This window comes from Triticum aestivum, chromosome 3A, assembly GCF_018294505.1.
Source record: "Triticum aestivum cultivar Chinese Spring chromosome 3A, IWGSC CS RefSeq v2.1, whole genome shotgun sequence".
Lineage (NCBI taxonomy): Eukaryota > Viridiplantae > Streptophyta > Magnoliopsida > Poales > Poaceae > Triticum > Triticum aestivum.
The window spans coordinates 442,208,078-442,262,021 of record NC_057800.1 but is presented as its reverse complement, the minus strand read 5'-3'; the positions used below and the strand labels follow the sequence as shown (position 1 = coordinate 442,262,021).

The window sequence follows — 53,944 nt, the reverse complement described above, 5'->3', positions numbered from 1 at the left end:
TGTATGACTTGTATGTTGGGTCGTGAGACCCGTACCTTTGTGTGTATGTTATGTATGGCTCACTGAGCCTTAAATAAAGTACTTGTGTCGTAGAGTCATGTTGTGATGCTTCGTTGTATTTGCACATATCGAGCATATTGTGTGTATGATTGAAATGCTTGGTATGTGTGGGATCTGACCATCTAGTTGTTTATCTTTAGTAGCCTCTCTTACCGGGAAATGTCTCCTAGTGTTACCGCTGAGCCATGGTAGCATGCTACTGCTCTGGAACACTTAGGCTGGCCGGCATGTGTCCTTCTTCGTTCCTGTGTCTGTCCCTTCGGGGAAATGTCACGCATCGAGTACCGGAGTCCTGTTAGCCCGCTACAGCCCGGTTTACCGGAGTCCTGCTAGCCCAGTGCTACAGCCCGGACCCACTTGCTGATGACCGACACGTTCGAAGCTGGGTCATGGATGCCTGTCCCTGTAAGTCTGTGCCACTTTGGGTTTACGACTAGTCATGTCAGCCCGGGCTCTTTATCATATGGATGCTAGCGACACTATCATATACGTGAGCCAAAAGGCGCAAACGGTCCCGGGCAAAGGTAAGGCGACACCCGTGGGAATACCGTGCGTGAGGCCACAAAGTGATATGAAGTGTTACCGGCTAGATCGATGTGACATCGAGTTGGGGTCCTGACAGTCCATCTATTGGGGAACACAGTAATTTCAAAAAAAATCCTACGCACACGCAAGATCCATCTAGGTGATGCATAGCAACGAGAGGGTAGAGTGTTGTCCACTTACCCTCGCAGACCGTAAGCGGAAGCGTTATGACAATGCGGTTGATGTAGTCGTACGTCTTCACGATCCGACCAATCCTAGCACCGAAGGTACGGCACCTCCGCGATCTGCACACATTCAGCTCGGTGACGTCCCATGAACTCTAGATCCAGCTGAGGTCGAGGGAGAGTTTCGTCAACACAATGGCATGATGACGGTGATGATGAAGTTACCGACGCAGGGCTTCGCCTAAGCTCTACAACGATATGACCGAGGTGGAAGTTTGTGAAGGGGGTCACCGCACACGGCTAAACAATCAACTTGTGTGTTCTAGGGTGCCCTCCTCCTGACGTATATAAAGGGGGGAGGGGGAGGCCGGCCGGCCCTCCTTGGCACGCCCCCAAGAGGGGAATCCTACTAGGACTCCAAGTCCTAGTAGGTTTCCACCAAAAGGGAGAGAGAGGGGAGGAAGGAGAGGGAGAGGGGAAAGGAAAAGGGGGGCGTCGCCCCCTTCATAGTCCAATTCGGACTCAAGGGGGAGGGGGGCGCGCGGCCTGCCCTGGCCGCCCCTTTCTCTCTCCACTAAGGCCCATCGAGGCCCATTAGTTCCCCCAGGGGTTCTGATAACACTCCGGCACTCCAATTTTATCCGAAACTTCTCCGAAACACTTCTGGTGTCCGAACATATCCGTCCAATATATTAATCCTTATGTCTCGACCATTTCTAGACTCCTCGTCATGTCCGTGATCACATCCGGGACTCCAAACTAACTTCGGTACATCAAAATACATAAACTCATAATACTGATCGTCATCGAACATTAAGCGTGCGGACCCTACGGGTTCGAGAACTATGTAGACATGACCGAGACACATCTCTGGTCAATAACCAACAGCGGAACCTGGATGCTCATATTGGTTCTTACATATTCTACGAAGATCTTTAACGGTCAAACCGCATAACAACATAAGTTGTTCCTTTTGTCATCGGTATGTTACTTGCCCGAGATTCGATCGTCGGTATTTCAATACCTAGTTCAATCTCGTTACCGACAAGTCTCTTTACTCGTTTCGTAATACATGCTTATGTGATGTGCATTACCGAGAGGGCCTAGAGATACCTCTCCGACAATCAGAGTGACAAATCCAAATCTCGAAATATGCCAACCCAACATGTACCTTTGGAGACACCTGTAGAGATCCTTTATAATCACCCAGTTATGTTGTGACGTTTGGTAGCACACAAAGTGTTCCTCTGGCAAACGGGAGTTGCATAATCTCATAGTCATAGGAACATGTATAAGTCATGAAGAAAGCAATAGCAACATACTAAACGATCGGGTGTTAAGCTAATGGAATGGGTCATGTCAATCACATCATTCTCCTAATGATGTGATCCCGTTAATCAAATGACAACTCATGTCTATGGTTAGGAAACATAACCATCTTTGATCAACGAGCTAGTCAAGTAGAGGCATACCAGTGACACTCTGTTTTGTCTATGTATTCACACATGTACTAAGTTTTCAGTTAATACAATTCTAGCATGAATAATAAACATTTATCATGATATAAGGAAATATAAATAACAACTTTTATTATTGCCTCTAGGGCATATTTCCTTCAGTCTCCCACTTGCACTAGAGTCAATAATCTAGATTACACAATAAAGATTTTAACACCCATGGAGTCTTGGTGCTGATCATGTTTTGCTCGTGAGAGAGGCTTAGTCAACGGGTCTGCAACATCCAGATCCGTATGTATCTTGAAATCTCTATGTCTCCCTCCTTGACTTGGTCGCGGATGGAATTGAAGCATCTCTTGATGTGCTTGGTTCTCTTGTGAAATCTGGATTCCTTTGCAATTGCACCAGTATTGTCACAAAAGATTTTCATTGGACCCGATGCACTAGGTATGACACCTAGATCGGATATCAACTCCTTCATCCAGACTCCTTCATTTGCTGCTTCCGAAGCAGCTATGTACTCCGCTTCACACATAGATCCCACCACGACACTCTACTTGGAACTGCACCAACTGACAGCTCCACCATTCAATAAAAATAAGTATCCGATTTGTGACTTAAAGTCATCCGTATCAGTGTCAAAGCTTGCATCGAAGTAACCATTTACGACGAGCTCTTTGCCACCTCCATAAACGAGAAACATATCCTTAGTCCTTTTCAGGTATTTCAGGATGTTCTTGACCGCTGTCCAGTGATCCAATCCTGGATTACTTTGGTACCTCCCTACTAAACTAATAGCAAGGCACACATCAGGTCTGGTACACAACATTGCATACATGATAGAACCTATGGCTGAAGCATAGGGAATGACTTTCATTTTCTCTCTATCTTATGCAGTGGTCGGGCATTGAGTCTGACTCAACTTGACACCTTGTAATACAGTCAAGAACTCTTCCTTTGCTTAATCCATTTTGAACTTCTTCAAAACTTTATCAAGGTATGTGCTTTGTGAAAGTCAAATTAAGCGTCTTGATCTATCTCTATAGATCTTGATGCCCAATATATAAGCAGCTTCACTGAGGTCTTTCATTGAAAAATTCTTATTCAAGTATCCTTTTATGCTATTCAGAAATTCAGTATCATTTCCGATCAGCAATATGTCATCCACATATAATATCAGAAATGCTACAGAGCTCCCACTCAATTTCTTGTAAGTACATCCTTCTCCAAAAGTCTGTATAAAACCATATGCTTTGATCACACTATCAAAGTGTATATTCCAACTCTGAGAGGCTTGCAGCAGTCCATAAATGGATCGCTGGAACTTGCACACTTTGTTAGCACCTTTTGGATCGACAAAACCTTCTGGTTGCATCATATACAACTCTTCTTTAAGATATCCATTAAGGAATGCAATTTTGACATCCATTTGCCAAATTTCATAATCATAAAATGTGGCAATTGCTAACATGATTCGGACGGACTTAAGCATCGCTACGGGTGAGAAGGTCTCATCGTAGTCAACTCCTTGAACTTGTCAAAAACATTTTGCAACAAGTCGAGCTTTGTAGACAGTAACATTACCGTCAGCGTCAGTCTTCTTCTTGAAAATCCATTTATTCTCTATGGATTGCCGATCATCGGGCAAGTCAACCAAAGTCCACACTTTGTTCTCATACATGGATCCCATATCAGATTTCATGGCCTCAAGCCATTTTGCGGAATATGGGCTCATCATCGCTTCCTCATAGTTCGTAGGTTCTTCATGGTCAAGTAACATGACCTCCAGAATAGGATTATGGTACCACTCTGGTGCAGATCTTACTCTGGTTGACCTACGAGGTTCGGTAGTAACTTGATCAGAAGTTTCATGATCACCATCATTAACTTCCTCACTTACGGGTGTAGGAATCACTAGAACTGATTTCTGTGATGAAATACTTTCCAATAAGGGAGTAGGTATACTTACCTCATCAAGTTCTACTTTCCTCCCACTCACTTCTTTCGAGAGAAACTCCTTCTCTAGAAAGGATCCATTCTTAGCAACGAATATCTTGCCTTTGGATTTGTGATAGAAGGTGTACCCAACAGTCTGCTTTGGGTATCCTATGAAGACACATTTCTCCGATTTGGGCTCGAGCTTATCAGGTTGAAGCTTTTTCACATAAGCGTCGCAACCCCAAACTTTAAGAAACGACAACTTGGGTTTCTTGCCAAACCACAGTTCATAAGGTGTCATCTCAACGGATTTCGATGGTGCCCTATTTAACGTGAATGCAGATGTCTCTAAAGCATAACCCCAAAATGATAGCGGTAAATCAGTAAGAGACATCATAGATCGCACCATATCTAATAAAGTGCAGTTACGATGTTCGGACAGACCATTACGTTGTGGTGTTCCAGGTGGTGTGAGTTGCGAAAATATTCCGCATTGTTTCAAATGAAGACCAAACTCATAACTCAAATATTCACCTCCACGATCAGATCGTAGAAACTTAATTTTCTTGTTACGATGATTTTCCACTTCATTCTGAAATTCCTTGAACTTTTCAAATGTTTCAGATTTATGTTTCATCAAGTAGATATACCCATATCTGCTCAAATCATCTGTGAAGATAAGAAAATAACGATATTCGTCGCGAGCATCAACGCTCATCGGACCGCATACATCGGTATGTATTATTTCCAACAAGTCTGTTGCTCGCTCCATTGTTCTGGAGAACGGAGTCTTAGTCATCTTGCCCATGAGACATGGTTCGCAAGCATCAAGTGATTCATAATAAAGTGATTCCAAAATCCCAACAGCATGGAGTTTCTTCATCCGCTTTACACCAATATGACCTAAACGGCAGTGCCACAAATAAGGTACACTATCATTATTAAACTTATATCTTTTGGCTTCAATACTATGAACATGTGTATCACTACTATCAAGATTTAGTAAAAATAGACCACTAATTAAGGGTGCATGACCATAAAAGATATTACTCATATAAATAGAACAACCATTATTCTCTGATTTAAATGAATAACCGTCTCGCATCAAACAAGATCCAGATATAATGTTCATGCTCAATGCTGGCACCAAATAACAATTATTTAGGTCTAAAACTAATCCCGAAGGTAGATGTGGAGGTAGCGTGCCGACGGCGATCACATCGACTTTGGAACCATTTCCCACACGCATCGTCACCTCGTCCTTAGCCAATCTTCGCTTAATCCGTAGCCCCTATTTCGAGTTGCAAATATTAGCAATAGAACCAGTATCAAATACCCAGGTGCTACTGCGAGCATTAGTAAGGTACACATCAGTAACATGTATATCAAATATACCTTTCACTTTGCCATCCTTCTTCTCCACCAAATACTAGGGGCAGTTCCGCTTCCAGTGACCAGCCCCTTTGTAGTAGAAGCATTCAGTCTTAGCCTTTGGTCCAGATTTGGGCTTCTTCAGTTGAGTAGCAACTTGCTTGCCGTTCTTCTTGAAGTTCCCCTTCTTCCGTTTACCCTTTTTCTTGAAACTGGTGGTCTTGTTGACCATCAACACTTGATGCTCCTTCTTGATTTCTACCTCCGCAGCCTTTAGCATTGCGAAGAGCTTGGGAATTGTCTTATCCATCCCTTGAATATTATAGTTCATCACGAAGCTCTTGTAGCTTGGTGGAAGTGATTGAAGAACTCTATCAATGACACTATCATCAGGAAGATTAACTCCCAGCTGAGTCAAGTGGTTGTGGTACCCAGACATTCTGGGTATATGTTCACTGACAGAACTATTCTCCTCCATTTTGCAGCTGTAGAACTTATTGCACACTTCATATCTCTCAATCCGGGCATTTGCTTGAAATATTAACTTCAACTCCTAGAACATCTCATATGCCCCATGACGTTCAAAACATCGTTGAAGTCCCGTTTCTAAGCCGTAAAGCATGGCACACTGAACTATGGAGTAGTCATCAGCTTTGCTCTGCCAGACGTTCATAACATCTGGTGTTGCTCCTGCAGCGGGTTTGTCACCTAGCGGTGCTTCCAAGACGTAATTCTTTTATGCAGCAATGAGGATAATCCTCAAGTTACGGAACCAGTCCGTCTAATTGCTACCATCATCTTTCAACTTAGCTTTCTCTAGGAACACATTAAAATTCAACGGAACAACAACACGGGCCATATTTCTACAACAACATAAACATGCAAAATACTATCAGGTGCTAAGTTCATGATAAATTAAATTTCAAGTAATCATATTACTTAAGAACTCCCACTTAGATAGACATCCCTCTAATCATCTAAGTGATCACGTGATCCATATCAACTAATCCATGTCTGATCATCACGTGAGATGGAGTAGTTTTCAATGGTGAACATCATTATGTTGATCATATCTACTATATGATTCACGCTCGACCTTTCGGTCTCAGTGTTCCGAGGACATATTTGCATATGCTAGGCTCGTCAAGTTTAACCCGAGTATTCTGCGTGTGCAAAACTGGCTTGCACCCGTTGTATGTGAACGTAGAGCTTATCACACCCGATCATCACGTGGTGTCTCGGCACGACGAACTGTAGCAACGGTGCATACTCAAGGAGAACACTTATACCTTGAAATTTAGTGAGAGATCATCTTATAATGCTACCGCCGAACTAAGCCAAATAAGATGCATAAAGGATAATCGTCACATGCAATCAATATAAGTGATATGATATGGCCATCATCATCTTGTGCCTTTGATCTCCATCTCCAAAGCACCGTCATGATCACCATCATCACCGGCTTGACACCTTGACCTCCACTGAAGCATCATTGTCGTCTCGCCAACTATTGCTTCTACGACTATCGCTACCGCTTAGTGATAAAGTAAAACAATTACATGGCAATTGCATTTCATACAATAAAGCGACAACCATATGGCTCCTGCCAGTTGCCGATAACTCTGTTACAAAACATGATCATCTCATACAATAAAATTTAGCATCATGTCTTGACCATATCACATCACAACATGCCCTGCAAAAACAAGTTAGATGTCCTCTACTTTGTTGTTGCAAGTTTTACGTGGCTACTACGGGCTGAGCAAGAACCATTCTTACCTACGCATAAAAACCACAACGCGGTATAGTGATTTCTTTTTGATCTTCAGAAAGAACAATGTTCATTGAATCTGATTCACCTAAAGTTGGAGAAACAGACACCCACTAGCCACATGTGTGCGAAGCACGTCGGTAGAACCAGTCTCGCGTAAGCGTACGCGTAATGTCGGTCTGAGCCGCTTCATCCAACAATACCGCTAAATCAAGAATCAACTAGTGACGGCAAGCAATATGTATATACCCGCGCCCACAACTCCTTTGTGTTCTACTCGTGCATATAACATCTACGAATAGGCCTGGCTCGGATGCCACTATTGGGGTACGCGGTAATTTCAAAAAAATTCCTACGCAGACACAAGATCCATCTAGGTGATGCATAGCAACGAGAGGGGAGAGTGTTGTCCAAGTACCCTCATAGACCGTAAGCGGAAGCGTTATGACAACGCGGTTGATGTAGTCGTACGTCTTCACGATCCAACCGATCCTAGCACCGAAGGTACGACACCTCCGCGATCTACACACGTTCAGCTCGGTGACGTCCCACGAACTCTAGATCCAGCTAAGGTCGAGGGAGAGTTTCGTCAGCACAACAGCGTGATGATGGTGATGATGAAGTTACCGACGCAGGGCTTCACCTATGCTCTACAATGATATGACCGAGGTGGAAATATGTGGAGGGGGCACCGCGCACGGCTAAACAATCAACTTGTGTGTTCTAGGGTACCCCCTCCCCACGTATATAAAGGAGGGAGGGGGAGGCCGGCCGGCCCTTCTTGGTGCACCCCCAAGAGGGGAATCCTACTAAGACACCAAGTCCTAGTAGGTTTCCACCAAAAGGGAGAGAGGGGGGGAGGAGAGGGAGAGGGGAAAGGAAAAGGGGGCGCCGCCCCCCCTTCCTAGTCCAATTTGGACTCAAGGGGGAGGGCGGCGCGCGGCTTGCCCTGGCCGCCCCTCTCTCTCTCCACTAAGGCCCAACGAGGCGCATTAGTTCCCCCGGGGGTTCCGATAACCCCCATGCACTCCGGTTTTATTCGAAACTTCTCCGGAACACTTTCGATGTCCGAACATATCCGTACAATATATCAATCTTTATGTATCGACCATTTCGGGACTCCTCGTCATGTCCGTGATCACATCCGGGAATCCGAACTACCGTTGGTACACATAAACTCATAATACCGATCGTCATCGAACGTTAAGCGTGCGGACCCTACGGGTCCGAGAACTACGTAGACATGACCGAGACTCATCTCTGGTCAATAACCAATAGCGGAACCTGGATGCTCATATTGGTTCCTACATATTCTACGAAGATCTTTATCGGTCAAACCGCATAACAACATACGTTGTTCCTTTGTCATCGGTATGTTACTTGCCCGAGATTCGATCGTCGGTATCTCAATACCTAGTTCAATCTCGTTACCGACAAGTCTCTTTACTCGTTCCGTAATGCAACATCCCGTAACTAACTAATTTAGTCATATTGCTTGCAAGGCTTATATTGATGTGCATTACCGAAAGGGCCCAGAGATACCTCTCCGATACACGGAGTGACAAATCCTAATCTCGATCTATGCCAACTCAACAAACACCATTAGAGACACATGTAGAGCATCTGTATAGTCACCCAGTTACGTTGTGACGTTTGATAGCACACTAAGTGTTCCTCCGGTATTCGGGAGTTGCATAATCTCATAGTCATAGGAACATGTATAAGTTATGGAGAAAGCAATAGCAACGAACTAAACGATCATCATGCTAAGCTAACGGATGGGTCAAGTCAATCACATCATTCTCTAATGATGTGATCCCATTTATCAAATGACAGCTCTTGTCCATGGCCAGGAAACTTAACCATCTTTGATTAACGAGCTAGTCAAGTAGAGGCATACTAGTGACACTCTGTTTGTCTATGTATTCACACATGTACTAAGTTTCCGGTTAATACAATTCTAGCATGAATAATAAACATTTATCATGATATAAGGAAATATAACTAACAACTTTATTATTGCCTCTAGGGCATATTTCCTTCACCATCTAGTTTGGACCAAATACTAGATCGGCCTTGCCAGATCCATGGCACCCTGGACAAGCCTGCCAATCATACCAATAGAAATTGTTGGGTCTTTAAACAGGTCGGTAAGATAAACACCGAACATAAGGGGAAAGGGCCGCCTAGCGAGGATGATGATGAGGCTCTCCCAATGAACACGGGGGGCAAAAGAAATTTTCCCCCAAGATAAAAACAGTGAATATGATCTATGTCACTCATATCCCCAAGCGGGAGCGCAAGCGCGCACTAAGGGACGTTTACACCATAGAGCCAGTCGCCCCAAAATTCAACCCATGGTCGGCCTGCCCGATCACTTTTGACCGCAGAGACCATCCGACCAGTATCCGTCACGGAGGTTCGGCAGCATTGGTCCTCTACCCTATCATCGACGGATTCCATCTCACGCGAGTCCTCATGATGATGACGGCAGTCTTAACCTGCTTTATCAAGACACTGTCCGCAAAATGGGTATCGATCCCTCAAGGATCAAGCCCACCAAAACCACCTTTAAAGGAGTAATACCCGGTGTAGAGGCATGCTGCACAGGGTCAATAACGCTGGAGGTAGTCTTCGGCTCACTGGATAACTTCCGAAGCAAAGACTTAATCTTCGACATCGTCCCCTTCCGCAGTGGTTACCATGCACTGCTTGGACGAACCGCTTTCGCCCACTTCAATGCAGTCCCGCACTACGCATATCTGAAGCTCAAGATTCCCGAACCACACGGCATTATAACGGTCAATGGAAACATGGAGCGCTCCCTCCGTACTGAGGAGCATACCGCGGCCCTCGCAGCAGAAGCACAGGGTGGCCTTATCAAGCCGAATACTACATCGGCAGTCAAGCCCCCGGACACTTTCAAACGGGTCCGGTCTACCCTGCAAAATGACAGTCCGGCTCATCCAGAGCTAGATTAGAAATTCGGCCTCCATCAAAACCCCAACCTAATCGCGGCATATGTACCGCGCATACATAACTACACACTAAAAATACCATGGGCAAGGACAGAGGCACACTAAAAACAAAGTCCACAATACGGCTCGACCCTATTCAGACCTTCTTCTTCCTTTTTCCTTTTCCTCTTTTATTATTTTTCAGGTTCTTTACAACCCAAATCACTTTTCAATGGTACCAAGGGCCCTCCTTCAAGCCCCTTACGTCGATCGATTGATCCTCTAAAAGGATCCTACACCAAGGTGAAAAGCGGTGCAGACGCGCGGCAGATTGTCCAAAGGATCTTCAAGACCACCTTTTCCTTTTTTAGGACCTGTATAGAGCTTTCCATTGTGCTCAAATTCTTCGCATGTAAAATAGCCTTGATAATTATGGCATTCTCTATACGAGCATGTTCGACGTATCAATCAGAATATAGCAGAAACAGTTTTGACCTACCTTATTTGGTGTTGGCTTATTTCATAATCTATATTCCGTCTTCATGACTGGTTGACATATACACATTGTCATTAATTACCGGGCTTTATTCGGCCACAAATATTCAAAAACAAAAAGTCTGAATACTTTCATAGTACACTTCAGCATCCCGAAAACCGCATTATATGCATCGGCTCCGAATCATGTCTTTGGTCAATAGTTGGGTTGCCCGGTTCCTGTGGTTACCACCTTATGTTTTGATTGTTCGGTAAGGTAGTAAAGGGATAACTACTGCGATTGTGTTTCTGGCTTGTCCGGTTAAATACCTCAGCAGAGAAAGCCGAAAACTGACTATCATGATATGGCGAGAGCTGGTCAGCGGTCCAGTGACTTATTAAATCTTTTGCAATTTTTTCCGTATTACATGAAGGACTGGCCTTCACCCGGTCAGGCGTTTAAAGCACCCAAGTTCGGATAGCCGAACAACACCAAGGGCTAAGCCTATAATCCCATTGTCAAACTCCTATGGCTAAGTGAGAGTGGTAAAGCCACATAGTCTGATTGCCTAGTTCGCTGCACGATCACCTCCTTTACGGACCAAGATGTTGGGACAAGAGTGGTCACGTGCTATCTCGAACACCCCCATAGTATCTACGTGGGGGCTGAAGCCGACGATTGGCAAAACTTTCAAATACAAAAACGGGCACACAGGAGGAAAATAATTTGCGATAAACAAGCAAGGATATTGTACAAAGAACTTGTTTCATAACACACAGTCTGGGTAGCCCGGATACATTCATTCAAACATAATATTCTTCGAGCATTGACCCTCTATCAAACGGGTACCCTCCAGGACGTCCTCGAAGTATCGCTCCGGCTTGCGGTAGTCCTTGCCTTCGGGCGAACCCTCGACAGCCACAACGACAGCCTTCATCTTCGCCCAGTGCATCTTGACACGGGCAAAGGCCATCCGCGCGCCCTCTATGCATGCCGAGCGCTTCACAACCTCAACTCGAGGCAAGGCGTCGCCGAGCTGCTTGACCAGACCGAAGTAGCTTCTAGGAATGGGTCCGGCTGGCCATAGCCGGACTATAAGGTCCTTCATGACCAAACCGGACATCCTATGCAGCTCCGCCAACTGCATCATCTAGTTGTTTAGCAGCAATGGCCGCTCCAGTGCTAGGTACTGCGACCAGAAGAGCTTTTCCATTGCGTTCCCTTCTTGGGGAAATACTGTGCGGCATCGGCAATACTCCTCGGGATATCCGCAAAAGCATCTGGAGAACTCCATAGTCGATTTAGCAAAGCATATCTTTGACCGCCAAATATACTCTGTAAAAGTAAAGGCTTACCATCCGCTATCTGTCCGGCTTGCTTGATCTCCACGCGAGCCGCCCAGGACTCGGTCCGCGCCTCCTTTGCCTCTTGAAGAGCCTTGGTGAGTTCGGACGCCTGAGTCTTATTACTCTCCTCCAAGGCCTCACACTTGTTGGCGGCATCTTGGAGTGCCTGCTCCACTTCGGTCACCCGCTCTTCATACTTACGGCGGGTGACCTGCTCGGCCTCTAAATCCGCAGCCGCTTTGTCAGCGGCTGCTTGGCTCACCCGTGCCTGCTCCTTGGCTTGGGCAAGGGCGCTCTTCAGGTCCTCGACCTCGGTCGCCCTATCTGCAAATATGATCAACAACACAGGAGATTAGACTCCGTATTGACATATTCCTTTACGTGTGTCAATAATTTTTTCCAACGATACCTTGCGATTCGTCAAATCGCTTGTTGGTGCAGACGAGTTCTTCATCGGCCCGCTCCGACTTCCGCTAAAGTTCGGACACTTCGGTGGCCTGGGCGGTTGCCGCTAACAGTGAAGCATGTTTATCAACATAGACACGTATATTATCTCCTGTGAATAACTATTTGATCCTCTGTTCAGCCCTTCTTTGCAAGAGCCGAACGGAGTCTCAGGGGCTACTATCTATACACAGGCATATTTTTTGCATATACAAAGCGACTAAGAATACTACATCACATACCTCGAAGCTTGTTAATAGGCCGGTGAAGGCTTCATTCAGTCCGCTTTTGGTGGACTGGACCTTCTCAACCACCGTACCCATCAGGGTACGATGCTCCTCCACGACGGAAGCACGTTGAAGTGCTTTCATCAAAATGTCCGGCGCCTCCGGATTGATGGAGGTCTCCGGTGGAGTCGTCACTCCCACTCCTTCAAAGGGGGTTGCTCGCTCGATTCCGGAGCCGTATGGATCTTCGGAGTGGTAGCTAGGGACCAAACTGGTCCGGCCCCCTTCATCGGTCTCCATGGGGGTTGTACCCCCCATGTTCTCGGCAGCCAAGGCATTACCCTCTAGCGCCGTCTTGGTGGCCTTCCGCACTTCTCCTTGGCCCAGAGAAGTCCTTTGGGATAACACCTTGGTGTCATCCGCGACATGTGGTGGAGAAGCTCGCGGAGGCGTCTCGCTCTCCACCATCTCCGGCGCCAGAGAGTTCCTCGAAGACAATGATTGTTGGGGAAGATCTCGAACCGGACTGTAGTATGAAACTTAAAGGTGTTAAAACTGCAATCATGAAAGCCGGATATGTATACGGTATTTTTGGGCACTTACGATGCGGCCAGGGGCTTCGACCTAGGGTGCCATTCCGGGATGGCTTCGGCGTTCAAGTCCGAATCATCAGAAAGGGATATCTTCCCCTTTCTTGGACGCCTCCACCTCTAGGTCCACGGAAGCCACCCTCTTCTTCTCCCCCCCTTAAGGGGAGAATTTCTCTCCTCCTCTTCCTCTTCATCTTCATCTCCCTCATGGGAGGAGGGAGCTTCGGTATCTCCAGACGCAGCGTCTGAAGTACCTTTATGGTGAAGGCCATTTTTGGCCTCCTTGCCCTTCTTCTTGGCCTTCTTCTCCGGCACCTGGTACGGCGCCGGGACCAGCATCCTCGTTAGCAGAGGAATGGCTGGGTCTTTGGGCAACGGAGCCGGACATCGGATCCGCTCCGCCTTCTTTGTCCAGCCCTGACAGAAGAATGGAAAGCTAAGCATACCCATTGGATTTGCAAGATGGAGTTATGTTCGGAAATCAGAAAACTTACTAGAGTGGTCAGATGAGCGCAGTTGACGCCGATGTCTTTGGTTGTCTCCAGCCACAACCTCAGGGCCTTGAAAAGCAGCTTCCAGATCTCTTCATGCATCGTGCCGAAGAATCACTGCAAGGTCCGAGGGCCAGACGGATTGAATTCCCACATGTGGGGAGGCCGGCGCTGGCAGGGGAGAATCCAGCAAAAAAGCATCACCTGGATCACATCAGCAAGACTGGTGTTCTTCTCCATCATATTCTTGATGCACTTCTGCAGTGTCATCGCCTCATCGGATGGCGCCCAGTCCAGGCCCTTGTTAATCCATGACGTGAGCCGCATTGGGGGTCCGGACTTGAACCCAGGAGTGGTTGCCCATGTGGCGCCGCGGGGTTCAGTGATGTAGAACCACTCCTGTTGCCATCCCTTCATGGTTTCCACAAAGGCCCCTTTGGGCCAGGTGACGTTGGGGAGCTTGCTCACCATGGCTCCGCCGCAGTCCACATGTTGCCCGTCGACCACTTTCAGCTTCACGTTGAAGACCTTAAGCCATAGGCCAAAGTGGGGGGATGCGGAGGAGAGCCTCACACACGACACTGAACGCCGAAATGTGGATGAAGGAATTTGGGGCTAGATCGTGGAAATCTAGCCTGTAATAGAACATGAGGCCACTAACGAAAGGGTGGAGGGGAAACCCTAGTCCGCGGAGGAAGTGGGGGATGAATACCACCCTCTCATTGGGCTCCAAAGTAGGGATAATCTGTTTCTTGGTGGGGATCCGATGCGCGATGTTCGCGGCCAGGTACCCCGCTTCCCGGAGTTCCTTGACGTTCCTCTCCGTGATGGAGGAAGCCACCACTTGCCTTGCGAACTGGATCCAGTCTTGACTGGAAGGGTTCGGCGGTGAGAAAGGTTGAAACTTGTGCGCTAGAGCTCGAGGATAGGGAGGCTGAGGAAGGAAGGAGGTGTGGGGTAAAAAGGATGGATATTTATCCACTTATATAGGTAGTGAATATCAAGCGCCCCCACCAGCCTTAAAACTTGCCTATTCCCGAGGGGTCGTGCATATGGCACGGTTGGATTACCCAAACTTATATTGATGAAAATTCCACAATAAGGGGGCACGATCTCTGCTTTGACAAGACGTGTCAATAGAGGTTGCACCTTGAAACGCGAAGCGGGAGGCCAAAAAACGGTTCGAAATAATAGCAAGGCCAGACGTGACGTTTCACCAAAAAAGTTTATTCCTTATTAAGTATTATACTCTTGTGGTTGAGGGTTGTAACTATTATACAGAGTTGCATATAGTTCTCTTGTTCAGAAGACTGTTTTGTATACGGAGGAGGAACCCGCCTTGCAATGCCGAAGACAATCTGAATGCCGAACACATTGTCATTGAAGACTGATTCAGGGGCTACTAAGGGAGTCCTGGACTAAGGGGTCCTCGGGTGTCCGAACAATTTGATATGGGCCGGACTGATGGGCCGTGAAGATACAAGGTAGAAGACCTTTCCCCGTGTCCGGATGGGACTCTCCTTTGCGTGGATGGCAAGCCTAGCGTTCGGATGTATTACTTCCTTTCTCTGTAAACAGACTCTGTACAACCCTAGACCCGTCCAGTGTCTATATAAACCGTAGGGTTTAGTCTATGGAACCCAGGACAAATCACATAGGCTAGACATCTAGGGTTTAGCCATTACGATCTCAAGGTAGATCGACTCTTGTAACCCCTATACTCATCAAATACAATCAAGCAAGACATAGGATTTTACCTCCATTAAGAGGGCCCGTACCTGGGTAAACATCGTGTCACCCATGTCTCCTGTTTCCTTCGATCCTCCGGTGCATAGTTTGGGCCCCCCTACCCGAGATCGACCAGTTTTGACACCGACAACAACTACATGGATTGGGTCCGTAACTTGAGGATTATCCTCATTGCTGCACAAAAGAATTACGTCCTGGAAGCACCGCTAGTTGCAAGACCCGCTGCAAGAGCAACTCTAGACATTATGAACGTCTGGCAGAGCAAAGCTGATGACTACTCGATAGTTTAGTGTGCCATGCTTTACGGCTTAGAATCGGGACTTCAAAGACGTTTTGAACATCATGGAGCATATGAGATGTTCCAGGAGTTGAAGTTAATATTTCAAGCAAATGCCCGAGTTGAGAGATATGAAGTCTCCAACAAGTTCTACAGCTACAAAATGGAGAAGAATGGTTATGTGAGTGAACACATACTCAGAATATCTGGGTACCATAACCACTTGACTCAGCTGGGAGTTAATCTTCCTGATGATAGTGTCATTGACAGAGTTCTTCAATCACTGCCACCAAGCTATAAAGGCTTCATGATGAAATATAATATGCAAGGGATGGAAAAGACAATTCCCGAGCTCTTCACAATGCTAAAGGCTGCGGAGGTAGAAATCAAGAAGGGGCATCAAGTGTTGATGGTTAACAAGACCACTAGTTTCAAGAAAAATGGCAAAGGGAAGAAGGGGAACTTCAAGAAGAATAGCAAGCAAGTTGCTACTCAAGGGAAGAAGCCCAAGTCTAGACCTAAGCCTGAAACTAAGTGCTTCTACTACAAAGGGACTGGTCACTGGAAGCGGAACTTCCCCAAGTATTTGGCGGATAAGAAGGATGGCAAAGTTAAAGGTATATTTGATATACATGTTATTGATGTGTACCTTACTAATGCTTGTAGTAGTGCCTGTGTATTTGATACTGGTTCTGTTGCTCATATTTGCAACTCGAAACAGGGGCTACAGATTAAACAAAGATTGGCTAAGGACAAGGTGACGATGCGCGTCAGAAATGGTTCCAAGGTTGATGTGATCGCTGTCGGCATGCTACCTCTACATCTACCATTGGGATTACTTTTAGACCTGAATAATTATTATTTGGTGTCGGCGTTGAGCATGACCATTATATCTAGATCTTGTTTGATGCGAGACGGTTATTCATTTAAATCAGAGAATAATGATTGTTCTATTTATATGAGTAATATCTTTTATGGTCATGCACCCTTGATGAGTGGTCTATTTTTGTTGAATCTCGATTGTAGTGATACACATATTCATAATATTGAATCCAAAAGATGCAAAGCTAATAATGATACTGCGACTTATTTGTGGCACTCCCGTTTAGGTCATATTGGTGTAAAGCGCATGAATAAACTCCATGTCGATGGACTTTTGGAATCACTTGATGCTTGCGAACCATGCCTCATGGGCAAGATGACTAACACTCTGTTCTCCGGAACAATGGAGCGAGCCACAGACATATTGGAAATAATACATATTGATGTATGCGGTCCGATGAGTGTTGAGGCTCGTGGCGGGTATCGTTATTTTCTGACCTTCACAGATGATTTGAGCAGATATGGGTATATCTACTTAATGAAACATACGTCTGAAACATTTGAAAAGTTCAAAGAATTTCAGAATGAAGTGGAAAATCATCATAACAAGAAAATAAAGTTTCTATGATCTGATCATGGAGGTGAATATTTGAGTTATGAGTTTGGTTTTCATTTGAAACAATGTGGAATAGTTTCGCAACTCACGCCACCTGGAACACCACAGCGTAATGGTGTATCCGAACATCGTAACCGTACTTTATTAGATATTGTGCGATCTATGATGTCTCTTACCGATTTACCGCTATTGTTTTGGGGTTATGCTTGAGAGATGACTACATTCACGTTAAATATGGCACCATCTAAATCCGTTGAGATGACACCATATGAACTGTGGTTTGGCAAGAAACCTAAACTGTCGTTTCTTAAGGTTTGAGGCTATGATTCTTATGTGAAAAAGCTTCAATCTTATAAGCTCGAACCCAAATCGGAGAAATGTGTCTTCATAGGATACCCAAAGGAAACTGTTGGGTACTCCTTCTATCACAGATCCGAAGGCAAGATATCCGTTTCTAAGAATGGATCCTTTCTAGAGAAGGAGTTTCTCTCGAAAGAAGTGAGTGGGAGGAAAGTAGAACTTGATGAGGTAATTGTACCTTCTTCCAAATTGGAAAGTAGTTCATCACAGAAATCAGTTCTAGTGATCCCTACACCAATTAGTGAGGAAGCTAATGATGATGATCATGAAACTTCAGATCAAGTGACTACCGAACCTCGTAGGTCAACCAGAGTACGGTCCGCACCAGAGTGGTACGATAATCTTGTTCTGGAGGTCATGTTACTTGACCATGACGAACCTACGAACTATGAGGAAGCGATGATGAGCCTAGATTCCGTGAAATGTCTTTAGGACATGAAATCTGAGATGAGATCCATGTATGAGAACAAAGTGTGGACTTTGTTTGACTTGCCCGATGATTGGCAAGCCATAGAAAATAAATTGATCTTCAAGAAGAAGACTGACGCTGACAGTAATGACTTGTTGTGAAAGGTTTTCAACAAGTTCAAGGAGTTGATTACGATGAGACCTTCTAACCAGTAGCGATGCTTAAGTCTATCCGAATCATGTTAGCAATTGCCGCATTTTATGATTATGAAATTTGGCAAATGGATGTCAAAACTGCATTTCTTAATGGATATCTTAAAGAAGAGTTGTATATGATGCAACCGGAAGGTTTTGTCGATCCTAATGGTGCTAACAAAGTGTGCAAGCTCCAGCGATCCATTTATGGACTAGTGCAAGCCTCTCGGAGTTGGAATATACGCTTTGATAGTGTGATCAAAGCATATGGTTTTATACAGACTTTTAGAGAAGCATGTATTTACAAGAAAGCGAGTGGGAGCTCTGTAGCATTTCTAATATTACATGTGGATGACATATTGTTGATTGGAAATAATATAAAATTTCTGGATAGCATAAAAGGATACTTGAATAAGAATTTTTCAATGAAAGACCTCGGTGAAGCTACTTGTATATTGGACATCAAGATCTATAGAGATATATCAAGACGCTTAGTTGGACTTTCACAAAGCACATACCTTGATAAAGTTTTGAAGAAGTTCAAAATGGATCAGTCAAAGAAAGGGTTCTTGCTTGTGTTACAAGGTGTGAAGTTGAGTCCAACTCAATGCCCAACCACTACAGAAGATAGAGAGAAAATGAAATTCATTCCCTATGCTTCAGCCATAGGTTCTATCATGTATGCAATGTTGTGTACCAGACCTGATGTGTGCCTTGCTATAAGTTTAGTAGGGAGGTACCAAAGTAATCGGGGAGTGGATCACTAGACAGCGGTCAAGAACATCCTGAAATACCTGAAAAGGACTAAGGATATGTTTCTCGTTTATGGGAGTGACAAAGAGCTTGTCGTAAATTGTTATTACGATGCAAGCTTTGACACTGATCCGGATGATTCTAAGTCACAAACCGGATATGTATTTATATTGAATGGTGGAGCTGTCAGTTGGTGCAGTTCCAAGCAGAGCGTCGTGGCGGGATCTACGTGTGAAGCAGAGTACATAGCTGCTTCGAAAGCATCAAATGAAGTAGTCTGGATGAAGGAGTTCATATCCGATCTAGGTGTAATACCTAGTGCATCGGGTCCAATGAAAATCTTTTGTGACAATACTGGAGCAATTGCCTTGGTGAAGGAATCCATATTTCACAAGAGAACCAAACACATCAAGAGACGCTTCAATTCCATCTGCGAGCAAGTCAAGGAGGGAGACATAGAGATTTGCAAGATACATACGGATAAGAATGTTGCAGACCCGTTAACTAAGCCTCTTCTATGAGCAAAACATGATTAGCACCAAGACTCCATGGGTGTTAGAAACATTACTATGTAATCTAGATTATTGACTCTAGTGCAAGTGGGAGACTGAAGGAAATATGCCCTAGAGGCAATAATAAAGTTGTTATTTATATTTACTTATATCATGATAAATATTTATTGTTCATGCTAGAATTGTATTAACCGGGAACTTAGTACATGTGTGAATACATAGACAAAACAGAGTGTCTGTAGTATGCCTCTACTTGACTAGCTCATTAATCAAATATGGTTAGGTTTCCTGACCATAGACATGTGTTGTCATTTGATGAACGGGATCACATCATTAGAGAATGATGTGATGGACAAGACCCATCCGTTAGCTCATTATGATTGTTTAGTTTTATTGCTATTGGTTTCTTCATGACTTATACATATTCCTCTGGCTATGAGATTATGCAACTCCTGAATACCGGAGGAACACCTTGTGTGCTATCAAACGTTACAATGTAACTGGGTGATTATAAAGATGCTCTACAGGTGTCTCAGAAGGTGTTTGTTGGGTTGGCATAGATCAAGATTAGGATTTGTCACTCCATGTATCGGAGAGGTATCTCTAGGCCCTCTCGGTAATGCACATCACTATAAGCCTTGCAAGCAATGTGACTAATGAGTTAGTTGTGGGAAGATGCATTACAGAATGAGTAAAGAGACTTGCCGGTAACGAGATTGAACTAGGTATGATGATACCGACGATCGAATCTCGGGAAAGTAACATACCAATGACAAAGGGAATGGCGTATGTTGTTATGCGGTTTGACCGATAAAGATCTTCGAAGAATATGTAGGAAACAATATGAGCATCCAGGTTTTGCTATTGGTTATTGATGGAAGATCTGTCTCGGTCATGTCTGCATATTTCTCGAACCCGTAGGGTCCACACACTTAACGTTCGATGACGATTTGTATTATGAGTTATGTGTTTTGGTAACCGAAGATTGTTTGGAGTCCCGGATGAGATCATGAACATGACGAGGAGTCTCGAAATGGTCGAGAGGTAAAGATTGTTATATTGGAAGATGGTATTCGAACACCGAAATGGTTTCGAAATGGTCCGAGTATTTTTCGGAGTACCGAGGGGTTAACGGAAGCCCCCGGGGAAAGTAATGGGCCTACATGGGCCATAGGGGAGAGGGGAGGCAGCCCACAAGGGGTGGCCGCGCCCCCTCCCATGGGGAGTCCGAATTGGACTAGGGGAGGGGGCGCCCCCCCCCCTTTCCTTCTCCTATTCCCTCTCACTTCCCCTTTCCCCCTCCGTAAGAAAGGAAGGGGGGCCGAATAGGACTTGGGGTCCTATTCGGTTTCCCCCCATGGAGCACCCCTCTAGGCCGGCGCCTCCTCCTCCCCTCCTCCTCCCCTCCTCCTTTATATACGGGGCAGGGAGCACCCCATAGCACAATAGTTGTTCTCTTAGCCATGTGTGGTGCCCCACTCCATAGTTTACTCCTTCGGTCATAGCATCGTAGTGCTTAGGCGAAGCCCTGCGCAGATCACGTCACCATCACCGTCAGCACGCCGTCGAGGGACGTCATCAGGCTGAACTTGTGCTAAACTCGGAGGTGTCGTATGTTCGGTACTAGATCGGTTGGATCATGAAGACGTTCGACTACATCAACCACGTTAACCTAATGCTTCTGCTTCCGGTTTATGAGGGTACATGGACACACTCTTCCCCTCTCATTGCTATGCATCTCCTAGATAGATCTTGCGTGATCGTAGGAATTTTTTGAAATTACATGTTACGTTCCCCAACAATAAATTTGTTGTTAATAGCATCCAGGACCTCCATAGTTAAAACATCACCTAGAATATGCCAGCATTTCTTAAATAAGATGGCGTGGAGGCCGTCTGTACCTGGTGAGGGAGCCCTGGACTAAGGGGTCCTCGGGCGTCCGGCCTGTTAGCCATGGGCCGAACTGATGGGCTGTGAAGATACGAAGACCGAAGACTGCACCCGTCTCCGGACAGGACTCTCCTTGGCGTGGAAGGCAAGCTTGGCGACCGAATATGTAGATTCCTTCCTTTGTAACCGACCTTGTGTAACCCTAGATCCTCCTGGTGCCTATATAAATTGGAGGACTTAGTCCGGAGAGAGAGAGATACTCATTACCATAGCCATACAAGCTAGACTTATAGGGTTTAGCCATTACGATCTCGTGGTAGATCGACTCTTGTAATACTCATATTCATCAAGATCAATCAAGAAGGAAGCAGTGTATTACCTCCATAGAGAGGGCCCGAACCTGGGTAAACATCGTGTCCCCTGTCTCCTGTTACCATCGACCTTAGACGCATAGTTTGGGACCCCCTACCCAAGATCTGCCGGTTTTGACACCGACATTGGTGCTTTCATTGAGAGTTCGATTGTGCCGTCGTCGGAAGGGTTGATGGCTCGACTTATCGTCAAGGAAAATATCACCTCCAGAGGAGCTCTGGCCTTAGGCCAAACCCTTCGGCCGGGCAGTTTTACCATGACCGCCCGCTCGGCCCTTGAGCCGACGATGATGACCTCTCGAGTCATCGAAAATCGCCTCTGTGTTGATTCTGAATATGCGCCAAACGGATGGATCCGACGGAGTTATCGTCTTTAAACGAACTCCTAGATCGCATTGCCGCCTTGGGGGTCACTCCAGACTACGATCGGATTGGGCTTAAACCCGACCAGAGAGAGATTAAATCTCCACCGATCACCCACCAGATAATGGTAGTCAAGGAGCAAGATAACCCTTCCTCTATATTGAGGACGAACTATGTTCGGATCTCCGACCTCGAGAAGCCGAACACCTACCGGCAGAAAGACACGCCTTGTCCTCCGAACATAGAATCGGATGATAAGCTTCAAAAATCAGAAGATACTCCAGAGCCCAGACTGTTCAGTCTAGAAAAACCTCAGACTCCGAATCATCGATCGGGTCATGGTCCAGATCCAATTCCACCCACCCACCTAGACATAAGCGCTCTCACGAGCATACAACAACAGTCTTAGGAAACGGTCCACCACTTTTGGGCCAGATTCCTCCTTGTCAAGGACAAGGTTAAAGATTGCCGCGACGAGGACACGATATCAGCATTCCGCAACAATTGCACGAATGAAGAAATCCTCAACGCCATTAATCGTCGCCGCATACTACACTTCGTTGACTTGGAAACTATCATACAGAAGTACAGCGCAATGGAAAGCGCCTGGAGGGATCAGACAGCTTGTTGGGAGCCATCGGTCCCAACTCAACCACTGGTCCAGGCGAAAAGGGCGCACCCCTGTGACGCGCCCAGACCAATAGCCAAGAAATACAAACCCATTACGCGACACGGAACCGTTCTGGAGGGATGGCTCGATGGCCCATGCAAAATATACACCACACCGGATACCATACGAACCCACAACCTTAGAGCATGTTGGATACTCCGGTAGGTAGCCAAAAGCGGCGAGGACATCCTTACCAAAGACACACCAGAGCAACACCCTCCAGAAGACGACGACCCCAGAGTACTGACGGTCTTTGAGACATTCACTTCAAACAATAGGCGCAAAAGGGCACTCCTGAACTCACCGAAGTCTGCCAGATCGCAACAATAAACCCTTGGAACGACATGGTGATAACCTTTAATGCTGGCGACGAGCCAAAACACAGGACAGTCCGAGCACCAGCCGCCTTGGTCCTCAGCCCAATTGTGGATGGCTTTCGGCTCACCAAGGTTCTCATGGATGGCGGCAGTGGACTAAACCTCATCTATGAGGATACAGTACGAAAAATGGAAATAGACAGGAGCCGCATCGAGCAAAGCAACACGACCTTCCGAAGGATAATTCCCAGTCGGGAGGCACGGTGTGCGGGAAAAATCACAGTCGACGTGGTATTCGGCACACCGGAGAACTATCGGTCCAAAGAAATAACCTTCCAAGTGGCCCCTTTCAACAACGGATATCATGCCCTCTTAGGGCGAGATGCATTTACGCGCTTCCAAGCAGTACCCCATTATGGGTACATGAAGCTTAAGATGCCCGGGCCCAACGGTATAATCACTCTAGTTAGTGATCCGGACATAGCACTCCATGCCGAGAATAAAACCGCGTCCCTGGCCCTCGAGGCATTATCTGAAGCCCTCGCGGTCAAAGAGTTAACCGTGTTATGCTCCACGGTGGACAGGGATGATGTGGTCCTAGAAAACAACCCAAATCCACCTCCTTCAAACCGGCGGAAGAAATAGTCAAATTCCAAGTCCATCCAACGGACCCCAAGAAGACATCATCCATTGGAGCACAACTAGACCCGACGATTGACGCCGTGCTACGAGAGTTCCTGCGCGAGAATTGGGATATATTCGCCCGGCACCCTTCTGATATGCCTGGAATTCCACACGAGTTGGCCGAACACAGCCTCAATATATTGAAGGGATATAAGTCGATCAAGCAAACACTGTGGCGCTTTTCCGAACCCAAATGTCAAGCTATGGGGGAAGAGCTAGCCAAGCTAATTGAGGTCGGATTCATTAGAGAAATAAAACATCCGGACTGGCTGGCAAACTTGGTGATGGTACCAAAGAAGGACAAATCCTGGCGCCCGTGCGTTGATTTCAAAGACCTCAATAGGGCTTTCCCCAAGGATCCCTTCCCCTCCCCCTCATTGATCAAATCATTGATGCTACCGTAGGACACGACTACTGTGTTTCCTTGATGCATATTCCGGATACCATCAAATCAAAATGAAGGAGTCCGGTCAAGCTGCAATAGCATTTATCACCCCATATGGGCCATTCTGCTTCAACACCATGCCCTTCGGGCTCAAGAACGCCGGCGCCACATACCAACGCATGATTCAAACATGCCTGGAGAAACAGATCGGCAAGACAGTTAAAGCTTATGTGGACGATGCCGTCATCAAAACTAGGCACGTCGAAACACTAATAGTCGATTTACATCTCACATTCGACAACCTCCGCGTGTATGACATTAAGCTCAATCCAGAAACGTGCGTTTTCAGCGTCCCTGCTAGAAAACTGCTGGGCTTCATCGTTTCCAACAGAGGAATTGAAGCAAATCCAGCCAAAATCTGAGCTTTGTCACAATTGGCTACGCCAACAGACCTTAAACAAGTCCAAAAGCTCGCGGGTTGTGTGGCAGCTCTAAGCTGCTTCATCTCCAGATTGGGAGAAAAGGCACTACCACTCTATCGCCTTCTACGGCGAACCGATCACTTCGAGTGGACGGACGCGGCAACAACCCTTCTTGCGAGCAATCCAATCCTGGTCGTGCCAAACATCAGTGAACCGATGTTATTATACATATTGCAACACATCAGGTGGTGAGCGCCGTGCTCGTCGTTGAACGAGAACAGGACAGACACAAATTCTCGCTTCAGAAGCCAGTATACTATGTATCCACTATCCTTACACCATGCAAATCCCGGTACCCCCATTATCAAAAGATAGCATACGCGGTCTTCATGGCATCACGAAAGCTCTGTCACTACTTCCAGGAGTGTTCGGTCACGGTGGCTTCCGAAGTACCACTCAATGACATTATAAACAACCGTGATGCCATGGGCCGGATTGCCAAATGGGCCATTGAGCTCCTCCCATTTGACATTACATATAAACCACGTCGAGCTATTAAATCCCAAGTACTGTCTGACTTCGTCGCCGAATGGACAGAGGCTGAACTCTCTAAAGAGTACGTCACATATTCTAATTGGGTTATGTATTTCGATGGCTCCAAAATGCTGGCAGGGCTAGGAGCGGGCGTCATTTTAATGTCCCCTACTGGAGACGCTGTTCAGTACGTACTCCAAATACTATACACAGACTCCAATAATGCAGCCAAATATGAGGCCTTATTGCATGGTCTCCGGATGGCTGTCTCCATGGGCATACAGCGCCTGGAAGTGCGCGGGGACTCAAACCTCGCAATACCTCAAATAAATGGAGACTTTGATGCCAAAGACCCGAAGATGGTAGCTTATCACAATGTCGTCCTAAAAATGTCAGCTCGGTTCGACGGACTCGAGTTCCATCATGTGGCCCGAGAAAGTAATCAAGCGGCGGACGTTCTCGCTCGCATAGGCGCTAAGCGCGACCCTGTCCCACCTAACATTTTTCTGGAAAGGCTTTTTAAGCCATCCGTGGTGTGGCAAGGGGAGGGTGGCAACACTAGTCCGGATCCGAACACAACCCCAGATTCCGAACACACCGATATCGTCGGAGCTCAACCACCGAAATAACACCGTCGGCCCATCTCATTATGGCAGTCATTGCCCAATGGACCGAACCCTTCTTGGCCTACCTTAATAAGAAGGAGCTTCCCCAGGATTAGAATGACGCCCGCTGCATTGTCCGGTGTTCGAAGGCCTACAAGGTTCATGACGGAGAGCTTTGTAAGAAAAGCGCTACCGGAGTTCTTCAATGATGTATCTCCGAGGAAGAGGGCGGCATCTCTTGGCTGAAATTCACGCCAAACTCGGCGGTCACCATGCCGCAGCTCGGGCCCTTGTTAGCAAGGCCTTCCGTACAGGGTTTTATTGGCCGACGGCCTGAGCAGATACACAGAACCTTGTCCAACGTTGCGCCGGATGCCAACTCTTCGCCAACCAAAGCCATATGCCCCCCACTGCCTTACAAACAATCCCCATCACTTGGCCTTTTGCGGTCTGGGGACTTGATATGGTCGGACCCCTTAAAGGAGGAAGCCATAAGAGAAAGTATCTGCTGGTCATGGTGGATAAATTCACTAGGTGGATAGAGGCCAAACCAGTCAAAACGGCCGAAGCGGGCCGGTAATAGATTTCATATCCGGCGTGGTACACCGTTACGGTGTGCACACAGCATAATCACCGATAATGGCTCTAATTTCACAGCCGACGAAGTGAAAACTTGGTGTGCTAATCTGGGCATTAAGCTCGATTACGCCTTTGTCTATCACCCGCAGACAGACAGTCAAGTCGAACGGGCCAATGGTCTTATTATGAGCGGCATCAAACCTAGACTAGTGTGGTCTTTGAAAGAATCAGACACGCATTGGGTGGAGGAACTTGACTCCGTACTCTGGGGGCTGCGGACCACGCCCAACCGCACTACTGGATATACACCTTTCTTCATGGTGTATGGTGCGGAAGCAGTGTTACCTTGCGACATTATTCATGACTCACCTCGAGTGCGCATGTACGAAGAGAGAGAGGTCGAGCTTGATCGGCAGGACAACTTAGATGCCCTGGAGGAGGAGCGCGACGTCGCAAAAGCCCGTTCCGCATTTTATCAATAGCGAGCTCACATGCATCAAAGCAGAGAAGTGCGGGCCAAGACTTATAACGTTAGTGAACTCGTTCTACGCCTGCCGGAGAATAAAAAGGACAAACTCAAGCTCAAGTGGGAGGGTCCCTTCATCATTGACGAAGTTCTCACCAGAGGAGCGTACCGCCTGCGTGATGCGTTAGACAATCACCTGGAGCCGAACCCCTGGAATGCAGCCAGACTCCGATGATTTTATGCCTAGCGCTGATCTCTGTGTTCGTCTCCTTCCTCCTGTTATTAACGTTATTTTTCCCTCTTTTGATTTTTTATCTCTTTTCGTTTTGCTCTTTAGCCCTACGGCTTTAGTACGACTAGACTGTCCTCCCCTGATGCGTACATCTCCACATATGTACGTTCATTATACCTGGGAGCTTCTCGTACAAAAGCTTGCTATTATTCTTCGAGCATCAAGCTCACCACATATGCGTTTTTCCATATGTAGCTTTTATTCGCCATTATATGCATCGATATGACTTAAGTTTTGGCCAAGATGGGTTGCCTGGCTCCTGTGCTTATGCCCTATGTTTCCGTTAGTTCAGCTAGGGAATAAAGGGAGCACCTCCGCGATTGTTACTCCCGGGTTATCCAGATGTGTACCTCAGACTGGGTGAAACCGAAAGCTAGCGTTCTTAAGGGAATATCCGGTCGGTGAATTAAAGATGTTTCCGCATTCACTCCATTGTGAAACCCCAGATGTTACTTACTCTATGATTTTTTCAATCACAGTTCGGACATGCACATTAAATGCATGCACACTCAGGGGAAGGAACCCTTAACAGAACTATTCTCTCTGGAAGATGTTTCTTACATAATGTAATATAACATAACTAGTCGGATACACATTGTCTGTTCAAGCAACTATGACCCCTACGCCTGGTTCCGATGCATACCCCGGTATATTCTACCGTTAGGGTATTCGGAAACACTCCGCACCTTCGGGTCTAGAGGTCGAAGCGAAAAGGTCAGCCATGATGATTATTTTTATTATCCAGCTAGAAGGAAAGTACATAGTCACTTAGGACTTAAAAACTTCCTCCTCTATACCGTCCAACAGGCGGTCTAATTTACAATCCTGTTGGGAGTATCTAGCAGCCACCTCTACTTGGCCATATACTAAACTAACGGGAATTTCTTCCCCATTTGACCCTAGAGGTCCGACCCGGGCCATGTGATTTGGATTCAGCTTGGTATATCGTGTTTTTACCATGGCCCAGGCCTCTCGCGCACCCTCTCGGCAGACTGATATCTTCCATAGTCGGATACGCCGTCGCGCTCCCTTGAACAGCTCTACAAGCTTCTCCATACTCCCTGGAGGGGAGTCGGACGGCCATAAGGCCTTGGCTACACTCCGCATTGCCTACCGAGCTTGCTCGTGCAACTGTGATAGCCCTTGCAGAAGATCACTTGATGATCCGAACACCTCCTCTTTGGGACGGCCCGTCAATATACCTGCAATCACAGCTATATCAGCTACTTTTACTTCCAAATTGTCAACAGACAAATTTGGCCACATACTGAATATGTCGCCTCGCAGCTTTTTGTTCTCCTTCACGGAGTCTGCCAGCTGGGCCCGTACATCTTTTAGTTCTTCGTGCATTCGAGTGTTCGCATCCTGGAGCTTGTTTTTCTCCTAAACGACTTCTGTTAGCACACGCTCGCCCACTGCTAGCAGTTTTTTGGCTCCATGTTCTCCGCTTCGAGCAGCGTCCAGCTATTCTTGCAGTTGGTCTAATGATCCGATAAAAAGGTAAGCAAGCAGGTTAGCATTATTAGTGTACCATTATGTTTTCTCGATGGAGGGAAACATTACCAGGGGATGCCTTCTTGGATTTCTCCAGTTCGGCTAGTTCCTGAGCTAATAGGGTGTTCTTCTCTGTAAACACCTGGTTATACATTGATCCTTAAATCAGTTGTATCAACTACTTTAAGTCTCGGGGGCTACTGGTTGATACGTCTCCAATGTATCTATAATTTTTTATTGCTCCATGCTATATTATCTTCTATTTTGGACATTATTGGGCTTTATTATCCACTTTTATATTATTTTTGGGACTAACCTATTAACCGGAGGCCCAGACCAGAATTGATGTTTTTTTGCCTATTTTAGGGTTTCGAAGAAAGGAATACCAAACGAAGTCCAAACGGAATGAAACCTTCGGGAACGTGATTTTTGGAACGAACAAGACCCAGGAGACTTGGACCCTATGTCAAGCAACCAACAGGGAGGCCACGAGGTAGGGGGCGCCTACCCCTCCCCCCCCCAGGCACGCCCTCCACCCTCATGGGCCCCCTGTTGCTCCACCGATGTACTTTTTCCTCCTATATATACCTATGTACCCCCAAACGATCAGATACGGAGCCAAAACCCTAATTCCACCATCGTAACTTTCTGTATCCACGAGATCCCATCTTGGGGCCTGTTCCGGAGCTCCGCCGGAGGGGGCATCAATCACGGAGGGCTTCTACATCAACACCATAGCCTCTCCGATGAAGTGTGAGTAGTTTACCTCAGACCTTTGGGTCCATAGTTATTAGCTAGATGGCTTCTTCTCTCTTTTTGGATCTCAATACTAAGTTCTCCCCCTCTCTTGTGGAGATTTATTCGATGTAATCTTCTTTTGCGGTGTGTTTGTTGAGACCGATGAATTGTGGGTTTATGATCAAGTTTATCTATGAACAATATTTGAATCTTCTCTGAATTCTTTTATGTATGATTGGTTATCTTTGCAAGTCTCTTCGAATTATCAGTTTGGTTTGGCCTACTAGATTGATCTTTCTTGCAATGGGAGAAGTGTTTAGCTTTGGGTTCAATCTTGCGGTGTCCTTTCCCAGTGACAGTAGGGGCAGCAAGGCACGTATTGTATTGTTTCCATCAAGGATAACAAGATGGGGTTTTCATCATATTACATGAGTTTATCCCTCTACATCATGTCATCTTGCTTAAGGCGTTACTCTGTTCTTATGAACTTAATACTCTAGATGCATGCTGGATAGCGGTCGATGTGTGGAGTAATAGTAGTAGATGCAGGCAGGAGTCGGTCTACTTGTCTTGGACATGATGCCTATATACATGATCATACCTGGATATTCTCATAACTATGTTCAATTCTGTCAATTGCTCAACAATAATTTGTTCACCCACCGTAAAATATGTATGCTCTTGAGAGAAGCCACTAGTGAAACCTATGGCCCCCAGGTCTATCTTCATCATACTAAATCTTCCAATACTTAGTTATTTTCATTTCTTTTATTTTACTTTGCATCTTTATCATAAAAATACCAAAAATATTATCTTATCATATCTATCAGATCTCACTCTCGTAAGTGACCGTGTAGGGATTGACAACCCCTTATCGCATTGGTTGCGAGGATTTATTTGTTTTGTGTTGGTGCGAGGGACTCACGCGTAGCCTCCTACTGGATTGATATCTTGGTTCTCAAAAACCGAGGGAAATACTTATGCTACTTTGCTGCACCACCCTTTCCTCTTCAAGGGAAAACCAACGCAAGTGCTCAAGAGGTAGCAAGAAGGATTTCTGGCGCCGTTGTCGGGGAAGTCTACGCAAAAGTCAACATACCAAGTACCCATCACAAACCCTTATCTCCCGCATTACATCATTTGCCATTTGCGTGTCGTTTTCCTCTCCCCCACTTCACCCTTGTTGTTTTATTCACCCTCTCTCTCTCTATCCTCCCTCTCTTTCTCTATTTTCCTCTTTTTGCTCGTTTGCTTGTGTGTTGGATTGTTTGCTTGTCACGATGGATCAAGATAACACTAAATTGTGTGACTTTACCAATACCAACAACAATGACTTTATTAGCACTCCAATTGCTCCTCTTACCAATGCTGAATCTTGTGAAATTAATGTTGCCTTGCTGAATCTTGTCATGAAAGATCCGTTTTCCGGCCTTCCTAGTGAAGATGTCGCTACCCATCTAAATAGCTTCGTTGATTTGTGTGATATGCAAAAGAAGAAAGATGTGGATAATGATATTGTTAAATTGAAGCTATTTCCTTTTTCGCTTAGAGATCGTGCTAAAGCTTGGTTTTCGTCTTTGCCTAAAAATAGTATTGATTCTTGGAATAAGTGCAAAGATGCTTTTATCTCTAAGTATTTTCCTCCCGCTAAGATCATCTCTCTTAGAAACGATATTATGAATTTTAAGCAACTTGATCACGAACATGTTGCACAAGCTTGGCAGAGGATGAAATTAATGATACGTAATTGCCCAACACATGGTTTAAATTTGTGGGTGATTATACACATTTTTTATGCCGGATTGAATTTTGCTTCTAGAAATCTTTTAGATTCGGCCGCGGGAGGCACTTTTATGGAAATCACTTTAGGAGAAGCTACTAAACTCCTAGATAATATTATGGTTAATTATTCTCAATGGCACACTGAAAGATCTACTAATAAGAAAGTGCATGCGATAGAAGAAATTAATGTTTTGAGTGGAGAGATGGATGAACTTATGAAATTATTTGCTAATAAAAGTGTTTCTTCTGATCCTAATGATATGCCTTTGTCTACTTTGATTGAGAATAATAATGAATCTATGGATGTGAATTTTGTTGGTAGGAACAGTTTTGGTAACAATGCGTATAGAGGAAACTTTAATCCTAGGCCTTATCCTAGTAATTCCTCTAATAATTATGGTAATCCCTACAAAAATTCTTATGGAAATTATAATAATATGCCCTCTGATTTTGAATCTAATATTAAAGAATTTATTACTTCGCAAAAGAATTTCAATGCTTTGATTGAAGAAAAATTGCTTAAGATTGATGAGTTGGCTAGGAACGTTGATAGAATTTCTCTTGATGTTGATTCTTTGAAATTTAGATCTATTCCACCTAACCATGATATCTGTGAGTCTCTCAAAACCATGAGAATTTCCATTGATGAGTGCAAAGAAAGAACCGCTAGGATACGTGCTAAGAAAGATTCCTTTATAAGAGCGTGTTCTTCTAGTTTCCATGATAATAAAGATGAAGATCTAAAAGTTATTGATGTGTCCCCTATTAAATCTTTGTTTTGCAATATGAATCTTGATAATAATGGGACTGAATATGATCCACCTTTACCTAGAAGGCGTTCCAAAAATTCGGAGTTTTTAGACCATGATGCTAAATTTGATAAAAGTGGGATTGAAGAGATCAAAACTCTAGATGTTAATGAACCTACTATTTTGGATTTCAATGAATTTAATTATGATAATTTCTATTTGATAGATTTTATTTCCTTGTTTCAATCCGTGCTAAATTCTCCTCATGCTTATAGTCAAAATAAAGCTTTTACCAAACATATCGTTGATGCTTTGATGCAATCTTATGAAGAAAAACTTGAGTTGGAAGTTTCTATCCCTAGAAAACTTTATGATGAGTGGGAACCAACTATTAAAATTAAAATTAAAGATCATGAATGCTATGCTTTGTGTGATTTGGGTGCTAGTGTTTCCACGATTCCAAAGACTTTGTGTGATTTGTTAGGTTTCCGTGATTTTGACGATTGCTCTTTAAACTTGCACCTTGCGGATTCCACTATTAAGAAACCTATGGTAAGAATTAATGATGTTGTTATTGTTGCAAATAGGAATTATGTGCCCGTAGATTTTATCGTTCTTGATATAGATTGCAATCCTTCATGTCCTATTATTCTTGGTAGACCTTTCCTTAGAACGATTGGTGCAATTATTGATATGAAGGAAGGAAATATTAGATTCCAATTTCCGTTAAGGAAAGGCATGGAATACTTTCCTAGAAAGAAAATTAAATTACCTTATGAATCTATTATGAGAGCCACTTATGGATTGCCTACCAAAGATGGCAATACCTAGATCTATCCTTGCTTTTTATGTCTAGCTAGGGGCGTTAAACGATAGCGCTTGTTGGGAGGCAACCCAATTTTATTTTTATTCCTTGCTTTTTGCTCCTGTTTAGTAAAAAATAATTTTTATAGCCTCTGTTTTGGTTGTGTTTTTTGTGTTTAATTAGTGTTTGTGCCAAGTATAACCGTTGGGAAGACTTGGGGAAAGTCTCGTTAATCTTGCTGTAAAAAAACAGAAACTTTAGTGCTCACGAGAACTGCTGCCATTTTTATTTGGAAAGTTCTATTTAGTTAATTATTTTTGAAGATGATTAATAGATAAATTAGACACGTCCAGAAATTTATTTTAGAATTTTTGGGATTCCAGATCTTGCGCTAGCTACAGATTACTACGGACTGTTCTGTTTTTGACAGATTCTGTTTTTCGTGTGTTGTTTGCTTATTTTGATGAATCTATGACTAGTAAAATAGTTTATAAACCATAGAGAAGTTGTAATACAGTAGGTTTAACACCAATATAAATAAATAATGAGTTCATTACAGTACCTTGAAGTGGTCTTTTGTTTTCTTTCGCTAACGGAGCTCACGAGATTTTCTATTTTAAGTTTTGTGTTGTGAAGTTTTCAAGTTTTGGGTAAAGATTTGATGGATTATGGAACAAGGAGTGGCAAGAGCCTAATATTGGGGATTCCCATGGCAACCCAAAGATAATCTAAGGACACCTAAAAGCCAAAGCTTGGGGATGCCCCGGAAGGCATCCCCTCTGTCGTCTACTTCTATCGGTAACTTTACTTGGAGCTATATTTTTATTCACCACATGATATGTGTTTTGCTTGGAGTGTATTGTATGATTTGAGTCTTTATTTTTTAGTTTACCACAATCATCCTTGCTGTACACACCTTTTCAGAGAGACACACATGATTCGAAAATTATTAGAATACTCTATGTGCTTCACTTATATCTTTGGAGTTATATAGTTTTGCTCTAGTGCTTCACTTATATCTTTTAGAGCACTATGGTGGATTTGTTTTATAGAAACTATTGATCTCTCATGCTTCACTTAGATTATTTTGAGAGTCCTAAATAGCATGGTAAATTGCTTAAATAATCCTAATATGCTAGGTATACAAGATTAATAATAAAATTCTCTTATGAGTGTGTTGAATACTATGAGAAGTTTGATACTTGATAATTGTTTTGAGATATGGAGATGGTGATATTAGAGTCATGCTAGTTGAGTAGTTGTGAATTTGAGAAATACTTGTGTTAAAGTTTGTGATTCTCGTAGCATGCACGTATGGTGAACCGTTATGTGATGAAGTCGGAGCATGATTTATTTATTGATTGTCTTCCTTATGAGTGGGGGTCGGGGACGAGCGATGGTCTTTTCCTACCAATCTATCCCCCTAGGAGCATGCGCGTAATACTTTGCTTTGATAACTTGTAGATTTTTGCAATAAGTATATGAGTTCTTTATGACTAATGTTGAGTCCATGGATTATACGCACTCTCACCCTTCCACCATTGCTAGCCTCTCTAATACCACACACCTTTCGCCGGTATCATACACCCACCATATACCTTCCTAAAAACAGCCACCATACCTACCTATCATGGCATTTCCATAGCCATTCTGAGATATATTGCCATGCAACTTTCCACCGTTCCGTTTACTATGACACGCTCCATCATTGTCATATTGCTTTACATGATCATGTAGTTGACATTGTATTTGTGGCAAAGCCACCGTTCATAATTCTTTCATACATGTCACTCATGAGTCATTGCATATCGCGGTACACCTGCGGAGGCATTCACATAGAGTCATATTTTGTTCTAAGTATCGAGTTGTAATTCTTGAGTTGTAAGAAAATAAAAGTGTGATGGTCATCATTATTAGAGCATCGTCCCAGTGAGGAAAGGATGATGGAGACTATGATTCCCCCACAAGTCGGGATGAGACTCCGGATGAAAAATAAATAAAAAAAGAGGCCATAAAAAAGAGAAGGCCCAAATAAAAAAATAAGAGAAAAAGAGAGAAGGGACAATGCTACTATCCTTTTACCACACTTGTTTTCAAAGTAGCACCATGATCTTCATGATAGAGAGTCTCCTTTGTTATCACTTTCATATACTAGTGGGAATTTTTCATTATAGAATTTGGCTTGCATATTCCAATGATGGGCTTCCTCAAAATGCCCTAGGTCTTCGTGAGCAAGCAAGTTGGATGCACACCCACTTGGTTTCCTTTTTGAGCTTTCATATACTTATAGCTCTAGTGCATCCGTTGCATGGCAATCCCTACTCACTCACATTGATATCTATTGATGGGCATCTCCATAGCCCTTTGATACGCCTAGTTGATGTTAGACTATATTCTCCCTTTTTGTCTTCTCCACAACCACCATTCTATTCCACCTAAAGTGTTATGTCCATGGCTCGCGCTCATGTATTGCGTGAAGATTGAAAAAGTTTGAGAACACCAAAAGTATGAAACAATTTCTTGGCTTGTCATTGGGGTTGTGCATGATTTAAATACTTTGTGTGGTGAAGATAGAGCATAGCCAGACTATATGATTTTGTAGGGATAACTTTCTTTGGCCATGTTATTTTAAGAAGACATAATTACTTAGTTAGTATGCTTGAAGTATTATTATTTCTATGTTAATATTGAACTTTTGTCTTGAATCTTTCGGATCTGAATATTCATACCACAATTAAGAATAATTACATTGAAAATATGCCAAGTAGCATTCCACATCAAAAATTCTGTTTTTATCATTTACCTACTCGAGGACGAGCAAGAATTAAGCTTGGGGATGCTTGATACGTCTCCAACGTATCTATAATTTTTGATTGCTCCATGCTATATTATCTTCTGTTTTGAACATTATTGGGCTTTATTATCCACTTTTATATTATTTTTGGGACTAACCTATTAACCGAAGGCCCAGACTGGAATTGATGTTTTTGCCTATTTTAGGGTTTCGAAGAAAAGGAATACCAAACGAAGTCCAAACGGAATGAAACCTTCGGGAACGTGATTTTTGGAACGAACAAGACCCAGGAGACTTGGACCCTACGTCAAGCAACCAACAGGGAGGCCACGAGGTAGGGGGCGTGCCTACCCCCCCAAGCGCACCCTCCACCCTTGTGGGCCCCCTGTTGCTCCACCGACGTACTTCTTCCTCCTATATATACCTACGTACCCCCAAACAATCAGATACGGAGCCAAAACCCTAATTCCACCGCCGTAACTTTCTGTATCCACGAGATCCCATCTTGGGGCCTGTTCCGAAGCTCCGCCGGAGGGGGCATAGATCACGGAGGGCTTCTACATCAACACCATAGCCTCTCCGATGAAGTATGAGTATTTTACCTCAGACCTTCGGGTCCATAGTTATTAGCTAGATGGCTTCTTCTCTCTTTTTGGATCTCAATACAAAGTTCTCCCCCTCTCTTGTGGAGATTTATTCGATGTAATCTTCTTTTGCAGTGTGGTTGTTGAGACCGATGAATTGTGGGTTTATGATCAAGTTTATCTATGAACAATATTTGAATCTTCTCTGAATTCTTTTATGTATGATTGGTTATCTTTGCAAGTCTCTTCGAATTATCAGTTTGGTTTGGCCTACTAGATTGATCTTTCTTGCAATGGGAGAAGTGCTTAGCTTTGGGTTCAATCTTGCGGTGTCCTTTCCTAGTGACAGTAGGGGCAGCAAGGCACGTATTGTATTGTTGCCATCGAGGATAACAAGATAGGGTTTTCATCATATTGCATGAGTTTATCCCTCTACATCATGTCATCTTGCTTAAGGCGTTACTCTGTTCTTATGAACTTAATACTCTAGATGTATGCTGGATAGTGGTTGATGTGTGGAGTAATAGTAGTAGATGCAGGAGGAGTCGGTCTACTTGTCTTGGATGTGATGCCTATATACATGATCATACCTAGATATTCTCATAACTATGCTCAATTCTGTCAATTGCTCAACAATAATTTGTTCACCCATCGTAAAATACTTATGCTCTTGAGAGAAGCCACTAGTGAAACCTATGGCCCCCGGGTCTATCTTCATCATATTAAATCTTCCAATACTTAGTTATTTTCATTGTTTTTATTTGACTTTGCATCTTTATCATAAAAATACCAAAAATATTATCTTATCATATCTATCAGATCTCACTCTCGTAAGTTACCGTGTAGGGATTGACAACCCCTTATCGCGTTGGTTGCGAGGATTTATTTGTTTTGTGTAGGTGCGAGGGACTCGCGCGTAGCCTCCTACTGGATTGATACCTTGGTTCTCAAAAATTGAGGGAAATACTTACGCTACTTTGCTGTACCACCCTTTCCTCTTCAAGGGAAAACCAACGCAAGTGCTCAAGAGGTAGCACTGGTGTATGCTTATTAAATCTACGCTTACCTGCATATCTTTTAGATGCTGGTCTGTGGCTCTGACAAGCCCATCCCGAGCAGCTCGAATATACGCGTCGGCCGAATTGAAGGCATTAAATGACGCTTTCAAAAAACCAGGGTTACAAAGAGCGGCCCTGCGGCACCGATGATTCATGGCGCTCTCCACTTCCGAGTTGGTGACGGATACATCATCCGATTCCTCGGCTGGAGGACAGTCCAGCGTCACCCCCGCATCAGCCCCTCTATAGAATCTGTATCCTGGCTACGGGAAGTATGACCCGCCGGACTCCCGGATATAGTCCGGCACACCTTTTTCCTGATACGGGGCAAACAAAAAGGTCACAATTGGATGTGACTGCCAAGGTGCATATTTGCAAATTCATACCTCTTTGATGAAGGCTCGGCCGTATCTTCATTTGCCTTCCTCTTCGAAGGCTTGCCTGATGTGGGGGACGCTCTCTTTGGAGATGCCCCCGGGGCAGCATGGCGCGCCGAACGCCTCCCCTTTTGAGCATAGGACAGTGCGGTGGGTAAGGAGGAATGAGAAAGCTCTCTTGGACAAGGTATCTCCGGATTACTTACATGTGAAGCAGGAAGGAGGCCGGGGTAATCGGTGATGATGGGTACATTTGTACGGTCATAGCTCATCTGATAGAATATTCCATCCTCGAGCTCCACAAATATGTCCGGATCTTCCTCATATCCGGGGTCAAGATCCCGGTTGCGATTCTCCGGATGAGGGGCAGGGTCATGGATCCCCTCGACAGCCTTTCGCCATTCCTGTTATCAGCGGATAAGATACTGCCTATCAAGAATGATTCAGGGACATGAGTAAAATAGTGGAGCTAAAGCTTACCCAGCTGGGAGGATTATACATGGAAAATCCATCTCGATATTGGAGACGGGTGAACTCCTCCTTCTCCCCTTTATACAGCTCGGCCAGTATTTTGGCCAGGGCGGCGGGGGTCTTCGGGCCCTTCCGACCATAGTGTGAGGCGTCATCTTCCCTGTTATAATGCCACATGGGCAGTCCTCTGTATTGGAGTGGCAGGACCCCCCGCGTTATAGAGATCGCCATTACCTCGACTATTGACAACCCGGACTGGGCAAGCGTCTTAATCTTGCCCAGCAGCAGGCTAACCTCTGCACTATCCTATTCCTCGAGGCCCCGAGGACGCCAGCTATGGCGTTTCTTCAGCGGAGCATTTGAAAACTCGGGGAGGCCCATGCGGACGGGGTCGAGTAGAGCGACATCGTCGATGTAGAACCATTCGGAAGGCCACTCTTCGGGAGCTTTCTTCGGTGTGCCGGACAGGTATCTGGTCCCGGTGATGCGCCACACTTTGGCTCCTCCCACTTCAAAAATTGACCCACCTTGATTGCGAGGGACGAGGTAGAACACTCTTCTCCATAAATCGAAATGGGCCTCGCAACCCAGGAATAGTTTGCATAAAGCGACATAACACGCAATGTGCAGGACGGAGGCTGGGGTAAAATTGTGCAGCTAGAGGCCATAATACTCCAGAAGCCCTCGGAGGAATGGGTGAATTGGAAATCCCACGCCCCTCAGCAGATAGGGTACGAAGGACACTCGTTCTCCCGCAGATGGATTGGGGAAATCCTCCGCCTGGGTTTTGCCGTTGAAGGAGGCCAATCCTGCTCAAACAGGAACCAGATCTGCAGGAGGGAGAAATCCCTGCGTTTGCAACTTCACCAATTGGCTATGGGACACAGAGAACCTCTCCCACTCGCCTCTCTCTAGGTTAGAACGGGAAGAGGAGTTGGGAATGTTAGCCATGTTGGAATGGTCTTTCCTGGCAGACTCTGAGGATTTTCTCCGCGTGGTGCCGAAAGGATCTGAGATCCAATCTCTTTAAATAGACACTCTTTCTTGCAGGGCTGGGGTGTTATTTGCAAAAAAACCTGATCGTCTGCATTCGCCCGACACGTTGAAGATGAAATCATAGATTCACAGAAGCCGAGGGATGCGACGTTGAACTAAAAGCCGAATACATTATTGGGAAGCCATTGGAGGGGGAACCCGCCTTGCAATGCTGAAGACAATCCGTGCGCCGAACACCTCGTCATTGAAGTCTGGTTCGGGGGCTACTGAGGGAGCCCTGGACTAAGGGGTCCTCAGGCGTCCGACCTGTTAGCCATGGACCGGACTGATGGGCTGTGAAGATACGAAGACCGAAGACTGCACCCGTTTCCGGACAGGACTCTCCTTGGCGTGGAAGGCAAGCTTGGCGACCAAATATGTAGATTCCTTTCTTTGTAACCGACCTTGTGTAACCCTAGATCCTCCCAGTGCCTATATAAACTGGAGGACTTAGTCCAGAGAGAGAGATACTCATTACCATAGCCATACAAGCTAGACTTCTAGGGTTTAGCCATTACGATCTCGTGGTAGATCAACTCTTGTAATACTCATATTCATCAAGATCAATCAATCAGGAAGTAGGGTATTACCTCCATAGAGAGGGCCCGAACCTGGGTAAACAACGTGTCCCCTGTCTCCTGTTACCATCGACCTTAGACGCACAGTTCGGGACCCCCTACCCGAGATCCGCCAGTTTTGACACCGACACTTGGCGCCTTCATATCCTCTATGGAGAACAAAGCCTTTCTTACATCATCGGCCAAAAAGGCTTAAGCAACGCCTCATTCATTTCATTGGTCACTCGGGACTGCACCTCGTCCATGAAAGCAGAGTCCGGCTCCTCTATTTCAGTGGAGAAAAGGCCTGCAAAGTATTGCGATATATGTGGATTTAGGTAAGCAGTACCTTCCAGCCAGGCATCACGGTCATCCTTCGGTTTTGTTATACGATTATGTATCCTTCAAGCAGAGGCAAAATTTTGAAAGTAAGATTTGTTTTTGTCTCCAAATATAAGCCATTTAACCGACTACGCTAGGCCCAGTGAATCTCCTCCATTTCAAGCATATTTTCTAGTTCCTTCTGTCGTTTCATATTTTCCTGGGATAACACATCTCTAGCAACAGTTTACAATTCCCGCTGCACTTGTTTAATCTTTTTTGGTGACTTCTTCAGTATAATTTTGTCCCACTTATGGAGCTCCTCGTGCACCACAACAAGTCATTCCGCAAGTCCAACATTACCCCCATTTTGTTCAGATGATGAGCACGCCTGTTCTACCACCTCGCGGAATTTATCTTCTTTCAGCCATCGAGCTTCGAAGCAGAGAACAGCTTGACCCACCGTCTCATGAGTAATTTCCTCATGCAGAGACATTAAAATCGGCCTATGGTCAGACTTGTAGTAGTCCAGGTGCTAGAGGATGGCTCCTGGAAACATGGTGTTCCACTCCTCGCTCACCAACGCACGGTCCAACCTCTCCCTTATTAGTGCCCTATGCCAAGTAAATTTGTCACCAACAAACCCATGATCAGAAAGATTACAGTTAATCAAGGCTTCCCTAAACGCCCGCATAAAATGAGCTGGTCTATCGTTCCCTCCTTCTTTCTCAAACGGGAACATAATCTCATTCAAATCCCCAATCACCATCCAAGGCATATCAGCTACTGCCTTGAGTTCTCTCAACTGACTCCAAGTAAGGTGCTTATCATCCCATTTTGGTTCTCCATAATAACCTGTTAACCTCCAATAATTTTCAACACCACTCCCAACAAACACGTCAATAAAGTTATCAGATTTATCTCTTAAAGTTACAGCTACCTCCTTCTTCACATCATCATTAATCCACCCTTCCCTCCATCACCGCGGACTACAATATTATGGTCCATTTTTGCCTGACATCGAAGACATTCAACAAGATATTCATCTAAGTGCGTCTCCATGAGAAACATCACATCCGGACTCCTACGCTTCTGAACATTCAGAAGCGGCCGAATTGTCGTGATTTGCTGCAAACCGCAACAATTCCAGTTCAAAATTTTCATTGCTTCCGGATAGCCTCAAGCTCTGAGGCTGTTGATATCAAAAGGTTATTGCCATCATCCCTGTACGTGTACGCTTAGGGGGTTGGGATTTACCCGGTGTACTCTCACCAGGTGTAGTATTTTCAGAAGTATTCGTGAGCTGGAGCTATCCCACGATTGCGGCTACTCTTCCTGATGGTTCTACCAGTGCCGAAGATCCTGCTGGCGCAATTTCAAAGTTCAGCCTCTTCCTACTCAACGGATCTTTGTCTGTCATCTCCTCATCGGTGCTCTCTTTTGCCATTGCAGTACCATCTGCATTTCTTTGGACTTGATTATGATGCCAGGTGGTGTGCATGTGGAACTCTCCACCCTTCCCCATTGATCTTCCACCACCTCCTCGACCCCTACCTCTAGCAGGGGCACGACTAGCTCCTGCCACTCGGTCGCCACATCCACGGCCTCTTCCAGTTCCTCCATCTGCCAGGATGAAGTCCCCCCATTCTAGCTTTGATTCATCATGTTCACCAGTACCACACTCTTCATGCCAATGCCCCAGCAAACCGCAGTTCCCACAGAAAGTAGGTAATTTATCATATTGGACTTGATACCATACCTGCTTCGTTGCTCTGGTGATTGACACAAACTGGAACAACTTTTTAGTCACATCAATTTTTACCCGAACCCTGACAAATTCTCCTACATAACCCGCTAGGAGCTTTATCTGAAGAGCCATAATTTTCCCCATAGGACGACACATCCCCCGTATCACCACATCATGCAATAGATTATCAGGGAGGCGTAGAACACTTGCCCACACCGCTGTCTGGTTTAAGACCACCGATCTAGGGTCTTCAAACCCATCATATTCCTCCACAATAACAGCTTGATACCTGAAAAGCCAGGGGGCCATGGTCATCGCCTTGTTCCAGTTAGCGAGACAACCGAATTGTACAGTGAATAAGTTTTCCTCAACCCTCCTCTAAACCACCTCTCTCGCCGGATTCCATGCCGATCTCATATCTGAATAGAGGGTTGTAGGACTAAACCCTCTAGACGTGTGAACCCTAGCAATCGCTAACTATTTGATCAATGTTGGAGGCTCAACGATCTCCTCTTCCCACACAAAGCCGTCTCCCTCTTGTTCATGCAGGTTCAACCGATCTAGCAGTTCTTTCACGCGCTCCTTCCTCACGTGCTCCTCGAGCCGCCCATGCCTTCCATTACCATGAGCGTCCTTGCAAACCCTGATCCACTCCTTACCAATCCCAGGGAGACGATCACCCGGGCGGAGACTGGGATGTTGGGGGATTGACGAAGGATAGATAAAAACCCTCGGCGGCGCATCGGAGGATAAAATAACCTTAGATTTTTCGCTAGGGAAAAAAACTGCGATCCTATTATTTTGATGACATTTTTAGTTGTGTATGGGGTGGTGTCACCCCACACAACTAAAAATATGGCATCAAGATCGTTTGAAATGCAACGTGTGTCCAGCTTCCAGCGTCAGATAAGAGGGTCCAAAGGAAAATCCCTCCGCGGAACCAATACCAAACCAACAATTCCTATGGCGGCGCTGCCTCTTCTCCGGTGGGGCGCCTCCTCCCTCCACGCCCACTTCTCCCCTACCCCGCCGCGACGCCTCTTCTCCGCTCTCCGACAGCCCCCTGCCGCCGGCCGCTACGAGCCAGGCTCCAGGGTCATGCTTAAGGGGATGGACTACCCAGAGCTCGAGGTAAGAGCCCCCTCTCAATCTTCAAGTTTCGTAGATTCGTCTGTCAGCCATTGACCTATCCTCGTGTTCGAGCTGATTTTGCCGCGGGTTTCCTCAGAAATGGGAGCAGTCGCAAGGATTCCGACCGGGACAGGCCATGATGCTGTGGAAATGCCTCTACGGGAACAACGTCTGGGCGCATTGCCACAACGAGCTGGCTGGTAGGTTTGAGTTTTTTTTCTCCCGTGAATTATCGTGGGCACTTGAGAAATGTGGGGCCTGATGCGAAATCTGAAGCTCAGTCCGACAAATGATACAACAATTTTCTCCATGAATAATGTCTTGCTCAAAACTTGAGATACACAGCTGCTAGCCTATTTTTTACTTGAAGCGTGCCTCCTTCAGTTCTTCTAGCATTCCTTGATACAAAATCTTCAACTGGGTTTTTGTAAGAAATATTGTTGGAAACATAATTTCCAGGTGCTATCATAGCTAATGCTATTATTTTCCTTGTGGGGATATCTGTCATATGCACTTTCTTGTGCTATTTACAATGCATAAAAAACAATAGTTTGAACATCCGTAAGCATACCCTCTGACTGTATTAAGTTCTTGCCAACTAAATTGACTGCAGAAACTACTTCATGCCGGATGACTATTTTCACAAAATAGTTCAAAATCACCAAGTTCGTTATCCATGAAAGATTTAGGTTCAGTACTAGTTTTTGAATCGTTATGTCTATCACTTAACTGGTGTTTAAGAGGATTTCTATTGCTTCATCTACGATACATAATTACTGTTAGAGTTAATCTTGTCATCTACTACCAAAGAGATGCATGCATGGAAGAGCAGGTAGTCAATTTGAGTTTGGTACAATGTGTTAGGATAATCCTTATGTCTGGCTGTAGCAGTTTTTTTAGGATATTTATGTCTTAGGTGACTTGTAGTTAAGGAAGATTAGATAAGCTAAACTGTAGTTTCCATATCTAGCTAAGCATGAGCTGTCAGGGGTGGACCCAGGAATTCAACATTGGGTGTTCAATTTTTTTTCACCCGAGCAGAGAAGCCAATTGGTTCACGGCAATACAAATACAAATTGTTCACAATAGGAGCAATATCTCAAAAGATCAAGGGAATTACAAAATAGAGAAGAAAATTACAACACGACCATACGCTCGGTCATGACTTGAAAGAGAGAGATGACAACATCATCCTTCACTTGAAAAAATAATTCCTCCCAATAAATGTAACCAAGCCATGACAGAGGTTGTTGGTCCTGTTGTTACTGTATATGTGGATAAGTGGATTGCTAGTAGCCCCCCCCTTTGTGTCCATGTAGTGACCTCTTGAGCCATACATTAGTTTCGCGCGCCGTCACTCTCTTCCGGTTGCACGTGTTGACTTGTTTTCCCCGTCACATGTGAGAGGGGGTGTTACAGTATATGTGGATTGTCTAGCCTTTCCATCAGTTCGAACTTTTGGTTGCGTTGGCTAGTGCATGAAGCTTAACATGGTATCAGAGCTAAGGTCTTGAGTTCAATTCCTGGCTTTCGCAATTTATTAAAAATTGCTGGTAGCCCCCCTTTGTGTCCACGTAGAGGCCTCTTGAGTCATACGTGAGTTTCGCGCGCCATCGCTCTCTTCCAGGTGCACGTGTTGACTTGTCTTCCCCGTCACACGTGAGAGGGGGTGTTACAGTATATGTGGGTTGCACCAGCCCTTTCCATCAGTTCAGACTTTTGGTTGCGTTGGCTAGTGCATGAACTTAACACTGTTGAAGCCATATGTTGTTGGTCCTGTTGAAGCCAATTGCTGCACAGTTACGCTCCCATCCCCGTTGTCAACGACTGCAGCGGCCGCCACCCCGACGCTCATCCCCACCCTCTGATTCTGATCACTATTTGGTGGGAAGTAGGGAAATTGTGAGATTGAGCTTCTTGAAGAGAAAGCTGTTCTCCAGCCTGGTATGGCAGAAGATCGATGTGACGCCTACATTCTTTCCAATCTAGGGTTTGCAGAACGAAGCATCTTCTTTGCATTTGCTTTCCTCCTGCATGGCTCATTACAGAAGAGGGAGTTGGGCGGCCCAGAGATGGAACTTGAAGACCATTGGCTACATGTTGGTTTTCTGTGTTTCGGTGTTCTTCGTCCAGGCCTTTCTTGTGTTTGTGGGGCCTACATTTGTTAAGGATGAAAACAGTGCACATGGAAGGAGAGTGTTTGCTAAATACTTCATACAGACCGTGCTGCAACATTCCATTCCTGTCGCTCCTCCCCACTGCCGGCAGCGGGCACAGTACTGCACGAACGGGACTTGCCCGTGGTCTCCGCGAAACCATGGGGAGCTCGGCGCCGGTGGCTCCCTCGCCTGGCTGTGCCTCGCCATCAGCAGTTCAGCACAGAGTCGCGCCGCCGCCTTGTCCCTAGGAAGAACCGAAGAAGGAACCGGCTGGCTGCTGGGTGAGTCTCTCGTGTGTTCCTGCATGGCTGCGTGGACACTGGACAGAAGTGGCTGGCTGCTGCTGAAATGGGCTATTGGGCCTGTAGGATAGTATTTCTGTCATATATGCCTATATATAAGATTTTTTTGGATGTACAGCCGCATGGTGGATCCGCCTCTGGCTGCGTAGGTCGGTTACTGTAGCAGGTCGGTTACTGTAGCACCAACCTAAAACCTCTATATAGGAAGAGGCACCATATGTAGAATAAGGTTAGCTTGTTACTACTGATATAATCATATAAACCTACAGAGCTTCATACTAGTTCCTTGTGTGCATGTGTGTGTGAGAAAAACAGTAAGAGAGTCCTTGGTGAGAACCTGGTAGTTCTAACAATTACTATTAAACTAAGACTTACAAAAAATAGCTTGCTGACAAAGAAAGGGAAAAATCTTTTTTTGGGGGGTGGGGGGTTGCAGTAGTACTGGCTATCCTGCTGGTAGGAACCGGATCCCTACCAAGGCGTGGTCTCAGGTTGTAGGGGTGGAAGGAGGGATGGCGTGGATGGCGTAGAGAGAGAGAGAGAGAGAGAGAGAGAGAGAGAGAGAGAGAGAGAGGGAGGGAGATGGAGAGGCGGCTAGGGTTAGGTCTCTCGGCTCCCTAACGAAGCCGAGCAAATATGATTGCTTCTTGCTTAATCCCAAAACGGGTCCTTACACGAGTTTATATAATCCTCCTAATAAGATAATTGGGCTAAGCCCCTAATAACAATAAGATAAACTGGGCCACAACTAACTGGGTTAAGCCCCTAATATGTCGGTCATAATATCTCTCCCCGCCTGCACAAACAGCTCGTCCTCGAGCTGGAAGGCGGGGAAGATCAACGGTCGCCAAACACCTCCGCGTCAACTGGGGCGGGTTGGTCGCCGAGCCCGGCGGCGGCGGGGTCCTTCTCAATGTAGTCTGCAGCCTCCAGGTAGAAGAGTCGTGGGCAAACGTGGCCCGATATGTAGGGCTCGTCGCAGTTGAAGCACAACCCTTGGCGGCGACGCTCGAGTTGCTCGGCCGAGGTGAGCCGGCGGAATGGGCGTGCCGCAGCCACGGCGAGGGGCGCCGCGGAAGCCTGGGCAGGTCGACCCTGCGCGGGAACTTCCGGCCAGGGTGGCGGCCCAGCGGCCCGGGGCGGTGGCGCCTGCTGGATGGCCATCGCGCGACACTCTAACGTGCGGGCGTAGTACATGGCCGTCTGGAGGTCCTGTGGCCCGCGCATCTCCACGTCCACGCGGATGTGGTCCGGTAGGCCGCTGACGAAGAGCTCAGCCCGTTGACGAGCCGAAACGCCGGGGGCGTGGCACGCCAGTGCCTGAAAGCGGTCGGCGAAGTCTTGCACTGAGGTGAGGAACGGAAGACGCCCAAGCTCCGCCATATGGCTCCCGCGTATAGGCGGACCAAAGCGCAAGAGGCACAAATCGCGGAAGCGCTCCCATGGTGGCATGCCGCCCTCCTCCTGTTCTAGGGCGTAGTACCACGTCTATGCGGCTCCTTGGAGATGATACGAGGCGATCCAGGTGCGGTCGGACGCGAGCATGCGCTGCCCCCTGAAAAATTGCTCGCATTGGTTGAGCCAATTCAGGGGGTCGACGGTGCCGTCGTAGGTCGTGAACTTCAGCCTGGAGAATCTCGGCGGCGTCTGGACATGGACGACGGGCGGGTGCGCCTCGTCAGCACGGAGCAACGATGATGACGGGGTCGAGTAGGCGGGCATCAGGGTGCCGCCCTGGAACAGGGGCCCGTCGATGCTGGCAAAGGGCTCGCGGAGCCCGAGGACCCGCCAAACTGCATGGCTGGGTGCGTCGCCGGCGGGGGCAACACGTGCGGCCCGACCGAGGCCGTCATGTAGACCGGCTCAAGGGATCCAGTGAGCCAAGACGGTAACGGAGACGGCGACGGGGGAAACCGCACCTGGTGGATGGGCGCCCCCGGGCCCGTCGTCAGGATTCCCAGGGCCGTGGTCGCCGGTGGCGGCGGCTGCAGTTGTTGCCCCTGCTGCATGGTGGAGGCGCCGGGGTTCATCGCTGGTGGTGGCTGCCGCGGCAGCTGCTGCATGGCGGCGGCGATGGGGGTCGCCGAGGATGGCGGCTGCTGCGGCGGCGGGGCGGTGGTGAAGGGCACCGGCGGCTGCGACCCATAGGATCTTGCGAGGAACGTGTAGATGCCCGTGACCGCCTGGGTGAGATCCCGGATGGCAGCTGTCATCTCTGCCGGGGTGAAGACGACAGGGGCGGGCGCGGCGGAGGTGACCGACACTGGCAAGAGCGGGGCGCTGGCCGTGGTGGCCATCGGGCGGTCGTTAATGGGAGGGTCGGGGTGGGCGGTGGCGAGGACATTATCGCACCGAAGCTATCTGATACCAAATTGGTAGGAACCGGATCCCTACCAGGGCGTGGTCTCAGGTTGTAGGGGTGGAAGGAGGGATGACGTGGAGGAAGGCTTGGTCACCGGCGCTGGGGCACCGTCGTTGCGTGCGCGTGAGAGAGAGAGAGAGAGCGCAGGGGCGGCGGCTAGGGTTAGGTCTCCCGGCTCCCTAAGGAAGCCGAGCAAATATGATTGCTTCTTGCTTAATCCCAAAACGGGTCCTTACACGAGTTTATATAATCCTCCTAATAAGATAATTGGGCTAAGCCCCTAATAACGATAAGATAAACTGGGCCACAACTAACTGGGCTAAGCCCCTAATATGCTGGTCATAACACCTGCACACCCTATCGATATGAGCCTGGATATATGTTGTTTTGGACTTTTCGTAGTTGCTCTATTCATCAGTGATTTAATAATTGAGAAAGCATGGGTAGCAGAACTGTAGAAGTGTTTGAGATCCAGGTATATTCTAGCTACCCATACCACCTTCAACCATATTTAGGTTTGTTTTAGGCGATGTACATTAATACTTTAATATGGATGCAATCTATTAAGAAAGGCGTGATAGAAGATGTTTGGATGTCACAGAACATTTATAAAAAAAGATGTATTCTAGTTTTCTTTTGTGAAAAATGATGAGCAGTTGGTTAGTATCTCTAAAATTCTTTCTTGCCTTGTGGGCCATTTGTGAGTATCGGCTGTACTGTGCAAACTTATTAATCCTTTGCAATTTCGTGCTTGAAAAGGAACATTTCAGTACTGGAGCTTTCCACCAGTCAGTTCTGGGATTCATGTGTATTTAATATATAGAAATATATACAAGAAATATAATGCGAAGAAGAAGAAAAAAGAAAAAAAAGACGAAGGGGTGGATTCTGGCCACTTCTGGAAAACCATTCAGTATACATAGTTCCAATCCCCCGCAAATTCTACGCTGGGGTCAGACTGTTGGAGTTCCCCAGAAAACACACACACACACACAAGGTAGAAGAAGCAACATGCACTTTGGCACGACACACAAACTGTGCCTTTTCTGCATTTCTTTTCAACACAACACAATTGATTACAAGTGCCTTTTAATGGGAAACATGCACACACACGGCCAAGCCACACAATTGCTTGATCCCTTCACCACCCCCCACTAGCTAGTACATGCAGGCACACGTTCTGGACTAACACAACTAACTCACATGCACATGCAGCCCACTCTCAAGGATCAACTCAACTTTACATATAAGCCTCAACTAACTCAACACCCTTAGAACTAGTCTTTTGGCTTGCCAACATACATATCCTCATGCTCTATTAGCTACATGCACCGGCTAGTTATCAGGCCACTAATGTACACGCCTTTTGAGTCTTGACCAAGTAATCATGTAACACATGCATACATGCAAACATCTCCTGGCTCGCCGGTCTGCTCACTCGTGCACTCACCTCTGTGCTATTGTTCCGGCTGCTACGCCATGTCATGGAGCATGTAGACATTCACACCTAGCTCACTATGAAAATCTATGGCAACAATTGCATACAATACAAAATAGACATGAGACTAGAATTTTACAACAAAAAATCGGCCTTTGTTGGCGTTAACCGTTCACCCCCTCTGTGGGATGCTGTACTGAACTATTCTCCTTTCCAATGAAATGAAACACATTTTTTTTTTGCGTTTTCTCGGAAAAAAAAGAATTTTACAACAAACAAGGTTAATGCCAACAAAGACGGAATGCAAAGCCACAGAACAATAGAATGAACTAGTCAGTATAGGACAAAATTACAGAACTAAAACGACCGCCTCTCTTTTACATTCACAGCAACTGCCAAAAAGAGATAACATGAACACCAACAGAACTACTCAACCTAACTGTGACCACGGACATTACTACGAAACATCTCTACTCAGAGGATGAGTCTGCGAATCAACTCCCCATCCAAGTCTTCGATGGAATATCTCAGTGGCCATCACGGCCAGTAGTCTTTGCAAGCCCAGAATGCAATGTAATGAGCAACAATACAGACTATACCAAGTGGTATCATAAGGATATTTTCTTTTATAACTCGCATCACTATGAGTCTTCCAAATAGTCCAAATCACAGCAGCTATCCCCACAGCAACTAGAATTCTAGAACAGCAGTGAAAGATTTACACCAGCTAGGTAATGCATCAAAACTAGAGGGACATGACCTTAAATCAAGCACAACACACTACATTCCTGTTGTGAACCTTGATTCACAATGGGATAACTACCATGCTGAAGATAGCCAGACGTCATGGCTCAGAGGGATTGGGTTGACATATGTTTAGACTTTAGAGGAGATTGTTTGTTCTTGCTTGCCTTAGACATGGATACATGTCATCCTAATAGGCTAATACGATTGGACTTATATATATTTTTATACAATTGGACTCTTTCCTAATCCTATACTCCCCTAATGGACTCTTCGGACACTTCTCTCTCATGGACTCCTCCCATGCTGGTACTCTTGCCTTGATACTGTGGACCCATGTGCACAACAATTACACACATACTTTGCCACACTACATTCGTATATATACAATAAAAAAAACTATGGCAAGCGACAGCTGCAAACCAACCATGCATCCACCTTGAAGATGTCATTGTCATTTTCAGGAAAGAAAAAAAGAAGAATAAGATAGCAGATGCCAGAGGGTATTTCACTATCAACTAGTTTTTTTCCCTCAGTAGGAAAACCCACTAATTGTACAAGTAGATGTAGCTCTAACTTTGAATGTGATAATTCTGTTGGCTCCATATCTCACTACCTCGACACCATTTACATTTTTGGGGTTTGTTCTAGTGCTTGAAATTAAACTTGTCAAATTGGGCATTTACTCATGTTTCTTTTCTTTGGTATAATATTTTTGCCCTATGTTCCATTGTTAGTATCTGGTTTAATGGATTCAGTTACACCGCCTCTAATCTTCAGGCTTGAACAAGGACTTGAGGAAAATGATAAGTGATCATGCTGATCTGAAGGCATTAACTATTAAAGACATTATTACTGCATCAGATGGAACCCGAAAGGTAGCTCTTTCACTGTCACTGATATCTCTGTAATGTTCTCAGAATATGATTGATTTTGGAACACAGAATGTTACAGATACTGTTCTCTCTTGAAGATGCCTCAGTGATTGAAACAGTTGTCATTCCTAGCGCCAGGGGCCGGACAACGGTCTGTGTTTCAAGTCAAGTGGGCTGTGCCATGAATTGTCAGTTTTGCTTCACTGGGAGGTCTGTCGACATTCTTTGTATAGCATTTGTCTTTCTATGATTCTGTAGTAACTATTTCATATTTTCTTTTCTATTTCTTTTGGGCGCTGAAGGATGGGTTTGAGGAAGCATTTGTCTACAGCTGAGATAGTTGAGCAGGCTGTGTTTGCTCGTAAGCTATTTTCAGATGAATTTGATACTATTACAAATGTTGTATTTATGGTAAGCATTCTTTTCATGGTAACTAATAACACTAACTCTAATATGGTGTTTAACTGAGCATATGACTGGAATTAGTAGTTTTATCCTGAATGTGTATCATCTTGCTTTTGCATGCCACTTTTCCTGAATTGCTACAAAACCACCCTTTGTGTTTTATTTCTTGGAACTGCAACCAGCATGTTAGATATATTTCCCCTACTTAGCACTGTTCCTGATAGCATTACCCCTGCTTTTGCCTGCATCCGTATTCAGTGACACCAGTATTCATTACTGTTGAAATTGTAGGCCTAACGTTATGGCTTCCTTTATCATAGTTTTGTCCTTTCGGAGTTCCACGTTTATAAGTTTAGACTCTAGTGATCGCAATGTCATGGAAGCCTTCATGTCAAAAATATAAATAAAATGTCATGGAAGCCTTGGTATGCATTATTCACCAGTATCCATATAGTATTAATGCTGTTGCATTTTTTAATAAGATGCTATCACCTTTTCCACAACAATCTTCCATTAACCTCTAATTTGTACAGGGCATGGGCGAGCCGTTGCACAATGTAGATAACGTAATAAAAGCATCATCTATAATGGTTGATGAGCAGGGTCTTCAGTTTAGTCCTCGCAAGGTTACTGTATCCACAAGTGGTCTCGTTCCAGAGATAAAACGCTTCCTCAACGAATCCAATTGTGATCTGGCCGTGAGTCTTAATGCAACAACTGATGAGGTGAAATTCAAATTTGGTTATTCTATTGTGGTGAAATGGTTTGACACTATTATGCTATGCTGTATATACTAACTTCCTCTTCCAGGTTAGGGATTGGATAATGCCCATTAACAGAAGGTACAATCTTAGCATGCTTCTTGGCACTTTAAGGGAGGAACTTCGTTTGAGACCTAAGTCCATAGTGCTATTTGAATACGTCATGCTTTCTGGGGTGAATGACAGGTAAAAAATCTTGGGTTAAATAACACTTTGTTGTTGCTGTCATCTCGACGATTCTTCTTAGAAGAGCTTACATCTGGTGATATTTTTACTTGGGACATGGATATAGCAACATTTGCAAACGGGTGTTCTTTCCAGAACAACTAAAATTTTAATTGCTTCATGCATATGAGCCAAATGAGTAAATGGTGATCTATACAGTACATAATATGTCGGCATTGTTGCTGTGACAAGTTTCTCATAGGCAAATGAAATGTTTCAATTTGTAAATAATTTTTTTGAAGACCTTACAGCAAAATGATATATCCCTTGAACCCTGAACTCTTTTTTGGATTTAGCTTGCAGCGTGGATGATGCAAAGAGGCTTACGGAGCTGGTTCACGGTATTCCCTGCAAGATCAACCTCATCTCTTTCAATCCCCATAGTGGGTCGCAATTCAAGCCGACGCCCGATGAGAACATTATCGAGTTCCGGAACATGTTAATCCAATCTGGTCTTACTGTAATGGTGCGGCTAAGCAGAGGCGATGACCAGATGGCTGCCTGCGGGCAGCTAGGAGAGCCTGGTGACTATCAGCTACCGCTGCTCCGTGTACCTGAGAAATTTCAGGTCGCCTTATGATGCCAAGTACATAGTACGTACTTGTACAGTAGTAAAACAGGTGGCCGGGAACAACCTGACAAAGACAAGGCAGTAATATGCGTGTAATGAGGATAAAACCACGGTCAATCATCTTGCTGAGCCAGCCTTACGACCGTCGAGCATTTTCTGAATTTTGATGGCAAGTGCTGAACAGTTGATCTGTGGTGATTGTAACCCATGTTCTGATTAATATACATCTCTCGTTTTGTTGCAGAAATAAGAACATTTGTTCAGCAAGGAACTTGCATCTTTTTTTGTTTGATGCAGGGACGGCTAGGTATCAAATAAAGACGAGGCGAACCTCTGAATCGGCATGCTCCAAGCAACTTTGAGTAGACGCATGACATCCGGGCATCTGACATAGCTTCTGACGCGGTCTGAGTCGCCAAAGTCGATTGTGTTGCAGGTACTAGTTCCAAAAGACTCGAATCTACTCTAGCTATTGCTGGTCATGTTGGATTAGATGATGCAGGAATGACAGAAAGACAAGGAAAGGGACTACGTGCATGCTTTACCTTGCTTGAGATACCTTAACCATTAAGGTGTGCCACCACCTGACCTGACCACTCTACTTAGAAAAGAAAAGGGCAAAGTGATTGCATTACAAGACCCACCAACCAATGCGCCTTCTTTCCAAAAGCAATTGCATTACAAGACCGCACCATGGGGATTTGGGCGCCTTTGCCACTAAATCTGCTGCCAAAATGGTGTAGCGGCATACACCTGCTTCCTTGCTTTAGTGTAGATAGAAGATTGCTTGGATTTTGACATACCAGAAAACAAAAGACCAAGGGATTCTACGGCTGATGTTTCCCTTTTCTAAAAGATCATTGTTTGGTTTATTAATATTTTGGAGAGGCTTTAGCCAGACTCTGATGGCAAATTCTGATGTAATCAACGGATTTAAGTAGCGCCGTAGCAGCGAGGCTTGCTTAGGAGTCTTGATGACTGGGCTGTCACATTCTGTCGTCAAATCCACGCTTTGGATTGGTTCTTTTCTTCTGCCTTCAGCGTACTGCGTGTCCTGGCCTTTTCAAGGGGCCCGTCTGAAACATCCGCTATTAAATGCTGATTCACATGGCACCTGCTTCGATTATTACTCCTATATATATATATATATATATATATATATATATATATATATATATATATATATATATTCGTTCTTAGAACAGTCGCTGCTCTGGCATAAAACGAAAAAGGAATTCCTAACAATATTATCAGTGATGTAGTTTTCAACATCATATTGGTGTCTCTACAGATAAATGTACGTAGTTTTCAAGATCCATAACGTATATGTCAAGGCAATAACAGCAATCGAT

General features: G+C 45.3%; 1 protein-coding gene across 2 annotated transcripts; it reads left to right on the top strand.

Moving 5' to 3' along the window:
• Positions 1-42,490: 42,490 nt before the first annotated feature.
• On the top strand, positions 42,491-52,839 carry LOC123061572 (dual-specificity RNA methyltransferase RlmN). Of its 2 annotated transcripts, none has more exons than XM_044484731.1 (8): positions 42,491-42,750; positions 42,848-42,950; positions 50,536-50,633; positions 50,710-50,840; positions 50,933-51,041; positions 51,569-51,760; positions 51,846-51,982; positions 52,325-52,839. In XM_044484731.1, exons 1-8 carry the CDS (start codon positions 42,496-42,498, stop codon positions 52,599-52,601), a joined length of 1,302 nt encoding a protein of 433 aa, XP_044340666.1. In that variant the 5' UTR covers positions 42,491-42,495; the 3' UTR covers positions 52,602-52,839. The 2 variants fall into 2 exon arrangements, with proteins under 2 accessions (XP_044340666.1, XP_044340667.1); XM_044484732.1 differs by having other exon boundaries at positions 52,318-52,839.
• The last annotated feature ends 1,105 nt before the right edge of the window (positions 52,840-53,944 follow it).

Coding starts and splice junctions, on each gene's coding strand:
- LOC123061572 (XM_044484731.1), top strand. CDS start 42,496: ATGCAACGTGTGTCCAGCTTCCAGCGTCAGATAAGAGGGTCCAAAGGA. Junction 42,951..50,535: donor TTGCCACAACGAGCTGGCTG/GTAGGTTTGAGT, acceptor TCTAATCTTCAG/GCTTGAACAAGGACTTGAGG. Junction 51,983..52,324: donor CTTTCTGGGGTGAATGACAG/GTAAAAAATCTT, acceptor TTTAGCTTGCAG/CGTGGATGATGCAAAGAGGC.